At 35.7% G+C, this 72,089-nt stretch overlaps 1 protein-coding gene, 3 long non-coding RNA genes and 1 other non-coding gene across 8 annotated transcripts in view; 2 read left to right on the top strand and 3 right to left on the bottom strand.

Moving 5' to 3' along the window:
• Positions 1 to 24,225: 24,225 nt before the first annotated feature.
• Positions 24,226 to 24,734, bottom strand: LOC146922553 (uncharacterized). Of its 2 annotated transcripts, none has more exons than XR_015012500.1 (2): positions 24,583 to 24,734; positions 24,226 to 24,504 (listed from the first exon to the last, which is right to left on the bottom strand). It is a non-coding gene; the product is annotated as an uncharacterized LOC146922553 (long non-coding RNA). The 2 variants fall into 2 exon arrangements; XR_015012501.1 differs by having other exon boundaries at positions 24,226 to 24,498.
• A 490-nt stretch (positions 24,735 to 25,224) lies between these two features.
• LOC146922552 (uncharacterized) lies at positions 25,225 to 26,542 on the top strand. The gene is made up of 2 exons (XR_015012499.1): positions 25,225 to 25,883; positions 26,091 to 26,542. It is a non-coding gene; the product is annotated as an uncharacterized LOC146922552 (long non-coding RNA).
• A 6,496-nt stretch (positions 26,543 to 33,038) lies between these two features.
• LOC146922551 (small nucleolar RNA R71) lies at positions 33,039 to 33,145 on the bottom strand. Its single transcript, XR_015013065.1, has one exon. It is a non-coding gene; the product is annotated as a small nucleolar RNA R71 (small nucleolar RNA).
• A 23,777-nt stretch (positions 33,146 to 56,922) lies between these two features.
• Positions 56,923 to 57,564, bottom strand: LOC146922550 (uncharacterized). The gene is made up of 2 exons (XR_015012498.1): positions 57,361 to 57,564; positions 56,923 to 57,277 (listed from the first exon to the last, which is right to left on the bottom strand). It is a non-coding gene; the product is annotated as an uncharacterized LOC146922550 (long non-coding RNA).
• A 13,969-nt stretch (positions 57,565 to 71,533) lies between these two features.
• Positions 71,534 to 72,089, top strand: part of LOC146922549 (DNA-directed RNA polymerase II protein) — a 9,456-nt gene continuing 8,900 nt past the window's right edge. For all 3 annotated transcript variants that reach the window (XR_015012497.1, XM_085715433.1, XM_085715432.1), the window contains exons 1-2: positions 71,534 to 71,809; positions 71,937 to 72,024. Coding sequence is in view for 2 of the 3 variants with exons in the window: in XM_085715433.1 (XP_085571559.1) it covers positions 71,730 to 71,809; positions 71,937 to 72,024 (168 nt within the window). In the remaining variant the exon portion in view is untranslated. The remainder of the gene's footprint in view (positions 71,810 to 71,936; positions 72,025 to 72,089) is intronic.

Below are 72,089 nucleotides of genomic sequence, written 5' to 3'. Positions count from 1 at the left end.
ACTGACATGATTACTAGAAGATGCATAGAGGATTGAAACTACTCTTTGTCTCAATAGTTGCAAAGACTATTTCACTGTTTTGCAACTATTGTCTAGATTCACTTGTTCCAACATCAAAGCTCCGCTCTCGCTTTATGAATTGATGTTTGGGATGATGGATTAACGATTATCAAACCCTCCGCTTTCGCTTCCACAGTTTGATAATTGTTAATCCACGTTAAGACGGTGAATCTAGATTAGAAATTAGGGTTACATGGAAATTAGGGTTTAGACATGTTTTGTTTAGGATTGAGTCATTAGACTCCCCAATAATCCTAAGACTAAGAAGTCTACTCACTCATGTTCATCGTAGACATGGAGGAAGAAGAGAGAAATACGGTAAAATAAATTGCAAAGAAAGTAAAAGGAAAATAAAGACTTTTATTAAAATAGCAATTGAAATAAACAAAGGTAAAGATGATTGTTCATGGTGGAGAGCTACTCTATTTATAGCTTTACAATCGACTTAGAAACTAAGCAACTAAAAGGGTAAAACAGTAAAGCTGCAACAGGGTAACTTGGCCTTGAAGAAAAAGCAGCAAAAGTGGCTCTGGAGGGTGGCACGGCCGTGCCACATGTTGGCACTGGCCGTGCCAAGCTTCTGACTTGGTGGGAACATATTTTTGTCCCGTATCTTCGTATTCTTGTGCTGTATTTGCTCTAGTCCTCTTTCTTTTGCTCCAAGACACCTTCCACCATATATTTATTCCTAAAATAAAATAAAACATAATTTGAAGTAAAATATTCTAATATAAAATAAAATGCAATAAAACTAAATCAAATCTAAAATAAAACTAAACTAAATAAGGCAATAATTAATACTATCTAAGACTCATCAGCACACAACAAAGAATGTAGCCACGACCCTTGCCGGAACGATCATGAATAGCATGGTATGTGTCAGCTAGCAAAGTAGGAACCGGATTCTTGGAGTGGAAGATCATAATAGCATTCATGTCCACGAAGCCATCAAGATTCGGAAAGAGAATAAGCCCATAGATGAGAAGTGCAAGAATAGCCTCGAGAGTGTCCTGACAAGTGGTATTGAGGTTGGCTTTCCCAAGAAGATACTCTGAAGTGAACCCTCGGATGCGTGCTTTAGTGACAAGATTCTTGGAGACATCGGTGGTCTTGAGATAGAGATCCTTAGCAATAACCAATGGAGTAAGAGGAGGCTCAAGTCCTGAGAAAGGTACCCCCTTAGCAATAGACAGATCCATCAAGGAAGAATAAGCCTCTAGAGTAGGCACCAGCTGAAAGTCCGGAAAAGTAAAGCACCGATACTTCGGATCATAGAATTGCACTAGAGTGTGCACAAGCTTCTCATCCACATTAGTATGAAGAATAGGAATTAAAGCCCCGTAACGACGTCGGAAACCAGTCGGATCCTCAACCTTGAGTGCCAAATCTCTCAAACTAGCCAAATCCACTTCCTTGAACTTGTAGGAATTAGTCCTCTTCATCCCTACAATGTTTACAAATTCAACTTGTCTAAGCCCTTCGATAACAATGCATGGAAAAAGTTTATGCATGTATGCATGTATGCATGAATGCATGATTATGTTCAAGTTCGGAGAAAACATGGTGGGTTGAGATTCAAAGTCGAGGAGTCATGGGTGGACACGGTGTCCGGTGAAACTAGGGCTTTAGGATAATAGTAACCGGGTTCTAAAAAGGTTCCCAAGTTGCAACCTCTCCGACGTATATCATGGTGTCACGAGACAACACTCGCTCCATGATTATACATGGAAGGTCTAACTTGAGTGTAGTATCGCGTGACGACTAAAACTCGATACAACACTCGGTTTAGCCTCCGCACAAAATCCTAGAAAAATGGCCATGGATGGGTTTGGTTATCTGCGGTTCATAGCGTCATAGAACAATTAGAAGTAAAGTGCCTAAACGCGACAACACGCGCCGACAACATCACCCCCAAAATGCCTCAGCTATGTGGGATTGATCGCATAATCCAAAACACGAGGCAACCCCCGGAATGAATTGTCGATTATATCCCTCCTAAATCCTAAGTTCACTCAGCCCGGGTGCAGGACTTTTGATATTCTCACCCCACACGTTTGCAAGAATTTAAACATTTATTCACATAGGAAAGCAAGTAAAAGAAGCAAGTAAAAACGAAGCGCGAGCGTGGAAATAAAGACTAGGCGTAACTCTCGAATCTCCCCAGTGAAGTCGCCAGCTGTTTTATCTTGGTTTTCGGGTGTCAAACATTGATTACGTTTGAACCTTTTAAACCGGTGATATCTTATTTTTTCTTGGGAAGGGAAAAAGTAAGCAAAACCCTTGAGAATCGAGGTCCGGGAGTTGTTTTCGCTACGGGAAGGTGTTAGGCACCCACAACGACTATAGTATCCTATAGGAACCGTCTTTATTTTCTACGCGCGCGCTTTATTTTTAAATGCTATTTTGAAATGATATTTACACCTAAAGTTTTTCTAAATGAAGGATTGGAGGGAGAAGAATGTTTTTGGATTTTTATTTTATTCGAATTGAAGAAATTTTGTTCCTTGCCTACGTACCCGTTTAAGGGATCAAATCCACCGTAGTTCGCTTCCAAAAATGTTTTTGTTTTTGTTGGTTGATTTTAAGTTTGAAAATGGGGTTTTGAAGAATGAGAAAGAGGCCTCAAGGGCATGAGATTTATGAAATTGTGAGGTTGGATTAGTCATTTTGCAAAAACAAGTCAAAGTGTGATTAAAATTTATTGAGATTTGATTAAGAAAACGAAAATGAAAATCAATGGGGTTTTGACCCCAAAGTTTATTGTGAAAAAGATTTGAGTGAAGTTTGTTCATATTTTTTGGAAAATTGGTTTTTTCTAAGTCTAAAGCCTAAACATACATCTAAACATACAATCCTAAACATACATCTAAACATGCATATTCTAACTATATAGTGATGTGTGTGCATGTGTCGGTGCTTGTGTCGGTGTACATCATTAGAGTCCATTGTCCTTTACATCACACCCTAGATACATTCTATGGCCTCTTTGCCAAGAAATTAAAAGTGCATAAAGGAAAATATTACAAAAAACTCCTAAATGTTTACATTCTAACTTTGGTACAAATTAAATTGCAAGAAAGAAATAGAGATGAATATGGGATGAAGTGGAGATGCTTATGAAATGATGAAACATGAAATGGAAGGAGTTAGTGGCACATGACAATGTCAAAGGAAATAAAGCAAGAGAAACACTAGAACATAAAGGATAGAAAATGAGTGCAAACATGGCTAAAATTTGTTCATCGAATGCAAGAACCATATGACCTATAATTCTCACATTCCAATACATTTTTAAAAGTTTAGAATCAAGTCTTGGAATGGGAATTAAGGCAACATGATCTACTTGGCATTTTAAAACAAACTTCAAGCATATTTGCATTATTTATCTACACAAGTAACTTGTAAACTAAGTAACCTATCAAGATTCATTCTCATGTGTTAATATCAAACACAAACAGTAGCAATAAACCCACAAAATCATATAACATGTATCACAAGCAATTATCAAGAATTTGAAATAGAATTAGACAAAATTTCCATGAATTTCCACAAAAAAATCAAGGAAATAAAGCAAGAAAATGCAATAATATTTTTCATCAAGATTTTCAGTAAACAAAATGCATAAAAACATCACAAAAATTAACAAGAACATGTACAAAAATTTATAGAATTTTTCAAGTAATTTTGATCATAAACAGAGGTGTAAAAAGCAAAACAGTGTTAGGAAATAGCAAAGATGCATGAGAAAAAACGAAATCTGCAGAAACACAAGCCCAGGCCCAAAGTCTTGATGGATATGGACTATCCGAACGCATCAGGAGCGTTGGATTGATCCAGATCCATCAAAACCCTAGATCTGAGGGTCCAGGACAAGCAGCGCATGATAAGGCAAAGCAGGCACACCATAACACTCAATCTAGACCGTACACGTCATCATGAAGCAGATCGAACGGTGAGGATGAAAGAAGAGATGGTTCAGGGAGTGAACCAGACTGGTTCAGGTGAACCGGTCCGGTTCGCTCCCTTATAAAAAACAATAGGCCGGTTTTCTCTTCATTTCACCAGGTTCTTTCTCTTTCTTCTGTTGGAACAAAATGTGTTTAACAATGAACCTTAAAGGGTTTTGATGATAACAAGGTATTAAAAATTGTAAATTGGACTAGCTAATATTTGTTCAAGTGTACAGGACCATAATTATAAAGTTACATCATCATTGGTTCTGAATGAGCAAATAAAGAGCTATGGAAACAACAAAAATTTGAAGCTTGGACGCTCCTGAAGGCAACTTGCTACTGAAGAGAAAAAGCGCTCCTGAAGTCAAGCTGCTCCTGAAGAAATAGCGCTCCTGAAGTAGGCTGCTCCTGAAGAATAGTGCTTCTGAAGACAAGAGGTCCAGAAGCCACATCATCAGAAGCTGCGTCATCAGAAGCTGCAGAAGTCATATCATCAGAAGCTGCATCATCAGAAGCCATTTCACCAGAAGCTGAATATCAACTGGATTTGCAAAGAATCAAGAATTGAAGAATTATCAATGCAAAAGCTGTCTATTGGATTCGAAAACACAAACAAAGGATTAGTGGAGTTTGCAACGGTCATTTCAAAGGTGTTTGAAGGCGTGTGTTTGCAACTTGAACGAAAGCGTTGACATTGTACTTTGTACGAATTGTACAACCACGTTCTCCACTACTCTGTTTTGTGTCCGCGCTACAGGACAAGAAAACAGCTCCAGAATACGGTTTCGCCTGCATAGATGTTCCTTTGGATAAGGAATGGATTTCAAATTTGTTCTTCATAGGACAACAGCCAAATCAGGCAAAAGATTATTGGTGAAAGATCAAGCTTCAACAACGACTCTTTGGTGTGCTGGCAATTTCACAACGTCTCTCTCACACCTCTATATAAAGGAGTGAAGACCTAGAGAATTGGTAATGCAAGAACGCTGAACGAAAGACTCACAAGATTTTCACAAGTACCAAACCTCTGCTGAAATTGTTCTGCATTCACTTAGAATTTCTGTGTCTCAAAGTCATATCTTAGAAATTCTTAAGTCCATTGAGTCTGTATCTGATTTGTATTGTGAGCACCTCTGATTGTATATCAAGTGTTCAACCTTAAACAATTTTCTGTGTAATTTTGTTTAGTTAGGAAGTCTCTTGCAGTTGTGCTTGAGCAGGAAGTCTCTTGATTGTGTTCTTGAGCAAAGGAAGTCTCTTGCTTGTGTGCTTGAGCATTGGAAGTCTCTTGCTTGTGTGCTTGAGCATTTGTAATCAGATATTACTCATAGTGAAATCTCCTTGGAAGTGCAAGGGGGACTGGACTACTTCCGGATTGTGGAAGGAACCAGTATAATTGCTTTGTGTCGTTCTTCTTCTCTCTCTCTGTTTTATTCCGCTGCATTTAGATTCTGATTATCACTTCAGAAGCTGTCTCGCTTAGCTTCTGATCAGTGTGTTCAGTTTTTAGGAGAAACGAAGAATTTTTCTAAAACACAATTCAACCCCCCTTCTTGTGTTTTTCTCACCTTCAATTGGTATCTAGAGCCTTGGTCTGTTGTGTATCACTTAACCGTGCAACAGTCAAAGATCTGAGAAAAACATGACTACTCCTCCTCCTGATGGTGATACTAGCTATAAAAATGTCTCACATGATTATAGTGATAGTAAGAAAACCAGTGTTGGAAAAGTTCCAAAGTTCAATGGAGATGCTGAAGAGTTCTCTTGGTGGAAGACCAATTTTTACAGTTACATCATGAGCCTAGATGAAGAATTGTGGGATATTCTGGAAGACGGCGTTGGTGGTTTAGTCCTTGATGAAGAAGGAGCTGCTGTGGACAGAAAGAAACATACTCCAGAACTGAGGAAACTCTACAAGAAGCATCATATTATCAAAGGAGCTCTTGTCACGGCCATACCCAAAGCAGAATACATGAAGATGAGTGACAAATCCACTGCTAAAGCTATGTTTGCTTCTCTCTGTTCAAATTATGAAGGGAGCAAGAAGGTCAAAGAAGCAAAGGCTCTCCTGCTTGTACATCAGTATGAGTTATTCAAGATGAAGGATGATGAAACTATTGAGGAGATGTACTCAAGGTTTCAAACTTTAGTTTCTGGGCTACAGATTCTAAAGAAGAGCTATGTTGCTTCTGATCATGTAAGCAAGATACTCAGAAGCTTACCTGCTAGATGGAGACCAAAGGTGACTGCCATTGAGGAAGCTAAAGATTTAAACACTTTAAGTGTCGAAGATCTTGTTAGTTCTCTCAAAGTTCATGAGTTAAGTCTTAATGAACATGAGTCTACTAAGAAGAGTAAATCAATAGCTCTTCCATCCAAAGGCAAGTCATCAAAAGCTCTCAAAGTGGTTGAATCTGAAGAGGAAGAACAGTCAAGTTCAGATTCTGAACCAGATGCTGCTGAAATGGCCATGCTCTCAAACAGATTTCAATATCTGGCCAAGAAGAACAGAAAGTTTCTCTCCAGAAGGGGTAACTCTAGAAGCTCAAAGAAAGAAGATCAGAAGGGATGCTTCAACTGTAAGAAGCCTGGACACTTCATTGCTGAATGCCCTGATCTTCAAAGAGAAAAGTCAAAGGACAAGTCAAAGAGGTCTACATTCAAACCAAGCAAACTCAAGAAGCAGATTAAGCAGAGTTTAATGGCAACCTGGGATGATTTGGGTAGTGAATCTGGATCTGATAAAGAGGAAGCTGATGAAGATGCAAAGGTAGCTGTTGGGTTGGTAGCAACAGCAACTTCAGAAGCTGGATCAGATTCAGACTCAGAAGATGAAAACGAGGTATATTCCAAAATTCCCAGAGATGAACTTGTTGAGTCACTTAAAGAACTTCTTACACATTTTGAAGTAAGAACCAATGAGTTGAAGGATTTAAAAGAAAAATATGCTGATTTGGTACAACAGCAAAAATCAACTCTATTGGATCTGAAAGCTTCTGAACAAGGACTTAGGGGCTTTGATTTCATGTGTAAAACATATGAAGATCAGCTCAGGTTCTTATGTCAGAAGCTACAAGAAAAGTGTAATGAAAAACCTTTAAGTAATCATGAAATTGCTCTTGAAGATTTCATTATATCTGGCATTGACAGAAGCAGAGTAGCTTCTATGATTTATAGCATTTACAAGAACAATGGCAGAGGAATTGGTTTTCCAGAAGTGAAACTTGATAAAACCAATCTAAAGTCTTGTTGTGAATGCATCAAGGAAGGTCTGAAAACATTCTTTGTACCAGAAGGGGCTGAATTGGAAACTGTTGTTCAATCAGAACCTGAAGCTTCTAGTTCTAAGGCTAAGATTACTTCAAAGCCAAAGAACTCTAAGTCAAAGGCTATGATCAAATCTGATTCCAAGACTTCAAAGGTTAGGATCCTGAAAAGATCAGAACCTATTCCTCAGAGTCTGGTGAAACCAAAATCTGGGGTTCTGAAGTCTAAGTTTCAGAAGAAGACAGTTACTGCTTCTGAAGTACCAAAACCTAAGGTGATGGTTAATCAGAAGCAACCCAACTCACAGCACAAGGTACAAGAAGTGAAGAGTAAAGCCTTAAGTACTAACCTTCCAGGACCCATAGAACAATGGGTACCTAAATCTAAAAATGTCAATGATGCAGGTATGTCTAAGAGCAGCGCCAAAGCAAAGATCATGGTACCTAGACAGCGGTTGCTCAAGACACATGACAGGAGACAAGTCCATGTTCCTCAGCCTAACAATGAAAGAGGGAGGAAATGTGAAATTTGGAGGCAACCAGTCAGGCAAGATCATAGGTACAGGAACTATTGGTAATTCCTCTACCTCAATTAATAATGTATGGTTGGTAGATGGTCTTGAACATAACCTTTTGAGCATTAGTCAATTTTGTGATAATGGTTATGATGTGCTTTTTGAAAAACCCAACTGTACAGTAATCAACAAGGAAGACAAATCCATTGTGTTCAAGGGAAAGAGAGTTGACAATGTCTATAAAATCAATTTTTCTGAACTGGCTGATCAGAAGGTGATTTGCCTACTATCAGTGAATGATAAGAAATGGATGTGGCACAGAAGGTTGGGACATGCTAACTGGAGGTTAATCTCTAAGCTTAGTAAGTTACAACTTGTGAAAGGGCTACCAGACATTGACTATCATTCAGATGCACTCTGTGGTGCATGTCAGAGAGGGAAAATTGTGAAATCATCTTTTAAAACCAAAGACATTGTTTCAACCTCAAGACCTTTAGAATTACTCCATATTGATTTATTTGGACCAGTGAGTACTGCATCCTTATATGGAAGTAGATATGGATTAGTCATTGTTGATGATTACAGCAGATGGACTTGGGTGAAATTCATAAAGAGTAAAGATGTTGCGTGTGATGTATTCAGTAGCTTCTGCACTCAAATTCAATCTGAAAAAGAATCAAAAATTTTGAAAATCAGAAGTGATCATGGTGGAGAATTTGAAAATGAGCCATTTGAAGCTTTTTGTGAAAAACATGGAATTTTCCATGAATTCTCTTCTCCTAGAACACCACAACAAAATGGGGTTGTAGAGAGAAAGAATAGAACTTTACAAGAAATGGCCAGAACCATGATTCATGAAAACAATTTACCAAAACATTTTTGGGCAGAAGCAGTGAATACAGCATGCTATGTTCAAAACAGGATCTATATTAGACCTATTTTGGAGAAAACAGCATATGAACTCTTTAAAGGAAGAAAACCCAATATCTCTTACTTTCATCAATTTGGATGTACATGTTACATTCTGAACAACAAGCTCTACCTAAAGAAATTTGATGCCAAGGCCCAAAGAGGAATCTTTTTGGGTTACTCTGAAAGGTCAAAGGCATACAGAGTGTATAATTCAGAAACACTCTGTGTTGAAGAATCTATGCACGTTAAATTTGATGACAAGGAGCTTGAAGATAAAACTTCAAAGCAAGGTGAAAGTTCTGCAGAGATACAGGTTCCTGAAGCTACTCCAGAACCTGATCAGATAGCTGAGTCTGAAGATAGTCCAGAAGCTGAACCCACATCAGAAGCGCAAGATGAAGCTGCTTCTGATGAAGCACAAGATGACTCACATCAAGAAGATCCTCCCAGAAACACATTCAAACACAAGTCTTCACATCCTGAAGAGCTAATCATTGGAAACAAAGATAGTCCAAGAAGAACAAGATCACATTTCAGACAAGAAGAGTCAATGATTGGACTAATCTCAATGATTGAACCTACAACAGTTGATGAAGCACTTTCAGATGATGGATGGATCCTAGCTATGCAAGAAGAGTTGAATCAATTTCAAAGAAATGATGTGTGGGATCCGGTACCCAAACCTCAGCACAAGAACATTATTGGAACAAAATGGGTATTCAGAAACAAGCTGAATGAGCAAGGTGAAGTAACAAGAAACAAAGCCAGACTTGTTGCACAAGGGTATAGTCAACAAGAAGGCATTGATTACACTGAAACGTTTGCTCCAGTTGCAAGATTGGAAGCAATCAGGTTACTTCTTTCCTATGCAGTTAATCATGGCATAATATTATATCAGATGGATGTCAAGAGTGCATTTCTCAATGGTGTCATAGAAGAAGAAGTGTATGTTAAGCAACCTCCTGGATTTGAGGATATTAAATATCCTGACCATGTTTTTAAATTGAAGAAATCACTATATGGCTTGAAACAAGCTCCCAGAGCTTGGTATGATAGACTAAGTAATTTCTTAATCAAAAATAACTTTAAGAGAGGACAGGTTGACACTACACTCTTCAGAAGGACCCTTGGGAAAGATATTCTTGTTGTGCAAATATATGTTGATGATATAATATTTGGTTCTACTAATGCATCTCTTTGCAAGGAATTTTCTGAGTTAATGCAGGATGAATTTGAAATGAGCATGATGGGAGAGCTGAAGTTCTTCCTGGGCATTCAAATCAATCAATGCAAAGATGGAGTCTATGTTCATCAATCAAAGTACACAAAGGAGCTTCTGAAGAAGTTCAAACTTGAAGATTGTAAAGTGATGAACACTCCAATGCACCCTACGTGCACCTTAAGCAAAGAAGATGAAGGAGCTAAAGTAGATCAGAAGCTGTATAGAGGTATGATTGGTTCTTTGTTATACCTCACTGCATCTAGGCCAGATATTTTATTCAGTGTATGCTTGTGTGCAAGATTCCAATCAGATCCTAGAGAATCTCATATGACTGCTGTCAAGAGAATCTTCAGGTATTTGAAAGGAACGACCAATCTTGGACTCCTTTATAGGAAATCCTTAGATTATAAGCTAATTGGATTCTGTGATGCTGATTATGCTGGTGATAGGATTGAAAGAAAGTCAACCAGTGGCAATTGTCAATTTCTGGGTGATAATCTTATATCCTGGGCTAGCAAAAGACAAACAACTATTGCTATGTCTACAGCAGAAGCAGAATACATTTCAGCTGCAAGTTGTTGTACACAACTACTTTGGATGAAACATCAGTTGGAAGATTATCAGATAACTGCTAACAGTATTCCCATTTATTGTGATAATACTGCTGCTATTTGTTTGTCTAAAAATCCAATTTTGCATTCAAGAGCGAAGCACATTGAAATCAAACACCATTTTATCAGAGATTATGTTCAAAAAGGAATTTTAGATATACAATTCATTGATACTGAAAATCAATGGGCTGATATATTTACTAAGCCTTTAACTGTTGAAAGATTTGATTTTATAAAGAAAAATTTGAACATGCACTTTGTATCTGATTAAATGCTTGCTTGCTCCTGAATAGGATTTTAGGTTCTGAAGTTAGTTCAGAAGCGGTAGTCCATCAGAAGCTCTTTATTGAGGTTCTGAGGAAAACTCGCTTCTGATGATGACGTCAGCATCTGAAGTCCAGAAGCTGGATTTGTTGCTTCTGAATAGTTGAATTAGTGGAAACGTTGGAAGTTACCTTTTAAAAAGTAACTTCTGGCCCACTAACTTGGTAGTTACTCTGTGAACTTCTTACGTGGCCTGTATGTGTTGGTGTATAACTAAAAGGGCAATGATGATTTAATAGCTTTGAAAGTACTTTTCACGCGCCCCCAATTTTGTCATTAATGTTATGTTTGTTTGTCTCTTTTGAATTGCAATCGTTTTACTTCTAACACTTTGTCAATTCACACACTACTCACTCACAACAAACACATTTGCTCTCAAACCTCTTGCGAAGTAAGCGCATTCTCTCAAACTTAGAACCCTAAAATCTTCATCTTCTTCAAATCTTCGTCAATCATCAAATGGCATCATCAAGCTCAAAAGTTTCAGAATCTACATCAAACAAGCAAAGCGTATCAGAATCTGGGTCCATCTACAAAGAGAAGACTATGGATATTCCATGGGAATCCTTAATAGTTCAAGTAGAGTCACCGGTGGATTTTGCTTCACTCAAGAAGTATGAAGTAAACATGGAAGGATTGATAGAGACTCAGATGCTGTCTGAGTATTTCAAGATGCTAAATGGGCCAACATATGTGAACTTGGTAAAGGACTTTTGGTTAAAAGCTGAAGTGTACAATGAAAAGCCTGCAAAAGTCGTAAGCAAACAAGCTGGGTCAAAGAAAGGGAAAATGGTCATGGATATGAATCCTACATCATTTGATAGCTTAGAAATAAGGTCTGAAGTGATGGGCATTCCTATAACCATCACTGAGGACGTTATAGCTAAAGCTTGTAGGACGGATGCAGAGGGAAGATTCCAAGAAATAGTCAGGAAGGAAGATGTCCTGCTACAAGGTTACTACAACACTCTTTTGGGTGGGAAGAAAGATGCAAAGCCTTCTGAAATGGAGATTCACAACAGGATGTTGGTGAAATTCAGTAATGATTGCTTCTTTCAAAGAGCAGGAGGATCTGACCAACCCAACAATCAACAGAAGCTAGCAATTTACTTCATGGCTATTCTGGAAAAGATAAACTTCCCAAGATATGTAATGGATCATCTCTGCTGGGCCATAAATGAAAGCACTATCAGAGGAAGAAAACAAGTACCCTATGGAAGATTGCTGTCTGAAATCTTTTATCAAGGAAGGGTGCTGGAGTTCTTAAAAAGGACAAGGAGTGCTTCTGATAGATGTTTCGAAGTCTCTACTGCTGAAAGGACTATCAGTAGCAGGAGCTTATGCTCTATGAAGTTCATCAAAGAAGCCCCTAAAGATGAAAAGTGGTTAGAGATGACAACTGCTGAAACTGAGATAATCAGGGACTTTCCTCCCATCTTTAAGGAAAGTGACTCTGATTTCCTAGTTCAATCAGTAGCTGAGTATGTCCTGGAAGAAGATGCAAGCACTCAGGAGGAAGCTGTTCCTGCTAAAGTAAAGAAGGTAAAGAGTGCCACTGCATCAGAAGCAATTACTGATAAGGGCAAGCAAAAGAAGGATGTCAAAAGAAAGAGGGGGAAAGCTGAAACAGTTTATCACAAGGAAAAACTGGATGAAGCTTTGGATGAAATAGAAAAGGAGGAAGTTGAGCCCAAGCTGAAGAAGAAAAAGGCACCTGTTGATATAAAAAGCTCTATGGTTGAGCTGACTCCTGCCAAGGCCAGAATGGCTAAGGAATTTGCTGCTTTTAAGTTATCAGAGTTACAGGAGAAGAAGAGAATAAGGGCTGCTTCTATTCCTGAGAAAAGAGTGACTTCTGATATGAAGAAAGAAGATGATGAGCAAGCTGTTCAGATGCTAGCTGAGATAAAGAGGAAAGAAGCTCAGCACAATCAGGAAAGGGATCAAAGGCTCAAGGCTTCAGGACTGGAGAATTGTGATAAATTTCTCAAGAAGAAGTCTGAAGAAGTCAAGGAAGTGGCTGTTAAAGCTTCAGAAGCGGTTCTGAAAGCACCTAGTGCTACCACTTCTGTAGCTGGCTCTTCAGTCAAGGTATGTCAGATTCCAGTCACCTCTACCCCCATTTCACCCCTTTCACCACAAGCAACTGAGCAAGAAGAAGACACTTCTGTCTTAGACAGTCTTGCTCTCCACTACTCAGGTGAATTACCCATAGACAAAACTTCAGAAAAGGCCTCTGAAACAACTCCAGAAGCAGCTGCTTCTGAAAATGTTGTTTCAGAAAACCCCCATCAACAAACACCTGAACCACAAAAACCCACAACACCCCCACAATCACCAATAGCCATCATTGATCCCCAACTCAACAATCAAACATCAACTTCACCACAACAACCATCAACTGAAACTGACTTTCAACCTTTACCTGAACAATCCCCAGAACCAACTCCCATGGATGTTGACATCTCTCTAGTCAATGTTCAAGACTCAACCTCCACCACACACATTGATTCTGACCAGCCTTCATCTTCAAACACACAAACACACCTTACCTTTCCAATTCCTAACCCCATTCAAGATTTAGAAATCAGTGATTCTGATCTTGAAACCCTTGATCATCCACCCACAAACATCCTGGAATCTGGATATATCAATACTGAGCTTCTCACAATCCTGAGTCAGATGCATAATCTGGTGGATCAAAGAAGGACAATTGATCTCACAGGTGCATATGAAGACTCTTGGGCATCTCTTCAAAACCGGGCAGCTGCGGTTATTGAAGAAATCAAGGCCAAATGCATCAGAGTCAAGCAAGCTTCAGTCAGAAGGCTAATGGAGCAAGTGAATCAGAGTCTTAGAGTAAGAAGTTCTACACTGCTTCTGGCAAACCAGCCTTTCTTCTTTGAAACGGATTACTTGACCAGAGAAGCAAGGCTGTGTAAGCTTCTGAAGAAACAAATGGCACAGCAGCAGCAAGAAGCTAGAGAAAGGGAACAAGCTCTTCTTCAGAGGCAACAACAACTTGAAGAACTGTTGAAGAAGAAGATTGAAGAAATGGAAGAGATGAAGAAACAACAACAAACCAACCCTTAGTTGCACACCCTTAGTTGCACACCCTTGTGTTTTTCTTTGTTTGTTGTCTGTTTTAAAATTTCTTAGTCCTTGCTTCTGAAACCATCTTGTCTTATTTCTCTTGCTTCTGAATGCTTACTGATTCTGACTGTTTAGCTGCTTCTGACAATTGATATACATGTTCATATATTTTGCTCTGATTTATTTAGTTCACTTTCTTTTATACTCTCTCCTGTTTGAGTTTTTCTCATATCTTTTTGTCTTTTATGCTTAAATTTTTTTTGATAATGACAAAAGGGGGAGTATATGTGACAAGTATTTAAAGGCTCTGAGCCCCATTAATGGCATTTGAAATTTTTGAAAACCTTCTATCATTTTTTTTACCTTATTGGTATAAGTTATGAACGAACGAAGGAGTATCAAAATTCAAGTAAAATTAATTGAACCATTCTTCTTATCTATAAGTTAATTCTTTCAATGATTCAATTTTGTTTTTAAGCTCTGATAATATTATTGCGCGAAAAATGAATTTAATTAACCTGGATAGAACTTAGGGGGAGCTTACAAACCTCACCTTAAAGACTATCAGACTCAGGGGGAGTCTGAGCTTACAAACCTCAGAACCCCAAAGTCAACTTGTTAATTAGATTAACAACAATTGATCAATTTTAAATACTTTTGTTTGTCATCATCAAAAAGGGGAAGATTGTTGGAACAAAATGTGTTTAACAATGAACCTTAAAGGGTTTTGATGATAACAAGGTATTAAAAATTGTAAATTGGACTAGCTAATATTTGTTCAAGTGTACAGGACCATAATTATAAAGTTACATCATCATTGGTTCTGAATGAGCAAATAAAGAGCTATGGAAACAACAAAAATTTGAAGCTTGGACGCTCCTGAAGGCAACTTGCTACTGAAGAGAAAAAGCGCTCCTGAAGTCAAGCTGCTCCTGAAGAAATAGCGCTCCTGAAGTAGGCTGCTCCTGAAGAATAGTGCTTCTGAAGACAAGAGGTCCAGAAGCCACATCATCAGAAGCTGCGTCATCAGAAGCTGCAGAAGTCATATCATCAGAAGCTGCATCATCAGAAGCTGCATCATCAGAAGCCATTTCACCAGAAGCTGAATATCAACTGGATTTGCAAAGAATCAAGAATTGAAGAATTATCAATGCAAAAGCTGTCTATTGGATTCGAAAACACAAACAAAGGATTAGTGGAGTTTGCAACGGTCATTTCAAAGGTGTTTGAAGGCGTGTGTTTGCAACTTGAACGAAAGCGTTGACATTGTACTTTGTACGAATTGTACAACCACGTTCTCCACTACTCTGTTTTGTGTCCGCGCTACAGGACAAGAAAACAGCTCCAGAATACGGTTTCGCCTGCATAGATGTTCCTTTGGATAAGGAATGGATTTCAAATTTGTTCTTCATAGGACAACAGCCAAATCAGGCAAAAGATTATTGGTGAAAGATCAAGCTTCAACAACGACTCTTTGGTGTGCTGGCAATTTCACAACGTCTCTCTCACACCTCTATATAAAGGAGTGAAGACCTAGAGAATTGGTAATGCAAGAACGCTGAACGAAAGACTCACAAGATTTTCACAAGTACCAAACCTCTGCTGAAATTGTTCTGCATTCACTTAGAATTTCTGTGTCTCAAAGTCATATCTTAGAAATTCTTAAGTCCATTGAGTCTGTATCTGATTTGTATTGTGAGCACCTCTGATTGTATATCAAGTGTTCAACCTTAAACAATTTTCTGTGTAATTTTGTTTAGTTAGGAAGTCTCTTGCAGTTGTGCTTGAGCAGGAAGTCTCTTGATTGTGTTCTTGAGCAAAGGAAGTCTCTTGCTTGTGTGCTTGAGCATTGGAAGTCTCTTGCTTGTGTGCTTGAGCATTTGTAATCAGATATTACTCATAGTGAAATCTCCTTGGAAGTGCAAGGGGGACTGGACTACTTCCGGATTGTGGAAGGAACCAGTATAATTGCTTTGTGTCGTTCTTCTTCTCTCTCTCTGTTTTATTCCGCTGCATTTAGATTCTGATTATCACTTCAGAAGCTGTCTCGCTTAGCTTCTGATCAGTGTGTTCAGTTTTTAGGAGAAACGAAGAATTTTTCTAAAACACAATTCAACCCCCCTTCTTGTGTTTTTCTCACCTTCATCTTCTCCTCATTTTCTTCTCGTTCTCTCTTCCTCTCATCCTAACCCTAACGGCGCCGTTCATCTTCTTCGATGGTTCAGGCAACATGATACTCTAAGTTAACCCTAAATCCTCACATAATCCATGAATATGAACCCTAAATTCGAAACAAACGGTGAAACGTGATGGATCTATGCACTGATTGTTTTCGGTTTCGAAGTTTTTTTTTTAGTTTTTTGAAAGAACAGAGTTCGAAACTCTTCGATCTAACTCGTTTCACCGTTCGTTTTAACCATGGATTCTTCGATGATGCAAAAATGAGTAGGATCTGTGTGTTTACCTGGTTTCGAACGAAGATCTGAGCAAGAAGATGATGAAACCTTCTTCGAATTCTCCCTGAGATTTCTGGTAAGTGCTTCAACGTTGTTTATCTTCTTCCTCTTCGATTCACTTCGAATTCGATCCCTCTTCTACTCTTCTTCGGTCTTCTTTCTGTGATCACCCTAGGGTTTGAATTGCAGGGAGAAGACGACGATTCAATGATGAAAATCTTCGTCGAAGATACTCTGAGAATCGAAATAGGCCACAATTCGTTGGAAGATTGAAACTGTTTTGTTGCTTTTTGTGGAATCTACGTGCTGGATGGTGAATTTCTTTGCTTGAATTGGTGTTGAATTGTGTTTCTGCTGGTGAATTTGGAACGAAATTGGTGTTGAATTGTGTTTGTTACGGTGGTTTCAATGGCTGAAAGAGTTTGTTAGGGTTCTGTTATGGTGGCGCGTAGCGCGCGTGAAAATGAGTTGGTGATTCTGTTTTTGATGAGTTGGCGATGATTCTGTGGTGTGGCAATGATTGGGGGCCTTTTATAGGCTGCCAAGTGTATTGCTGGACCAATTGGAACTGGACACCTGGATTTTGGCCTTGAAATGGCTCGGCCTTGGCTTATTTTGGACTTTGGGCTCTTTTGCAATTTTGAAACTTTGGAGGACTGATCTGTAAATTTAAAGAAGGACTAATCTGCAATACTTTGGACAAAAGGACCTTAAAAAAAAACCTTAAGAGGACTAAAAAAACTTAAAGTTTCGAAAATAATAGAAAAAAAAAAAACTTAAAAAAAACTTGGAGGACTTGAATGCAAATTTTGGAAATTTTGGACTTAAAAAATGGAAAAAAAATAAAATTGACTTAAAAAACGTAATTTGAAATAAACGTAAAGCGAAACGACTAAAATTTGACAAAACGGACTAAAACGAACCAATGGCCTAAATGAGGTACTTTAAAGTAACCTCTCTCTGCCGAAATTTCGTGTGAAATGACCAAAATGCCCCTGGGGCTGAAACGACTAAAAATGACTCAGATGCAAATTTTAAATGGATTTTCAACAAGGAATTAGAGCAAGACCTTATACAAACAAAGTTAACAGACTCAGAGACAATTTTTAAGATTTAAACAGGGTTTTAACATGTGAAAAGACCAAAATGCCCCTGGGGGCAACACTAATCTTAAAATGACTTCAAATGCAATTTTTGAAATGGATTTTGACATAGAATGAAACAGAGACTTATTCTAACCAAATGAAAGGACTCAAACGAATTTTTAAAAGACTGAAAGAAATTTTGACATAGGAAATGACTAAAATGCCCTTGCATGTAAGTTTTGCAAATAACATTGAAATAAAACACAGAGAAAGATGCAATTGATCAGAGATATATCAAATGGCTTGAAATACAAGAAAAGTAGAATTGAACAAGTATTTTTAGGTCCAAAATTAGGGTATAACATCGTGGTCGTGGAAAAATTCAGGGTCGTGGTCTTAATCATAATCGTCGTGGAGATCACAAAAAACATATTTTTTTTCACCAGGAGTGGAAAAATGTTGGAAAGAATGAAAAAGTTGCTTAAAGTAGCAAAAATAATGAAAATATTTGCTATTGTTGTGGAGGAAAAGGCCATTGGAGTTGTACTTGTCGTTTACCATGGCATCTTGTTGATCTTTACGAGCAATCACTTAAAAATTAAGATAAAAAGGCTCATACTCATTTTGCATGTGAAGATGGTGATAATGATTATGGTAATATGGATGTTACCAACTTATACATTACTAATTTCTTTGTTGATCATGGAAAGATTGATCATCTCATTGGAGATGGAAGTGTTAAAAAATAGAACCCTAGATATAAATAACGGTCTTGTTAACGAGTGTCACAGACACTCATTAAGCATCCTAAAATTAGTAATTATACTTTAAAAAGGTTAAATATTTTGATTTTCAATGCATTGATTACACATTTTTATAAATATTTACTACTTATGGTCCTTAAAGAGTGCTTCGGGGGCACTCGTTAACATTTTCCTATAAATAATCATCTTTAAGAATGCCTTTGAATTTTCTATGATAATAAAAGTTTTATGTTATGTTTTAACTTTCCTATTCTAATGATAATTAAGTTTTATTTCTAAGTGTGTTTTCAACATCCATTGCTAGTCAAGATAAATATTACGTTTATATAATTTTGTTTTTATACTTTTCTTTTGTTTGTTCACTTTTTAGATAGAATGAATATTAACATTAACCTCAAAAATTTAAACATTGAGAATGCATTATATTCTCCCAAGTCTCATAGGAATTTATTGAGTTTCAAAGATATCTGTCTAAATGGATATCATATTGAAACTAGAAATGAAGGAGATGTTGAATATCTTTATGTAACGAGACATAATTTGGTTAAAATAAGTGTAATGGAAAAGTTACTCGCCTTTTCCTATGGTTTGTACTACACTTATATAAGTGCAACTGAAGCATATGTGATTGTAAACTAGAAGTTTACAAATCATAATAAATTTGTTGTTTGACATGACCGATTGGGCGATCTTAGGTCTATAATGATGCAAAAAATAATTGAAAATTCTTGTGGTCATCAATTGAAGATCCATGAGATACTTCAATCTGATAAGTTCTCGTGTACCTCTTGTTCACGAGGGAAGTTGATAATTAGGCTAAAAAATGCAAGTGAATCTATAAAAAATTTAGAGGGTACATGGTGATATTTTTGGGCCAATACACCCGCCACGTTGACCATCCAGATATTTAATGGTTTTAATTTATGCATCCATTAGATGGTCACATGTTTGTCTGTTGTCAACTTGCAAGCAGGCATTTGCAAGATTGTTAGATCAACTAATTCGAATAAGAGCTCACTTCCTTGATTATCCCGTCAAGAAAATAAGACTTGATAATGCAGCTGAGTTCTCATCTCAATCATTTAATGAATATTGTATGTCCATTGGAATTGATATTGAATATTCTGTAGAATATGTTCATACACAAAATGGACTTGCATAATCATTTTTTAAGCATATACAGTTAATTGTAAGACCACTCCTCATGAGATGTAAACTCCTAATTTCCACTTGGGGACATGCATGATGCATCATTGATTCGCATGAGGCCAACAACTTACCATAACTCTTCCCCTTTAAAATTGGTTTTTGCTCTAGAACCTAATATTTCCCATCTAAGAATCTTCGGATGTGCAGTGTATGTTCCTATTTCTCCACCACAATGCACTAAGATGGATCCTCAAACAAGTTTGAGAATATATGTTGGATGTGAATCTCCATCTCTTATAAAGTATCTTAAGCCAACAACGGGAAATTCATTTACAACGTGATTTGCTGATTTTCATTTAGATGAATCAAATTTCCCAACATCATGTGGAGAGAGTAAGCAGCTGGTAAACAAGATCATTTGGAAAGCATTATCATAGTCTCATCTTGATCCTCAAACTAAACAATGTGAACTTGAAGTTCAAAAGATAATTCATTTGCAGAGCTTAGAAAATCAATTAGCAAATGCATTCACTGATCAAAAAAGTGTGATAAAATCATATATATCAGCTACTAATGCTTCGATAAAAAATGGATGTCACAGTTGGGCAATATCGTATTGCAAATGAGTCTCAACCACGCCTAAAGCATGGTAGGCTAGTCAGTTCCTAAGATAAAAATCCTCGAACGAGAAAATGTGCTAAAAAGAAAGATGGTCCAAGAAAGATGGTCCTCCAAGATAATTTCATGGGCTAAGATATGGTTTTAGTCCCTGTAAATATGCCTCATTTTGGTTTTAGTCCATGTAAAAAAAATTAGTTTTTGGTCCCTGCAAAATTTTTTGTTTTTTAAAATAGTCCCTGACCCCATTTTGGTGATGATTTGCATACGTGGCACATGATGACTAAACCCATTTTGTAGTTTTTGGTCCCTGCAAAATATTTTGTTTTTTAAAAAGGTTCTTGCAAAATATTTTGTTTTTGAAAATAGTCCCTCCAGAGACTATTTTAAAAAACAAAAAAATTTGCAGGGACCAAAAAGGTTTAGAATATTATTTCATTTATGTTTAAGTAGTTTACCTTGAATCAAACCTTATGCCTCATGCATCCCCCAGTTTACACATCTTAATTATAATCGTTTTTGTTAAGTAGGAATGTCACAATCCATATAAACACGAACTTATATGACTGAAATTTACGCATAATTGCATTCTCTTTTATTATGGCTTTTTGGTATTGGTCCTCGTTCATGGTCTAAGAGGTGTATCTTGATTTCACTTTTGTACTTTTCTTTTGTTTAAACAAACAAATGTATTTATCATGTTAGTAACTTAAGACTTATGAGGTCCTTAATGTTTTAATTTACTTATTCATACAAGGGTTAAATAAGTAATATATACCAACAATTGATTTTAGGGGTTTTCATATGACTTATGAGGTCCTTAATGTTTTAATTTACTTATTCATACAAGGGTTAAATAAGTAATATATACCAACAATTGATTTTAGGGGTTTTCATATGATAGAGTGAGGATTTCTAATCTTACAAACGCAGCCGACACACCAAAATAACGAATTAATTAACAACCACAAACTTATATTTCAGTAGTTATTTTTGATTCTACTGTGACGTTTTAATTTTGTATATCTTCTAAAAGGAAAAAAAATGAGTCAAAGAAATGAAAGGGACAATAGAGAAAATAGGAAGGTAGATCCTTATAAATAAGAGAAGACCAAGGAAATAAAACATGAAATATGTGTGATGTAACTTTTCTTATCTCTCTTTAATTCTCTAGTCCTTTTGTTCTATTCTTCTTCTTACTACATTCTCTTATTTACCTATTGTTCTCTATCAACAAAGATTATAATTACAAAGTTGCAATGCTCGGATGAATTAATAGAATATTATTTGCATTTCAATTCCAATTGAATAGAACCATTACAGTATACGAGCTGTGTTATGAAACATGGTATCCATGGATGAAGGAGAGAAAAGCTTATGGAATTGTTCTATTGGTAGTGAAATGTAATATTACAAAATGAGAAAGTTAGTTACAATGTAACACCTTAAGCCTATATATAGGCACTAACTAACTAGTCTCTAATAGTCCCCCTCAAGTTGGAAGGTGTTCAAAACACTTCCAACTTGAAATGAGAAAATACAAGGAAAGATGCCGGGAATACATCGGCTAAAAAAAACAAAGTCATCAAACAAGTGCTTATCCAACAAGAAGCAACCACAACTCAAGGTTGAACCAATTGATGGAATAAGCATCCAAGCAACGCTTAACCACCATCCGGTAGAAGCCAATATCAACAAAGCCAATTAAGGCACAACTCTTAACCATCAAGAGTTCTCAAGAACTCAAGATAGAAGCACAAGACAAGAAGAACAAGGATATCCAAAATCAATGATGATATCCAAAAAGGAAGTGCAAGGAAGGGCCATAGTCTACAATGGAAGGAGGTCATATACAAGACCAAGGTTCCAAAGATAAAAGTGATGCCCTCCAATGCCGAGCCGAGACAAGAAAAAAAACAAATGCAAGGAAGAGCCATAGTCAACAATGGAAGGAGGTCATATGTTGAACAAACTTCACACCAAAAGTACCATGAAGCAACAAGACCAAGGTTCCAAAGATAAAAGTGATGCCCTCCGATGCCGAGCCGAGACAAGAAAAACCAAAAGCAAGCCAATAGAGATGCATAGCCATGTGATATGTCTTCAAACCATAGAAAACAAATCCATGTTGATGCAACTTCAAGCCATCGGCCAACAAATCAATGCTTCAAACACTAAAGCTTAAGGAAGAATCCAAAGAAAAAGGTCTTCAATTGTCACAAGAGTGGACAAAACAGAAGAAAACAATAGGCAAATTCCATACTTCGATACCAAACCACTATATCAAGGCCAAACCAAAACAAGTCTTGAAGCATGAAGTATATACCAAAAGCAATTCCAATCTGAATGTGCAATCTCAGGAAACGAAAAGAATATGCCAAAACCAATTATAACCAAATAAAATCTAGGACAAACAACCAAGCTGACACAACATTGCAGCAACAAACAACATTCTCATAGCTCACCATATGCCATAATCAAGATCACAAGATAACAAGAAGTAGGCACTGTTGCAGACCATTGGAAAATAGGCAGATCCAACCACAAAACCAGCATGGTAGATTACAACCCAATTATGCATCCAGAAGCAATCAATAACCCAATCCCATGCTTCAAACACCAAACCATTCACAAACTAAAAGGAAATGCTTCATATATGAATAAAACCAACCAACATTCACTCATTCTCATGATAGAATATTATCCAATTCCAAATTATCATAATATGTAACCACAGATAACAAGTAAGCAACAGATTCACCACAAAACCTTATGTAAGATCTCTGAAAATGAGGACAGTGACAATAAATCCTTGCTCTCCTAAATAATGCACCCAAGGTGAAGATGAATACGCATCACAAATAAATTCGAGCAACTTTCATCTCAAGATCCTGAGCCATCTTCCACAAAATCTACCCCAAAGTCTGGAAGAAATGAACACAATCCAAATACGAATATCAGGCAAAGCCATGACAATTCACAACTTAGCACATAAAGAGTTTTCTGAGCACAACATCCTTGCTTCAGTGCCATTCCATTAACAAAGTATCGCCAAATCAAACATAGAGATTTCAGCAGAGGAGTTTCTTCAACAGCTTTGGAAGCAATAGGCTATGCTCAATCCCACAATGTCAGTTGAACCAAGAACTATTGCTATCAAACTGAACAAACACCAATATGTTTTCAGTGTGGAATTTCCACAAACACCTTGTGAGCACACTAGTTATAGGTTGCAATAACTAAATCACAACCTAAAAAACTCAATGCACGATGAAGTTGAATCTAAAACACAAGAGGATTATGAAAGGGCAATCGCATAACAGCAGCGAAAAAGACTTGGACATAGAAGAAATCAACCGAAGTCGAAAATTAAAACCAAATTGTAGAACTAAAGCAGAGTTACGATCACAAGAACAAGAACAAACTAAATCACAAAATTGCAAGATTCATAAACTGGAAATATTGGTCAATCAAGACACTAGAATCGCACAAGGAATTGAAGCAGAAATCAAACAGAAATTTGAAGATTAGAAATTGGAAAGACAACACAAACGAAATTGTGATGAATCACAAACTGAGAAGGATGAACGAACAAAGATGACGCGAAAGAAATTGGAGTACGATTAAAAAAAACTAATCGATCAAACAAAACAAGAAAATGAACTGAATTTGAAGAAGATTATTTTTGGATTTTCTCTGGAAAACGAAAGAGAAACAGAGTTATGAATGAGAAAGGAATGAGATGAGAAAATTAGATTTTCTCTAGAAAATGCAGCGGTAAATATTATTCAAGGTGGATACCAATGTTGCTCTGATACCATGTTATGAAACATGGTATCCATGGATGAAGGAGAGAAAAGCTTATGGAATTGTTCTATTGATAGTGAAATGTAATATTACAAAACGAGAAAGTTAGTTACAATGTAACACCTTAAGCCTATATATAGGCACTAACTAACTAGTCTCTAATAAGCTGATAAAATCTAATACATGAATAAAATACAAGTTGATGTGCAAGCAAAATAATTTATGGAAGAATATTATGACATAAAAATAAAATGATAAGCTTTGATGTAACACACATTATTTTCTACTTAAGTATTGAATATATTATGATTGGTGATGGAGTTAGAAAGAAAAGTGATATATATTTGAATTGAGAGGCCATAGGATACGTCTAAAAAATTAAGAAAGATCTAATATAAGAATTATTTTCTTCTGTCTTATTTCATTTCATTATCTTTATCTTAAAGTACAAATAAATAAATACATAAGTTTAAATTATGAAAGGATTAAATATCCAACTATTAGGTGCCAAACAATCATGGAAAAGCCTAAGGGATTGTTGGTATTATATCTTTCCATTGAGTACACAATCACAGCGGTTGTCAACACACATCGGAACAAAATAAAGATGACTATAACACATTTTAGGTGGACAATCGAGGTCAAAATCACATTTAAGAAAAGCTGCAACTAAAAAAAATAAAATAAGAATGTTATATTATACACCAAGGGAATAATAAAAATAAAAAGGATAAAAAAATAGCATACCTTTAATGTCAGTTGCAATAAGAAATAGGGAAAGAAAAAAGACCATGATATAAACAAACTTGAGAACACCAGTCATGTTTTTCTCTTTTTAAATGTAATAAATAGAAAATGATTTGATCACTTTATAATATATAAAGCTCACGAGGTTTGTACATCAAATAAATAGTTTTTATCACTTAATGAATTATAAAAACATCTTTCTTAATTTTAGAATTATTATTAAATGTCTCTTAAGTATATCAATGGGTTGTTTTTGTCTCTTTAGCACAGTTAGTAACTAGGTCACATATATAAAAAAATTATCAATCATAAAAGTTCATTCTTTTTTTTTTATCATCTCTTCATTTTTTTTTAACCATTCGCCATAAAAAGGGAATAAAATATAGTTGGACCTTGACCAAGTTTTTTTTTAAATCATGCACCGTCGATGTGGCATCATCTTTATGCATAAAATGAATATATTGTAGGATCATTTTTTTTTTATTTGACAAAGATCATTTTTTTTTATTTGACAAGATCATTGGAACTAAAGTTAATGCATATCAAATTTTTGAATTTCATGATATATTGCACATGCTCATTCACACATATTTATGATTCATTTCTGTTAGCATTTGAACAAGAATGTGGTATGATAGAATATTTACCAAATTGTTTTTTTTTTTTGAGGGAAATATTTACCAAATTGTTAGTCTAAATGATTCATTTTTGCTAGTAGATTAGAAATGATCTCTATCTACATGTATTTTAAGTTACATTTTACTTATGTGTCACCTCACTAAAGCTCTTTATTTTCTAACTAATCTCTCTTACTTATGACATGTGGCTCTCTATTTCATTTTTTCTTTTCTTTCATCAACAATTTACTACATATTTATTTATTTGTATAAAATTCATTCATATTCATGTACTTTATTTTGTAACAGCTAATGGTGCTTTGAACTTCTTCCACTACCTATTCTTATTATTCTCTCTTAAAAACGTTATCACCCTTTCTTAATCCATCTCTTTTATTCATTATTAGTGTAGCCCAATGAATCATTTTAACGCCAGATCTTTATTTGGCTGGTATGGCTGATTTAAATTCCATTGCTTAAAGAATCCCAACAAACATACGTTTGAAGAAACTTTATATTGGCATAAATTGTGGCTGCACATTTCATTATATATATTGTGTCTTTTGCAAGAGGGTTTATACACTTTTGATGTTCATATTCTAGGTTCTATTTGGTGGGTTTAACAATTGAAAATATGTTGTTTCAATTTACATTCTCCCTACTACAACTAAAAGAATAAAAAAGGTATGTAGTTATTGGATTTTTCTTGGAGTCTTTCTTTGTCTGCTCATACAAAAACTAAAATATTAAATTTTTGGGATTTCTCTTCTTAAGAATAGTAACTTATCCATGCATCTCAAACGCCATGTGAGGTTATGTTAATTTTTTCCAGTACTCATTTTAACTTCACCAATTATAAATTTGTTATTTTTTTTTTTTTTGTCTTTTCAGGATTGAAAGAGAATCATCTATGTCATCATCATAAAAAGTATTGATTGAGAGATTTAGTTCGTGTCTTTTTTAATGAATTATCTCAAAACAATTATCTAAGGAGGATGCAAATGCCGAATTAGTGAGCCATACATGTCATTGGAAAATACTATCTTAACTATCATGTGAGGTGTTTATAAAATAAACATTAAACCATGTCAACTATTGATCAATGGTTAATTAACAAAGATTCTCTATATACATACATCTATCTATCTATATCAATATATCTTATCTTTGTAATTGAACCTTGGTTTGTTCCTAGGCTTTCATGTGTTGATGTGGCATGCTTTAGAGTTGTTTTTCATCTCTAATTAAACATGATCCACTATATCTTTGCAATTACGTTTCATTGAAAATTTGCCACCTTTCATATTAATCTAATATAAATTCTTTTAAATTCATGAGTTATATAATAACCTTCACTCCACTGTCCTCGTGAGCTTAGCTCAGTTGGTTTGGACAATGCATAAAATATGCAAGGTCTGGGGTTCAAATCCCAGCCACTACCAAAAAAATAACCTTCACTCCACTATGAATTCAATGCCAACTGTAGATTTGCAACAAACAATTAATTTGATAAAATTGCTTAAAAAAACAAAAGAGTAATAGAGGAATGACAAGATTTTTCTAAAAAGGCTAAACATCCATTTACACATATCTCCACCTTAAATGCATGGAACTTATTAGAGCACCATAATCATTTTTTAATGTTAGAAATGGTGTGATTTAATTATGAATGGTAGTCATACGTTTTTTTGGCATATGAACATAGGTGGAATTTAATTAGAATAAAAAAACAAACAAACGATGAACACTAGAAACCACCGGAGACCCGTTCTTTATTATGCATATGTTAATCTATCTGATACTTATTCCTTTCCTTTTATGCATTAGTTACCTTTACTCTTTTATCATGGTATAGGAGTAACGTTCTCAACTTAAAAACTAAAAAGGCTATGTTTCATTTAAAGATTCATTCAAGACATTGGTTTTTTTTTCCCTTCTCATAACACTCTTTTTTTATCCTTAAATTTATCTTTGCCTAATGGACTCCGATAAGCTTCACCTCCCAACACATACCTTAGCCTCTATGAGGTGATCATCATCAGATAAGAAAGGCAAATTTTAGTTTGGACCAGTGAATGTTGGGGTTCAACTTGGACCAGTTGAATATTGACCTTTGATATAATATTAATTAATATACACGGTTCAGATTGTCTGTCCACTACCTGATGTATAAGTTAGATATTATCCAAGCCTACTTAAAAGTGTCTGCACACTGTTGTCATTTTGTGAAAATGGTTCTCTGGGCCGGATATAGACATGGACTGATATATATTCAAGCCTTTTGCCAAATTTGGGCCGGGTCAAAACCTTTAAATTGTGTGAACAAATGGATTCACGGGTCCAACTCCAAGTTAAAAACAAGGAGAATTCTTATCTACCCATCAAAGAAAGGTGGGTTTGCTTTACCCACGTGAGTTGTCACAAGCATGTATCTATACGTGGATTCCATTTACCATTTCATTAAAAGGATATTGATTTTTATTAATTGCAGATACGTCCCTCTTGTTTTAATAGAAGTTTCATGGTACCAAAATACTTCCTTCTTCAATCCATCCATTTCTATTATTTAGCGGCAATCTCACCCCTTTCACCTTCTTCCATCGCTGCCCTTCCTCTCCTTTCCCTACACTTTCATCTTGTTCAGATTTGATTTTCAAGCTTTTCATTTTCTAGTTTTTATAGATTTTCGTATGTTTTGATATGAGTTTAATGTTACGTAGGATCATAATTCAGTGGGTTAATTATGTTTCTAGTCCCTATAAAATAGCGACCTTGTAAGTTTAGTCCTTACTTAATTTTAATAGCATTTTTAGTCCCTAATTTTGTTTTTTTGCCCCGAGTATTAGTCCATACTCAATTCAAATTTGTTTAATTTATGCTTAAACTCTTAAATTTTTGAACAATTTTTTGCAGACATGTTTAGAACATTACTAAAAGTTCCTCCGCAAAAAATTATCGCAAAATTTGATTTCTACATCCAGATTTTATTACTTTTTATCTTTAACTTTTGTCGTTTTAAAAAATTCATATTTAATTCATTTCATGTCTGAAAATTCTAAATTTTAGTAAACGAACCTTTCATAGTGTTCTAATCTTGTCTCAAAAAAATCGTTCAAAAATTTAAGAGTTTAAGGATAATTAATCAAACTTTGTTTTAGCAGGGACTAAAATTATAAGTAAATTTTTTTTTATAGGGACTAAAAATGCTATTAAAATTAAGTAAGGACTAAACTTACAAGGTCGCTATTTTATAGGGACTAGAAACATAATTAACCCTAATTCAGTATTTCGTTGAACTTATATAATATATGTATTTTTAGAAACTCAGATTAATGCCCGGAATGTATAATTTGAATCGGGGCAAAAATGGGTTGAAAGAGTTTCGTAGGAAAAAAAAAATCACAGAAGAGGAACAAGTGATTCTTACAGGGTATGCGGCAATGGTTAACGGATCTTTACGGATTCTTACAGGGGAATAGATAAATCAAACCTTCCTCTCATCCTTTGTTCTGCGCGATTTTGGACCAAGAATGTAATGGATCTGGAAAAAATTTCTCTAAGTATTAATAACCATTGAATTCAGGTTTGTAGTGGTTGTAAGTTGGTGTAAAGTGTTTAATAGATCTGAAACAAAAAATGACTTTGTAAATTATTGAAGAAAAGGGGTTGTTAGCATGTTTTCATATAAGGGTGTGTATGGTATGGGACAACCGGAAGAGAACCTGTGATAGCAGGTAATTTCACTCGTCCAAGTTGGACCAAAACATAAACTGGTCCAAGCTAAAGGGACCCGATAAGATAAGCTTCATTCTGTCTTAAGTCTCTGTATATTCGAATCATCTTGACTGTCAAGTTTTCAACAAGTGTCTTTGAATGAACTCCCAAGTGATTTTCCAATAAATTATGAAAGTAACTTCCTCCATCTACTATGTTCTCTTTTCACAATAGATGTGCTCTTATTCTCTATCCTGGATTATTTTTTTAAGGATCCTGGTAATTTTCTATTTCCACTGTTCTTCTAGCCAATTTTAATATTTATATGATTTATTTAACAATAATTTCATTTTGAGGTCGCTTTGTAATAATATATCAGTTTTATAATTATTATTTTTTGGTCAAGATCGGTTTTATAATTTCATTATATTTTTTTTGATACATAACTTAATTATTTTTGAAAATTTACTTTTGAGTGGTCTATAGGTTATATGAACGTTTGGATGTTCAGCTAAAACAACAGAACAAATGCCTCTAGAAGCACTCTTTCAATCTTAAATCTTAGATACCAATTTATTTTACTATGTTGATTTATATGGATGGTTATAAATGTCATCATAATTCTAAATCTTAACTCTTTCAACTTACTTCTGAGTCCTTTCTTTCAATTCTTCATTTTAATTATATCACATAGATAATTTGAACCAACTATAATTTTCTTATTGTTGTACTTTTCAGATTTAGTGAGTGTCAATATCTTAGTCAAGAGATTATCGTCAATTAAACAAAATGCATTGACATACTCAGCGATTCTTTATACGTTATCTCATGAAGTAAATTGATGGAGCTAAATTACGTGAAAATTTTCTTCTTCATAGTTTGAATAAAAAATGATACTCCAATCCATAAATAAATTAAGAAAAAAATGATCAAAATTGCAATGTTGATTGTGATTTTATATTTGGAGATGATTGGTGCAATTAAATTTACTCTTATTATATTCTTTGAATAAAATGTTTTTGGCCTTTTAAACTTCATACCCATTGTTCCGATTATATCCTTACATTATTTTTTTTGGTTCGGAATATGTCTTTTGAATTTTGAAAGCTTGGATTTTTCTTAAGTTAGAATCATGATGATGTGACATTCTATAGAGAAACTTCTCACTCTCTTTTATACTATCTAATTTTAAGTTAAAATTGTGATGGTGTGGAACTCTTATAAAAACTTTCCACTCCATTTTAATGTAATCTCTAATATAAATGTAATTAAACTTCAGTGGTTCAGTTATATAAGTCCCACCCTTTCTTTTATTCTATTAAGTTTATATAAGATTAGATAATACTAAAAACAATCTTATCATAAAATAATAATGTTATATTCTCACTATAACAGTGTTATATAGCAAAACATAATAATATAAATAAAAAATAAAAAAACATATTGGAGAATATAATCGTCATCCAAAATAGAGGGAAAAAAAAACTACGCAAAGTGACAAGAGTAGAATTCCTCAAAGTGAAGGTTTGATAGAAAACCTCAAATGAAGCTAATTTATCAATACAAGAATTGTCTTTTTAATATTTAAGATGTGAGGTGGATTAACTTCCAAAGACATGATCAAAATATGTCAGGTGGCATAATTTCTAAAAGCATGATCAAAAGATGAAAAAGACAAACTACCAAAGATTAATCATATGTTAACTGGTGCTTATTTCAACCTTTCTTATAAGCGACATTGACAACAAGCATGAGTGCATTATTAAGATCTCGAAAAAGGAAAATTGAAAGCAATATTTTAATCAAACCCGTGCAACGCACGGGTTATATACCTAGTAGTACATTAAAAAAAGCATAATCGATTAGTATCAAATATCAAATCAATGCATCAAAAATATCAATTCAATTAGGTTGACAAAAAATAAGGCTTAATAAATTAGTATAAGTAGCTAATTGAATAATGTCACATAAACCGTGACAAGAAAAAAGTCCAATGGGAGAATTTGAGGAATTGATTCTTCAATAGTAAGGGTTCTTTCAGAGAATAACCAAAAAAGATATCCTCATCTAATTTTGCACTAAATTTTCTATGATTATCGTTTCCATTGTTTAAAATAAAATGGACTGTCAATATATTCCTAAGCTTGAAAGCCCTCTAGAAATGCTTAGGCGTCCTCTAGAAGGCCTAGGCGTGCCCTTCCAGAGGCGCCACCTTAGCCGGCTTCTAGAAGCATATAGAATCAGGTAAAAATACCTAAAGCCCATCTTGTTTGGGGCTTAAGTCACGTGATGACACTAGGTCATACAGTACTTCTAGCTCAGTTTTTATGTCATTTTAGTTGAGTTCAGGTGTTTTTGTACAAGTTAGAAGCTAGAAAGAACAGAATTGGCACTTGAAGGAAGCATCAAAATCGTAGCCCGATTTATGGCTGAATGTTGGAGCTTTTGCTACATAAAAAATCAGGCTCCGATGTGAACCCATCGTGCTCCGATTTGGAGGAGCGTTTGATCTGATTTTGGACTTTAATAAGCAACCGTGCTCCGATTTTGCACATCGGGCTACGATTTTGGTGAACCCAGATTTTTTATTATAAAAGCCAAGTTGTTTTCTGAGGAGGGGGTTCGGAATTTTTATGGAGAAAGACTGATTTTGAAGCTGGATCACTGAGCAGAAGGTGGGAGACCATCAAACTCATAGTCGGACATCAATTGAATGTAATGAATTCTTCTTTATCATTAGTTATTTGTGCTTTAGTCATGAGTAGCTAGATCTACTGTGATTAGGTCAAGAGATGATTCTGTATTAGCTCATACTTATGTAACCTGAAACTCTTATCGTTTATGAAAGTCAATCTAGTTTATTCAGTATATCTTATGCTTAATGCCTTTATCATTCTGACACAATATAATTGATTCAAGAGATTGCCTGACTATTGACAGTAGCGTGTAACTCGGATATATTTATGTTGTTCAATCTAACGAACAATCTAGGGATAGAGAGTTGTTAGGTTGTAATAATTGGATTAACGGACTTTATATCCTTTGATAGTTATAGGTTCACCTAAGGAATTAGGGAATTATGATTAGATAATCGGACTTAGGATCAAGGGATTGACATAAGTTAATTTGTTAATTCGTCGTTTACTTTGTGACATTCGTGGACATAAGAATCAGGTTGCTAATGAGTGAAGTGCAGATGAATCGAATGACCTAGTCATCTCTTTATAATATTCCCAAAACCAATTTTATTTCCGTCATTTTTAATTACAATTGCACCTAAAACCAACTTGCCTAAGGCACCCCCCGATTTAATTACATCTTAATGTTAATGTTTTTGTTAAGTAAAGATTAACTCAGTCCCTGAGGAAACGAATTATTTTATTACTCGATTCAAATTAGTACACTTGCTAATTTTCTATCAAGTTTTTGGCGCCGTTGCCGGGGACTGTTGATTAATTTCAACAAGGCAATAACGTTAATTGTTAAGATTTCTGTCATTTAAATTTTTGTCTTTAATTTAAAAAAAATTATTGGTTGTTTATGGTGCAGTGCTACTAAGGTATTCTTTTGCTGTGTATGCGAGGTAGAGTCCAACCTGAGGACTTGGTGTACAATCCGGAGATCGAAAGGACCGCAAGGGCTAATCGAAAAGCAGTTCGTTTAGCTAGAGCAGCTGAAGGTACAACCTAAGAGTCTTCACCAATAGACATCCATCCCACTGAACCTGAACCCATAGCCATGGGAGAACAGCAACCACCGAGACCTATGATGGGAGATTACGGGTTGGATGCCAACCGTGGCCATTTAACTCACGTTTTCCAACCAGCTAACCCGGTAGCCTTTGACATTAAGAGTTCTGTCCAACAAAACCTTAAGGAAAATCAATACGATGGGTGCGATGATAGAAGCCCTCATGAGCACTTGAGCCACTTTCATGAAACTTGTCAGTTCTGTGTGCCACCTGCTAATGTCACCGAGAGCCAAAAGAAGCTTAGACTATTCCCTTTTACTCTAACCGGTATAGCCAAAGATTGGTTGTTGTCCATACCTAGTGGAACCATTCAAACTTGGGATGAACTCGAGCTTAAATTCCTTAAGAGATTTTTCCCTATGTCCACATATTGGGAGAAGAAACATGAGATCACCAACTTTAAACAAGGGGAGAGTGAGACCTTGTATGATGCTTGGGAGTGTTTTAACCCTTTGCTTAAGAGGTGTCCTTCACATGGCCTAGATGAAAAATCTTACCTCCAAGTCTTTACTGAAGGGTTAACCGCTAACCATAGAATGTTCTTAGATGCTTCGGCAAGTGGAAGTATGAGAACCAAAACTGGCCATGAAGTCTGGAACCTGATATAGAACATGACCCAAAATGAGCATCGAGTTGATGCTGAGAAAAAGAAGAGGGGATGTTTGAGGTGAGTGACAACACGGCTATCTTGGCTATGCTAAACACCCTAACTTGAGTTACTCTAACACAAACACTCTCAACACCCTCCTTCCTAACCCTCCACGCCAACAACCGCAACAACAAAAAAGACCCCCAGCTGCTTGGGAAGAAGCCATGACCAAATTCATGCAAATGACTCAAGAAAACATGGAGGAGATGAAAGCAAGTTAGGAAGCTGAAAGGAAGAATAATGAGGCAGCCCGAAAAATGTTTGAAACTCAAATTGGGCAAATGGCGAAACAAATGGCTGAACATACAAAAGGAGGATTCTCAGGCAACACTCAAGACAATCCGAAAAACAATGAGAGCTGTAAGGCAATTGAATTGAGAAGTAAGAAGGTGTTAACACCTTTGCCTCCGAAAGTAACTAAAAAGAATGAAGAAGTTGAGGTGGACGTGGAGGAGAATGAACAAGAAGTAGTTGAAAAAATGAGGGAGTAGTTGAAAATGAACATGAAGAGAAAAATTCAGAGGGATAAAAAAATAAAGAGGGAGGAAAAATTAGAGAGATTGAGAAATTGATTGATGAAGAGTCCATTTTGGGAAGACCAAAAGCCAACTTCTTGAAGAGGGTGGGAAGAAACAAGTTGTCCCTTCTTATGTGAAATTGCCCTACCCACATTTGTCAAAGAAGAAAGAGAAGGAGGTGAGTCAATTCAAAAAGTTTATGGAGCTATTTTCTCAATTACAAGTGAACATTCCTTTTAGTGAGGCTATTGAGTAGATGCCTTTGTATGCAAAGTTCATGAAGGATCTGTTAACCGGAAGGAAGAAACCTAGAGATGGTGAAAACATCGCATTGTCAGAGAATTGCAGTGCCATTCTTTAGAATAAATTACCTCCTAAATTGAAAGATCCAGGTGCATTCACCATTCCTTGCACTATTGGGAAGGTGAATGTTGGAAGAACATTATGTGATTTGGGGGCTAGTATTAATCTAATGCCTCTCTCCATGATGAAGAAGTTGGGATGCGGGGAACCAAAACTAACAAAGATGACTCTTACACTTGCTGATTGCTCTGTTTCCCATCCTTATGGAGTGTTGGAAGATGTATTGGTAAAGGTAAATGAGCTATTGTTTCCTGCTGATTTTGTTATATTAGATATGGAAGAAAATGATGAGACACCCTTGTTATTGGGAAGACCTTTCTTAGCAACAGGAAGAGCTTTGATCGATGTTGAGATGGGTGAGTTGATACTCAGGTTTCATAATGAACAGGTTGTCGTTAATATTTTTGAAGCCATGAAGCATAGGAATGACCATCCTCAGTGCTATAGGGTCGATGTTATTGATTGTCTAGTTGATGAAACAAATCAAGAAGAAACTCTGGTGCAACCCATAGAAAGAGTGATGGCAAATTCAATTGAAGGGGGTGAGAAAGACACTAATGATGAGGTTGATGAGTGTGTGCAACATTTGAAGGCATCAAAGGTTGAATCCGCAAATAGAAAATTTGAAGTTTTAGAAACAAAAGTTGTGGAGAAACCAAGTGCACCGGAATTGAAAGAACTCCCATCTCATTTAAAGTACGTGTTTTTAAGTGAAGATGTCAGCCACCCAGCAATTATCAGTAGTGCCTTATCCTCTCTTAAAGAAGAAAAACTGATGAGAGTCTTGAAAGACAACAAGGCAGTTTTTGGGTGGCACATATCAGATTTAAAGGGAATTAGTCCAGCCTATTGTATGCATAAAATCCATTTGGAGGCTGAATACAAACCGGTGGTCCAACCCCTAAGGCACCTTAACCCCACAATGAAAGAAGTTGTCAAGAAGGAGGTCCTTAAGTTGTTGGATGCAGGAATGATTTACCCAATTTCAGATAGTGCATGGGTGAGTCATGTGCATGTGGTACCTAAGAAAGGAGGGATGACCGTGGTAGCAAATGAAAAAAATGAGTTGATTCCTACTCAGACAGTAACTGGTTGGAGGATGTCTATCGACTACAGAAGGTTGAATCAGGCCACCAGGAAGGACCACTTCCCTTTACCTTTCATGGACCAGATGTTGAAGAGGTTAGCTGGACAGGCTTTCTATTGTTTCTTGGATGGGTATTCGGGGTACAACCAAATTGCGGTGTCTCCGGAAGATCAGGAGAAGACAGCCTTCACATGCCCTTTCGGTGTGTTTGCATATCGAAGAATGCCCTTTGGATTGTGCAATGCACCAACCACTTTCCAAAGGTGCATGCTTGCCATATTCTCAGACTTGCTGGAAAAGAACATAGAGGTATTCATGGATGATTTTTCTTTTTTCGGTAAGTCCTTTGATAATTGTCTCCATCACTTAGATGTTGTTATCAAGAGATGCATTGAAACTAACCTTGTTTTAAATTGGGAAAAATGTCACTTTATGGTGATCGAAGGTATAGCTTTGGGGCATAAAATCTCTGGGAAAGGCATCCAAGTTGAACAAGCTAAAATTGAGGTTATAGAAAAACTCCCCCTCCCATCAATGTGAAGGGGGTGAGGAGTTTTTTCGGGCACGCCGGTTTTTATAGGCAGTTTATAAAAGACTTTTCAAAAATTGCAAAGCCCCTCTGTAACCTTCTTGTTAAAGAAAATGATTTTGTTTTTGATGCTGTGTTATACCCTAATTTTGGACCTAAAAATACTTGTTTCTTCTTTTTCTTGCATTTCAAGTTATTTGAACTGTCTCTGATCAATTACATGCTTCTCTGCATTTTATTTCAATGTTATTTGCAAAATTTACATGAAAGGGCATTTTAGTCATTTCCTGCATTTAACTCGTTTTAATCCTTGAAAATTGTTTGAGTCTTTTAAATTGGTTTGTATAAGTCCTTGTGCCAATCTCATGTCAAAATTCGTTTCAAGAAATATCAGTTGAGTCTTTTTTTAGTCAGTTTAGCCCCTAGGGGCATTTTAGTCATTTCCCATGATAAAATCTCTTTCAATCTTTAAAAATTTGTTTGAGTCTTTTCAAATAGTGTGAATAAGTCTTCATTTCAATTCTATGTCAGAATCCATTTCAAAAATTGCATTTAAAGTCATTTCGAGTCAATTTTGCCCCTAGGGGCATTTTAGTCTTTTCACGTGTTAAAACCCTGTTTAAATTCTAAAAAATTGTCTCTGAGTCTTTTATTTTGCTTGTATGAATTCTTGCTTTAATCCTCTGTTAAAAATCATTTTAAAATTGCATTTGAGTCATTTCGAGTCATTTTAGTCCCTAGGGGCGTTTTGGTCATTTCACATAATATTTCTGATTCATTTTAATCTGCTTTTTGTTTTAATCGTCTCGCTTTACGTTTATTTTCGATTTACTTTTTCAATTCAATTTTAGTTTTAATTTTCATTTCGGTCCTTGTACTTTTATTATTTACATTTTAATCCCTTTTTAAGTTTGTTAGAGTCCAAGTGCCATGTGTCCAAATGCTATTGGTCCTTAAGAGTTTGTTACAAGTCTAGTGCCACATGTCTCATTCCAATTGGCCCAAAGCTTACCACATCACCTATATAAGTCAAAGTCAAGGTCAATTTTCAACACAATCAATCATTTTTTTACAAAATTCCACAAAAAAGTCATAAAATTTTCTCTCTTCTCCCTCTTTTTTTTTCCCTCACGTGTTCACTTTCTTTCTCCACCATAACCAACTTCCACCACCTCTAACCACCACTTCCTCCACCATAACCAACTCTCTCCACCCTAACTAACCACCCTAACTAACTCTTCTCATCTTCCACCACCACTTCCACCACCCTAACTAATTCAATCCTTCACAAAAACAATCCGAATTCAATTACAATCACTGCAAAAATTACCGAATCAAAACAAGCTTCCATAACAACCGCTCCATTCCAAACGAGAAGTGAAGAACGGAACCGAAACGAAGCTGCCAGAATCAAGGAAAAAGCAGAATCCAAGCTACAACGAATTCGAACCTGTTACGAATGGAACGTGCTTGAAGCTGGAATCGATTGGAACGAGCTCGTCACAAATCCTGAACCGAAACGAATCCGTCGCGAATTTGTTTGAAACGTGAATTGGGAACGGCAACAGAGTCAGAACGGAAACAATTTGTGGAAAAGAAAGAACGAGTCCAGAATCAGGAACAAGGAATTCCGACGAAACATGGAACAAAGAATTGGAATTGCGAGTAGAATCTGGAGCGAAATTGCAACAATAGAGGTAACAGATTCATCTTCTTGAACTCCTTGATCTAATTCGCAATTCTGTTCCGTTTTCTTGTGTTTGTCTTACGAAAATGAATTTGTAGATCTGCATGTTTGTGTTTTGTTTTGGTAAATTTTGAGGTCGAATTCATATAGAGGATGATGAGAGCTTCGATTCGATGTATGGTTTGTTGAAAACGGAGCAAATTTTTTTTACTCCGGCGGCGGCGCCGCCACCCTATGGTGGCCGGCCACCGCGCCGGAGTAATGAGGCTTGCCGGAGAAGATGAGCCTTCATCTTCTTTCTCTTTTTATCCAGAAACATGAAACAAGAAGAGAGAGGGAAGTATGTGTGAAATGAGAAGAAGAAACTAGCACAAACCTTTTTATATTGCATCCATGACCCATAACCCATGGAGCTACCCTATCCAGCCCATACCCATGCCCATTTTCGCAATTGGTTCAGGCTTGTTCAAGCCCAACGTTTTTGTTTCTTGTTTCCAGTATGCTTGTCACACCCCCCCTTTCTGCGTGTGTGTGTTATATTTTGCTAATTGCACCCCTGCACTTTCAAAAAGTCCTTTAAAAATTCTAAAAAAATTCCTATAATTTTCTTTGTACTTTTTGATCAATTTTGACATATTACATGTCAAGATTGATCAAGAAATACTGGAGAATTATTTTTACTTTGGTTTATTGTTTTTTCTTTAATTTTTGTTGAAAGTCTTGATGAAAAACTTGTAAAAACCTTGTGATTTCTTTTACATTTGTTTTGAGTGATTAAGACTTGTTTCTTGTGACCTTTTGCATGTTGAAAATTGTTAGAAAGAAATACATGTGAAATTGTGAGTGTTTTGTGTTGTTTTTATCATATTTTGTGAAGTCTTTTTGCACATTTTAATTCCAATATTTCGGCTCATGATAATTGGTGCTTGAAGAGTAATTTTGGGGCATTATTTGTTGTTGATCTGGAATATTTGGTGCTGTTTGTAGTGTATGATATTACTTTCTTGTGTTGTGATTTGTTTGAATATTACTATGTGCAAAATTAGTGCAAAATAGGTCTAAAGTATGCCAAAACTTTGGAAGCTTGATGTGGCCTTGTGATTTTCATGTCATATGCTGAAATAAGACCCTTTGGAAATTTGCAAGGACATGAAAATTATAGGTCATGATCTTGCTTTCATATCATGGTAGATTTTAGGCATGTCTTTGCCACTTTTTAGTGCTAGTTCTCGTTGATTTGCTTAATATTTTCTTGCCTATCTCTTCTATCATTTTGTGCCTTATATTACTAACCACTTTCGTTTCATGTTTCATCATTTCATAAGCATCTCCATTTCATCCCATATTCATCTCTATTTTTTTTTTCTTGCAATTTAATTTGCACCAAAGTTAGAATGTAAACACTTAGGAGTTTTGTAATATTTTCCTTTATGCACTTTTAATTTCTTGGCAAAGAGGCCATATAATGTATCTAGGGTATGATGTAATAAGGACAATGGACTCTAATGATGTACACCGACACAAGCACCGACACGTGCACACACATCACTTTAGATATATAGCTAGAATATGCATGTTTAGATGTATGTTTAGGATTGTATGTTTAGATGAATGCCTAGGATTCATACTTAAGAAAAAATCAATTTTCCAAAAAATGTGAACAACATCACTCAAACCATTTTCTAAATAAACCTTGGGATCAAAATCCCATTGAATTTTCCCTTTTCATTTTCTTAATCAAACTTCAATGAACTCTAATCATGTTTAGACCACATTTTGCAAATGACTAATTCAACCTCACAATTTCATATTCTCATGCCCTTGAGGCCTCTTTCTATTCTTCAAAATCCCATTTTCAAACTTAAAATCAACCAACAAAAACAAAAACATTTTTGGAAGAGAACTACGGTGGATTTGATCCCTTAAACGGGTACGTAGGCAAGGAACCAAAATTCCTTCAATTCAACTAAAATAAAACTCCAAAAACATTCTTCTCCCTCCAATTCTTCATTTAGCAAACTTTAGGTGTAAATAACATTTCAAAATAGCATTTAAAAATAAAGCGCGCGCGTAGAAATTAAAGACGGTTCCTATAGGATACTATAGTCGTTATGGGTGCCTAACACCTTCCCGTAGCGAAAACAACTCCCGGACCTCGATTCTCAAGGGTTTTGCTTACTTTTTCCCTTCCCAAGAAAAAATAAGATATCACCGGTTTAAAAGGTTCAAACGTAATCAATGTTTGACACCCAAAAACCAAGATAAAACATGCTGAATGCTTAGAATCGTTTTCCATAATTAAGAAAAAGTTGGTCACTGCGCCGGTAATCATTGCACCAAATTGGGACCTCCCATTTGAACTAATGTGTGATGCAAGCGATTACGCGGTTGGAGCAGTGCTTGGCCAACGCAATGAGAAATTTTTCCATGCCATCTATTATGCAAGCAAAGTTTTGAACGAAAACCAAGTCAATTATTTAACTACTGAGAAAGAGTTGCTTGCTATAATATTTACTTTGGAAAAATTTCGCTCATATCTCATTGGTTCCAAAGTTATTATCTTTACAGATCATGCAACATTGAAATTTTTGCTTACTAAGGGGGACTCCAAACCTCAGTTACTGAGATGAATACTCTTGCTGCATGAGTTTGATGTGGAAATACGAGATAAGAAAGGAGTGGATAACGTGGTAGCTGACCACCTCTCCCGGCTAGAGAATGATGAGGTTACCAAGAAAGAGAAGGCCATTGAGGCAGAGTTTCCTGATGAATAGTTATTTGTGGTAGCTGAAAGACCATGGTTTGCAGACATGGCAAACTTCAAAGTTGGGAATTTGATTCCTGAAGATTTCACGAATCAGCAGAAGAAAAAATTCTTCAAGGAGGCTAATTTTTATGTGTGGGATGACCCATACTTATTTAGAACTAACGCTGATGGTTTGTTGCGTAGATGTGTTGTAGGTGATGAAGTGAAAAGTATTATGTGGCACTGTCATAGCTCAGCTTGTGGAGGCCACCACAGCGGTGAATGGACCACAGCCAAGATATTACAAAGTGGTTTTTGGTGGTCAACCTTGTTTAAGGATTGCCACAAGTTTGTCAGACACTGCGACAAGTGTCAACGAACAGGTAACATCTCTAGGAGGAATGGGATGCCCCTTAAAGGAATCCTTGAGATTGAACCATTTGACTGTTGGGGCATCGACTTCATGGGTCCATTCCCATCCTCTTACTCTCACCTTTATATCCTTGTCTGTGTGGATTATGTGACCAAATAGGTGGAGGCAATTGCTTGCATAGATAATGATGCCCATACTGTTGTTAATTTTTTAAAGAAAAATATCTTTCCTAGGTTTGGAACCGCTAGGGTCTTGATCAGTGATGGGTGAAGAACTTTTGCAATAAGTATTTGGAAAGTGTTCTTGCAAAATATAATGTTAAGCACAAAGTTGCTACTCCCTATCATCCTCAGACCAGCGGGCAGGTTGAAGTGTCGAGTAGACAATTGAAACAAATACTAGAGAAAACAATAGCATCATCTAGAAAGGATTAGTCTAAGAAACTTGATGATGCACTGTGGGCCTATAGAACTGCTTATAAAAATCCCATTGGCTTCTCGCCATATCAGTTAGTTTATGGGAAGGCTTGTCGCTTACCAGTTGAGTTAGAGCATAAAGCCTATTGGGCTATTAAATTTTTAAACTTTGATCATACTCTAGCTGGTAAGGAAAGACTTCTGAAACTAAATGAATTGGAGGAAATGAGGTTGCAAGCGTATGAGAATGAGCTAATTTACAAGGAAAGAACAAAGAAATATCATGATCGCAACCTTGTGCATAGAGAGTTTTATGCTGGGCAACTAGTATTATTGTTCAATTCTCGGTTAAGTAGTTTCCAAGTAAATTGAAATCCAAGTGGTCCGGGTCATTTATAGTGAAGGATGTGTCACAACACGGAGCTGTTGAGGTGACGACACCTGATGGTGAGAGGAGTTTTAAGTTGAATGGGCAAAGGTTGAAGCCCTATCACAGAGGTGGCCTGCCCAAAGAAAGGGTAGGTTTGGTACTTACCGACCTTTAAAGAGGTCGTCAAAGTCAAGCTAATGACGGAAAACGAGCGCTGAGTGGGAGGCAACCCACTGAATTTTTGGTTCAGGTATTTTTTTTTTACTTTTTTTATGTATAAAAAAAGGGTGAAAGATATTCTAAGTCCACAAAAAAAAATTAAAAAAAACGAAACATCGTAGCACGATTTTATAAATCGGACTACGATACTGTTTCTTTATTTTGAAGTGGCTCTCGTAAAATATCGAGCTACGATTTCCATAGAATCGTGCTCCGATTCTTTACACCTTTCCTTCCCAAAAAAAAATACGATCGGGCTACGATTACGGTTCATCGTGCTCCGATCTTTGAAAACTGAAAATCAATTTTGAATAGTAAAAAATCGTAGTACGATTTTAGGGGATCGGACTACGATTTTGGAATCTTCTCACATCCTGTTACAGTTACAATAACTGATCGTACTCCGATTTGCTCCTATCGGGCTACGATTTGCTCGGCCTATTTATATCTCAGCACACCCATATTCTTCCAAAGCCAGAATTGTAGCGAAGCTCTGCCCAAATTTTCATCTACAATCAAAATTCATCATCTTCCTCATAAATACCACTCATTTTTCATCTTTCTCACACCAAATCACTAACCTATCATCACCACCACATAACAGACCGACTCTAATCCTCAAATTCACAAATTTTCTTATACGCACTTCATCAAACACCTTCTAAACACACCAAATTCCTCACCCAAACCAACACAAATGGCTAGAACTTCGGATAACACCGAGGTGCAACCAAGAAAAAGAACCAGGAACCAAACCAAAGCATCCTCATCGAACCCACCACCACCAAATCAACCACCAGTTCAACCACCACCTACCCAACCAACCCCTTATCAGAGATTCACTTCCGTAGAGGCCGAGGAAAGGTTCAAGGTGATTCAGGAATTGGATTTCACCGACGAACGTGCGTTTGATTTGAAGAAACTCACTGGGTACTCCAGTTTTGAAAAAACTTTGAGAGAAAAAGGATGGGAAAGTTTGAAAGCTATGGTGGGCAAGTCAAGTAAGAAGTCAATAGCTATGGAATTCTTTGCCAATGCAGTCATTGAGAGGCAGGGACGTTATGAGACTCGTGTGCGAGGAAAGCTGATTGATTTTAGTCCCTGTGCAATTAACCGGATTCTGGGGCTACCGGTACCTGCGGTTTGTGACGTCGAAAGGAGGAGGCTATCAGGAAATTAGCCTCGTAGTCAAGAAGAGTGGGACGGTCCGCTTGCAGGGCTGATGAAAGAAGGAACGGGCTGGATAAGAAAGCATCCGACAAACAACCCTCAAAGGATTGACACTGTTGATCTGCTCCCTATACCTAGAGCGTGGGCATCGTTTATTTTATCTACCATTGTTAGTACCTCTACTGCTGCTGAGATGATATTTGCTCGCGCGTTTATTCTCTTGGTGTTATTTTCTGAACATGAGCAGATGGATGTAGGAAAGCTGATAGCCTACAACATCAATAATATGATTACCAAAAACACTGCTTTAGGGCATTCTTGTTTGATTAATTTGTTGTGTCACAATGGGGGAGTGTTACTGGAACCTGTAGATGTGTTTCTCAAATCTCAAGTGCCAATCACTGATTTGACAATGGCAAGGTTGGAGAAGAAAGTTGCAAAAGCTGCACCCCAGAGGCACACCACCAGCAGCAACAGGCACCAATTCAAGATAAATATCCACCTATGCACCCGGCGCTGGCTGAGTACATCTATACCTCAGCAAATTGGATGGATGAAGCGTCCTCACAGCTGTACATTGAGCCCCTGCGTTTCTCACAATAGTTCGATGCAATGCAAATTCAGTACAAGAGGAAGCTAGGTTATTCTTACGAGAGGTTTGGTTCTCGAGCTAACATGCAGAATTAATTTCGGGTGACTAGGGTGAGAGCTGAGTAGAGGGAGAAGGACATTGTGGAGGACTGCAACTATGGTGAAAACATGCATTTTGATATCAACTTAGCGGATGTTCCTCCACAGCCAGATGATTTCCCTCAGGATGGACATCAGGGGCAGCATGACGAGTGATGCTTCACTTTTCATTTCAATAGTGTAGTTTTTATTTTTGTCTTGATTAAGTACTCTGCATAATAAAAAAAAATCATATGTGACTGTTGCTAGTGTTTTGATAGTTTAAATTCCCTGTGTTTTGTAATTGCATCGGCATTTGTTTATTAATGAATTTTCTTTGATTCTGAAGTTTACCAGTTTTGTAGCATATGGTTCATCAATGGTGTGTCAAAAGTTCAAATGAGGTAGAGCTTGCACAAGGTTCAACGGTGAAGTGTACGGCAGTGTAAATTGTCATAACTTCCATAAATCTCAACTTGTAAGTTCATAAGCAAAATCTTTATTTTTCAATTTTCACAAACATGAGTGTTCCATGCTGTGCTATTTCTAGGATTTACGAATTTTCTCTATGTCAATTGGTTGCATCTCATGACACACTAAGGCAAAGTGCTTGTACCTTGAGCCTTTGAAGCCTACCATTTGCATTGAATATTCCTTTTTTATGCCAACTTTGAGCCAATAGGTTAGACCACGTTGTTTCGGTGACAAACCATATTATATGCCTAGAGCCTTAGGATGTTTTGTCGGAGTAAGCCCTAATAGCCAATCTATGTTGATTGGGTTTGGCTTTGTATCATAATATTGATATAAGTATATATTGTGAATATATAATAATAAGGCATTTCTTTATTAATTTTGTTTTGTTTCAAAAATAATAAAGTCTCTAGAATAGTTAGTCTGTTTAATGGAACATTAAGTATAACTTAATTGTGAGACCCCGTTAAACATAAGGAAACTATTCTAAAAGTATCCGTAGTCAAGCTTTATTGAGAAGTGGGATATCATTAAAGCATAGAGACTATTATGTGGGTAGATTGATGATCACATCTCACAGTTCATGGATAAAGAGTTATCAAGTCTTCACATAGATATAAATATTAGGAGTAATATTTATATTGGATTGACCCGCCGTGATAATTCTACATAGTAAGTTATGGAATTATCATAAGATATTCTCACAATGATAATAGTGTACATCGCTCTTAGACCTGAAACGACTATGATCCCTAGATGTGGACTCAAGTGCTTTGTTGTCATTCTAACGTTGTCTGTAAAAGGATAACCATAACGTTGGTTGATGGGTACTTGATGAAGCATGCTGAGGGACATGAGTGTCCTAGATGGGATTTGTCCCTCCTCATAAACAGGAGATATATCTTTAGGCCTCTTGATGAAATATGACTGTAAAACTGCATGGCCATGCCGAACTAAGTCAATATAAGATATTGGACTTATTCGTTATTCAGTATATTTCAGAATCAAGAAATATAAACATTGATCTATACAAGGGTGACAATATCTATGCCTTGGGATCAATAAAGATATCGAGACAAAGGAGTAATTGTACACAAAGTATTATCATGGAAAGGTTTCGTCAGATCACTTGACATTCTTGTCACTTGGGTAGCAATGATGTGTTGCTAGATACCGCTCATTGTTTATAATATTCAATATTAGATTTAATATTATTGCCAACGTGACTAGAACCTATAGGGTCACACACAAAGAACAGTCAAAAGAGAAATATATAAGTATGACTTATATAAGGGGTGCGTTTAGTAAATAGCGTTAATTAGTTAGCAAAATTACTAAACTCGTTGTTGGGCTTACTGAAGTCCAATAGTGACTTCTGACTTGCAGAGCACACAAGAAGTTCTATAAATAGAACTCCAGTGCTGAAGTTTTTGGTTACGGGTTTTGGAGCAACCCTTTCTTCTCTGCACTTTTGACTCCTTGGCTAACACCGAGTTTTGGAGGAGCACTGTTCGTGTGGACTAACTAGAGGCATCGCTGCTTTGCTTTGCTCGTGATCAGAAACAATTCTACTACAAAGGTTCTTCTCTTCAAGAGGTAAACACATGAATCCTTAAATTGTTTAAGTATGTGTTTGATTTGTGATTAATGATTTAATCAAGATCCGTTTCAATGGGATTTCTTCCTCAAAGAGGATTAAAATATTTTTGAAAAACCCTCTTAAAATCCCTTCATGTTTAATCCGATTCTCGTTGAAGTTATGCATTGTGATGTGTTGGCAAAAATATAAGTTTGGGGTTGCTCATGGGATAGCAACTTTCTAAGTTTGGGGTAGGGGATCTAGAGAACAAAGATATGATGGTAGATCCCTATGTCTCATATATATATAAAAAAAATGATATATAGTAAATGAAAATCAAGTTGAAGTATAGAAATTCAACTTACAGGAAAAAAAAGAATATAATAAATAGAGACTTTGTAATTATAAGTGATCTAGGAGTTTCATGTGTTCTCTAAATTCCCAAATGGTTATCAAGTGGTTCCATATGGTGGGTTGTTCACTGTCAAGAAGTAGCATAACTCCAAAGTATTGATTTAAACCTACTTCCCAAATTATCCCACCTTTTAACCCTAGCCCCGTTACACCTTGAAAGTCCTTAAAAGTGTGAAATGTGATGCAACTTTGATTGATGTTTAGAAGGTTTTCAAATTCCGGCAATATAGTGATTAACATGGCGACTGTGTGCACCTTGTATTCATAATGTTGCGTGAAGTTGTGGGATGATGATTGGCAAGCATGTTAGGCCTCTAATTGCTAACAAGATGATGAACTTTTGACACGACCATTGTTGAGGTAAATGCTATGTTACTGTTAAGTTTCATTTTTAAAGTTTATTCCTTGAGGACAAGTAATGATGCAAGTTTGGGGTTGTGATGACACTAGGTCATATTGTACTTCTAGCTCAGTTTTTATGTCATTTTAGTTGAGTTCAGGTGTTTTTGTACAAGTTAGAAGCTAGAAAGAACATAATTGGCACTTGAAGGAAGCATGAAAATTGTAGCCTGATATTTAGCATCGTAGCCCGATTTATGGTTGAATGTTGGAGCTTTTGCTACGTAAAAAATCGGGCTCCGATGTGAACCCATCGTGCTCCGATTTGGAGGAGCGTTTGATCCAATTTCGCACATTGGGCTACGATTTTGGCGAACCCAGATTTTTTATTATAAAAGCCAAGTTGTTTTCTGAGGAGGTGGTTCGGAATTTTACGGAGAAAGACTGATTTTGAAGTTGGATCACTGAGCAGAAGGTGGGAGACCATCAAAACTCATAGTCAGTCATCAATTGAATGTAATGAATTCTTCTTTATCATTAGTTATTTGTGCTTTAGCCATGAGTAGCTAGATCTACTGTGATTAGGTCAAGAGATGATTCTGTGTTAGCTCATGCTTATGTAACCTGAAACTCTTATCGTTTATGAAAGTCAATCTAGTTTATTCAGTATATCTTATGCTTAATGCCTTTATCATTCTGAAACAATATAATTGATTCAAGAGATTACCTGACTATTGACAGTAACGTGTAACTCAGATATATTTATGTTATTCAATCTAACGGACAATCTAGGGATAGAGAGTTGTTTGGTTGTGAGAATTGGATTAACAGACTTTATATCCTTTGATAATTATAGGTTCACCTAAGGAACTAGGGAATTATGATTAGATAAGCGGACTTAGGATCAAGGGATTGACCTAAGTTAATTTGTTAATTCGTCATTTACTTTGTGACATTCGTGGACATAAGAATCAGGTTGCTAATGAATGAAGTGCAGATGAATCGAATGACCTAGTCATCTCTTTATAATATTCCTAAAACCAATTTTATTTCCGTCATTTTTAATTACAATTGCACCTAAAACCAACTTGCCTAAGGCACCCCCCGATTTAATTACATCTTAATGTTAATGCTTTTGTTAAGTAGAGATTAACATAGTCCCTGAGGAAATGAATTATTTTATTACTCGATTCAAATTAGTACTCTTGCTAATTTTCTATCATCACGCTAAAACAACCCCACAAAGAGCTATAAATACCACCCTTGGGATCACTCTCAACGCATCTGATAAACAGTCTAAACCAAATATTATACTGCAAGTACAGTTGGCGCCGTCTGTGGGAAAAGGTAAAACTAACCTAGACCACACTTATGATTCGCAAATCGCGATTTGGAAACCCTCAACCAAAAACTCTGAATCACAACCACAAACCGCGATTTAGAAAACCAATCAATATTAAACCTTAAATCGCATCTCTCATCGCGATTTAGGAACTCTCACCGCCCCTTTCATCGCCACGCTGATTAACACTAATCATGACGTCGTCGAAACAATGAAGACCCAGATCGCACAGCTGCTGGAAAAAAAACGAACCCCTGCAGGTTTCCATAGAAACTGTCCAACAACAATATGAGAAAGGATCACAGCATGGCAACATGGACGATCTGGACCCTCAACCACTCTCAGCAGAGATATGGAACGCGCCAGTCCCAGAGAACTTCAAGTCTCCGTCCCTCTCTTCTTTCAACGGAAACAACGATCCCGTGGAGCATATTACAGCATTCAGCACTCGCATGGTCGTGGTCGGAGCCGCCGACTCTCAAGTGCAAACTCTTAGCAGGAACCTTTAGCGACGTTGCTCTGTGATGGTACATGAACCTCCCATGCTTCTCTATCATAAGCTACTAGGACATGACTAGGAAGCTCATTCAACAGTTCTCCGCAAGCAAACATCGAAAGGTTTCCTCTACAATCCTATTGAATGTTCGCCAGGGAGAGAACGAGACATTACAGAACTACCTCGCCCGATTTGATACGCCATTATCAAAGAGGTCAACCATAATCAAGAATTATTCGTCGGAGGTTTCCAGAATGGATTAAGAGAATAACAATTCAACGAGTCACTAGCACAGAAAATAGCTGATTCAATGGATGAAATTATGGAAGGAGCTGAATGTTACATTAAAGGAGAAAAGGGTAACGCAGAAATGAAGGCCAGAGATGGCAATGAGAGAGAAAGCGGAAGCTCTGAAAGAAGGAACTATTACCCACCAACAAACAGAGACGAAGGAACTTTTAAAAAGCCTTACGGAAGAGAATGTGAAACTAGACCCTAAAAAACAGACAACTTTACCCCGTTAAAAGTGTGACCACAACAAATCTTCAAAGAAGTCTATCATTCCAAGCTAATTCTCGATCTTGCTCCACCATGGACTAGTAGCATAGGACTCAACCTGGATGCCTAGTGCAAATACCACAGAGTTAGAGGCCACGACACCGACAACTACATACACTTGAAGCATGAAAGCGAAAAGCTGATACAAAATGGAAAACTCATGGGCTTTGTGAAAGGAAGTTATAGCGAGGATAGAAGGCACCCAGAGGACACTCGCAGAAATAAGAAAGATGAAGAGCAAAAGGAGAGGCACACTCTTACTATCTCAGGTGGTTTCACAGGAAGAGGCGAATCGAGCACATCTAGGAAAAAGTATGTGAGACAAGTAAGGCTACTTGATAACACTGTCAATCAGGCTTTAGCACGAGAACCAAACATTACTTTTTCAACGAAGGATTGCGACGGCATCATCCCCCACGACAATGATCTGATGGTTGTTACCCTTCAAATATTCAACTAAGATGTAAAAAGAGTCCTCCTAGATCCCAGGAGCTCCGCTCACATTCTCTATTATGAAGCTTTTGAAAAAATGGACCTAGATCAAGAACAATTGCAACCGTTCAGATGGACCCTGGCAAGATTTACTGCAAATAAGTACTCCTATGAGGCTACATTACATTGAAAATCATTTTTGGCACGGACACACATGCGAAGGAAATCTGGGTAAAGTATCTCGTGGTAAACTCCCCCAACACTTACAACATCATTATTGGTCGCCCCACTTTCAAATTGTTGGGTGCTTTCCAATCCATTAAATTCCTTGTGATGAAATACCCACTAGACAATGGAAGAATAAGGATGATCAAAGGCGACCAAAAAATTGCCAAGGGATGTTATCACAACAACCTAAGGCTACAAAAGGGAAAGAAAAAGGGCGAGAACAATAAACCTCATAACGTTAACATGATAGATCTGGACTCCCGGGAAGAGTACCAACAAGAGTGCCTAGAACCTACAAAAGACCTAAAAGAGATTCATATAGGGCTCCAACCTCACCAGACGACCAAGATAGGGACCTCTCTGAGTACAGAGCAAGAGGGAGACTTAATTGACTTATTGAGGAAAAGCTTAGACCTTTTTGCTTGGCAGCCATCAGATATGCTAGAAATAGATCCTAGTGTAGTATGCCGTCACCTCGTCGTCAACCCAAGAGTTAGGGCAGTAATCCAAAGGAAGTGCAAAATGGGCAAAGAAAGGAGGAAAGTTGTGGATGAAGACGTAAAGAAGTTAAAAGGTGCCTGTTTCATCAGCGAAATCAAATACCCAACATGGATGGAAAACTGTTCTCGTTAAGAAAGCATCCGGAAAATGGAGAATGTGCGTAGATTACACAGATTTAAACCTGGCATGTCCAAAAGACCCTTATCTCTTGACCAATATAGACCATCTTATCGATAATGCATCTGGTTACAAAACGTTGAGTTTCATAGATGCTACTCAGGGTATAATCAAATCAAAATGGATCCTCTCGATGCCCCAAAGACAATATTCATAACCAACAACCAGAACTCTCATTATGAGGTCATGCCATTCGGATTGAAGAACGCATATGCCACCTTCCAGCAACTAATGGACATAGCTTTTGCAAAGCAAATTAGGAGAAATCTTGTGGTCTACATAGATGACCTCGTGGTGAAAACTTTAGAAGGATCTAGACACTCGACAAATTTAGAAAAAATACTACAGTAGGTGAGAAAGTTTAACATGCATTTAAATCTCGCCAAGTGCTCTTTTGGTGTCCATGCAGGAAAGTTCTTAGGATTCTTGCTCACCAGAAGAGGTATGGAGGCCAAACCCGATAAATGCCAAGCCGTTATTCACATGAGAAGCCCATCTAACATCGAGGAGGTCCAACAACTAACAGGAGGATTGAAAGCTTAATCCTGATTCCTCTCATGCGCGGGAGATGAAGCTTTTTCTTTCTTCACATCCATCAAAAAAAAGGAAGACTTTGAGTGGATGCCCAAATGCAAAAGAAGCCTTATGCAACATCAAGACTTTCTTATCCAGCCCGCCCATTCTACATCGCCCAAGTAAAGTCGCAATCATGTCCATCTCCGATAACGCCATGAGCTCTGTTGTAGCCAAATATTCTGAGACAGGTGAGAAGCCGATGTATTTCGTCAGTAAAGTATTCAAGGGGCTGAATTACGGTATCAAAAGATAGAGCGTTTGGCATTAGCATTTGTGACCACAGCAAGAAAGCTACACCCTTACTTCCAAAGTCATAAGATCGTGGTAAAGTCAAACTACCTAATAAAACAAGTCTTGAGCAAACCAGACCTCACCGGAAGAATGGTGGCATGGTCAGTGGAGTTATCATAGTACGACGTACAATTCCTGCCTCGAGGGAGCATTAAGTCACAAATACAGGCAAATTTTGTAGTGGAATTTTCGTTGTCAGTTCAGGAAGTCGCCTTCCACGTCTGGCTCATATATGTGGATGGATCTTCAAATTAGAAAGGAAGCGGAGCTGTCATCATTTTAGAAGGAACAATCACTCAGATTCGATTTTAAAGCAAGTAACAACCAAGCAGAGTACGAGGCCTTGGTAGCTGGGATGATCTTGGTACAAGAAATGGAAGCAGAAAATCTAAGGGTGAAGAGTGACTCACAATTAGTAACAAGCCAGGTCACTGGAGAATACCAAACCAAAGATACACAACTCATCAAGTATTTGGCTAAGATTCAAAACTTGGCGAGTGGTTTTAAATTTTTCGAAGCTACTTACGTCCCACGAGAGCAGAACTTAAAGGCATACTATTAGCAAAACTCGCCAGCACCAAACGACCTGGGAATAATAGAACTATGATGCAAGAAGTAATCTCAACCCCCAGTACATAGGGAAAAGAAATAAATGCCATATCAGAAGATAAAGAGGGATGAATGACACCCTTGCTCAAATGCCTCACGGGAGCTTTTTCCCCCAAAAAATGAAGAAGACAAGCAGCAGGTCAGAAGAAGGGCGTCTAAATTTACTATAGTGGTAGGAAAGTTATACAAGATGGGAAGGGCTACTCCAATGCTCAGATGCTTAGGAGAAGACGAGCTGAATCTGGTGTTACTTGAAGTCCACGAAGGAGTATGCGAAAGTCACATTGGTGGGCGAGCATTCGCAGAAAAACTCCTCTGAGCGGGATACTATTGGCCAACGATGCTACAAGACAGTGCAGAGTTCGTAAAAAAGTGCGACAAGTGCCAATGATTCTCGGATAAAAAACACTCCACAAATGGGCAATAGACATCGTGGGACCCTTTCCCCTAGCGCCTGGACAATTGAAATTTCTCATAGTGGGAGTTGATTATTTCACTAAGTGGATTGAAGCTGAAGTCGTCGTAAAGATTATAATAGAAAGGGTAAAAAGATTCTACTGGAAGAAAATCATCTGTCGTTTTAGACTTCCCAAATACATCATGTCTGGCAACGAAACGCAGTTCGCCTGGTCCAAAATCGTCAAATTCTGCAACCAGCTGGGCATCCAAACCAAGTTCGTCTCGATAATTCACCCACAATCTAACGGGCAAGCCTAATGCGCCAACAAAGTAATTCTAAACGGCACAAAAAAGAAATTAGAGGCAGTCAAAGAACTGTGGGTTGAACAACTTCATGAGGTAAACTTTTGTATTTTCAATCATTAATTATGTTCTCTGCCAAATCAAATTCTACGTTTAATTATTAATCAAAACTCACCCAAATAGTACATTAATACTCATCCAAAAAATAAAACAAAACTCAAGTACAGGTATTATGGTCATACCATACCATTCCTCACTCTACAACGAAAGAAACTCTGTTTACAATGGTCTACGACACCGACACCATGCTCCCAGTAGAAATTGACACGCCAACATGGCACCGAAATAACTTCTCTGAGGATGGTAAGTTTTTCATTGATTTAAACTAATTGTTTCCTTGTAGGGTCCGGATCTCACAACCTCCTTCTACTTATTTCTTCACCTTGGGCTTCTAAAAACATTGCCATCCTAATTTTTCCAGAAATCATAATGATCTCCGGTGAAACATGGTGGTCGGTTTGAATTAGGACCTTCTGCTATAAACGGTTTAGAGGAAGCCATTTTCTGGATCAAAGAAGCAAGTTATCTTTACTCTTGTTCTTATTATTTTTTCGAAAAATAGTGTTGAAGGTATGTACAAAAGCAGAAAAATAAAGAGTACATGGAAGATAAAAGACTCAAGAAATTATAGCGGTTCCCCTATAGGTACATCCACTCCCTTCACATCCCCCGAAGGAATTCCCTGTGTAAAGAATCTTTGTTACAAAGCAACCTTAATCCCAAGGCCCGCTAACAATATTTCTCTGCACACCAAGATAGCATCCCACTATCTTTTAGAATGATTTCACCAACAACGGTGAGAAACAACAAAGAAATTAAAGAATAATAATGGTTGGTTGTAATCAATATCAATATCACTCTTAACGAATAAGGACTTAATGCTCAGAAAAAATTTCTTTATGATTGTTAAAAATGGACAAAGTTCTTCCAAGCTAAGAGAATGAAAGTTTGAAAATGAAAGTGATATTGAAAATTCATAGTTGAGATTGAAAGTTTTAATAATTTTAGTATGTGAAAGTTCTGATCTCAATTGAATTTAGAGGCTAAAACACTGTTCATAAAGCAAGGTACTCTTTCCAAAAAGGTTTTTGATGAAAATGAATGAGTTTGAAACATGTTGATTCATGAAAAACTGAATCATGGACATTGGTAATCAATTACACATAAGTTGCAATCGATTACACACTTCTAACATTCATATTTTTGAATTTTTACACAATGGTAATCGATTACAGTTATCTGTTAATCGATTATCAGGAGTTTCTGCTAGACACGGTAATCTGTTACACAAACTTTTTACACAATGGTAATCGATTACAGCTATTTGGTAATCGATTATCAGGAGTTTCTGCTAGACATGGTAATCTGTTACACAAATCTGGTATTCTGTTACCACAGGGATTTGCAATACCAAGAATGAAGGTTCAAGAGGCCTCAGAAAACCACGTGCTTGAACAGATTCTTGGTATCTTGTTCAAGAGGCCATAGGCCCACGTGCTGGTAACAATTTCTCCCGAGGCCTCTAGGCGCACGTGTTGTTCTGCGCGTCTCAGGCCTTTGGGGATGTTTCTGGACATGCCCAAGTGTTCCTTTTGATGTATTTTGATGATGTTTTAACTAAAAATGTTGCTGAAATATCTTTTGAATTGGATTAAATTGGTTTTATTATTTGAGATGAACTTTGAACGAAAAATGCACATGAACTTGGAATTTTCGAAACTTGGTTTAATAAATAAAATGATGAGGTAATGACTTGTTTTATGTAACAATGGACTTAGAATAACCAAGTAGGATTATTATGATCATGAAACTTGATTTTTGTGAAAAATGTCAAAATAGACGAACTTTAGAATTTATAGACGAACTTTAGTCCAATATTGAAATATGACTTGTTAGCTTGAAAATTACTTTATGCTCATAAGTATATGTTAGATTAGGATTGAATTGAGGATTAATATGCGTGAGATATGATGAATTGTGTGAAAATTTTAAAATAGACGATTTTTTGTGAAAATAGATGAACTTTAGCAAAATGAGGAATTATGATTTGAAAACTTGTAAATGACTTCGTAAGCATGATAATATGATGAAATAAGAATGAATTTATGATTGATGGGTGTTTAATATGTTGGTTATCATGATGTGGGTGATTGCCCGTCTATTATGCAATTTATGCTTATGAAGTGACATTGCTTATTTGTTGAGATGATTATGACGATGATTATTGATGATGATTTTTTATCATGATTTTGGTGATGATGACTTGTTGATGTGTGGATGTAAGTAATTGATAATGCAAATGGTGGTGTTGGTGAAGATATTATATGATGGTGTAAATTGTATAATGTAGAGTTGTGATTTCTGCACTGTCGAGTCTTGAAAGTTCATGCATTCATAGTCAAGTTGAGTCTTTGGTGAAGAACAAAATCCGTAAGGGTTTACGTTAGTTGGTGAAGAAGGAAATACGTAAGGGTTTACATTAGTTGGTGAAGAACGTAATTGATGAGGATTACGTTGGTGGATCACTCAGTAAGATTATATCCGGAATCCAAAATGGTCCCAAATGCATGTAAGAGTGTCTAGAACATTAAATGCATAGTTATGTGAAAAGTTTCATATGTGATTATGAGACTTGGTGATTTGGTGAATTATGTGACTTGGTGAATTTGTAAAACTTGTGATATGGTGAATAATGTGAATTTATGTGAAGTCGTGTCCTTGCGATATATTTGATTTGGCGATGTTTGTACACTTAAATTGATGTTATTAGTTTAATATTCACATGATGTTATATGTGTAATACTTGAAATTCTTGAATGCTATTTTATGATTATATTTTATTATGTGGAATATTATCTAACCATCAGTGGTCGTTTGGTTGACCACCTACTCATTTGTATAAATGGTGTAGACGGTGTGTAGGATTGAATTCTTATTTCTTGTGAGTCCTTGAAGGATTAGTTTTTCCTTATGTAATTACTTATCTATTTTATTATATTAGTTTTTACATTGTTGCAACTGACCTTTTTACTGTTTAATATATAGTTTTTTTTTCTTCTTTTCTTCGTGCCCTATTTTTTGAAAATCGTAATAAACATGGAAATTTATTCTCACAAACATGGTTTTATATTTAGTTTCTTTTGAAATACTTGAAGTGGATTGTTTTGGATATTTGACAATCTTTGTACAACTTTTCTTATAATACTTGATCTTTATATTTGATAATCTTAGTAGCAAAAACATACTTATACGGCTTAAAGAGCAATTGGTAGTACCCATGAATATATTTTTGGCACATACAATGTTAAGATGTGAGACATACTATATAAAAAGAACCTTTGTAAAAAAATAATTATATATTTTATCATCATCATTAGATAAAATTATATTTATTGGTAATGTTCTGTGTTTGGTCAAATAAAATATTCTAAAAATAGTAAAAAAAATTGATCAAAGGTAGTGAAAATTAATTCTACTAATAAATTTATCAGTTACATTTTTTTTACTACTACTTTGCTTTATTTTTTAAAAATAAGTTTCTAACCTTTGCACTACTATTTTTTTCCTATTCTTTAATTATTATCATTTATTAGCTCAGGTTGTTTGAATGATTTAAGTGACAATTTTTTGTGTTTTGAGTCATTTAAGTGTCTTTCTATATAATGAATATAATATTTTTTTTGAGTTACAATGTAAGAAGATAAAGTTCTACACATATTTTAATGTAAGTTTTCGATAGCGTTCCCATGGCCATAAGAACAACCCTTCACACACTCTTCACTCTATAAATGTGAATTTTTTTTATTACATTTATTCATTTTGACACACAAATAAATTTAATTACAGTAAATATATTATATGTTTTAAATTTTTAATATATTTTCCACTTATTAAATAAAATAAAGGAATTAGCATTATCATTTTAAGTCAAATTTGAGTGTAATTAAAGAAAAACTTATAACATTTGACACACAAATAAATTTAATTACAGTAAATATATTATATGTTTTTAATTTTTAATATATTCTCCACTTATTAAATAAAATAAAGGAATTAGCATTATCATTTTAAGTCAAATTTGAGTGTAATTAGCATTATCATTTTAAATTTTCAATAAAGTTGTCATCTAATGGATGTCAAAATATCATTCCTCTAAAGAAAAGCTTATAACATTGTGCATTGAATAAATGTTACGATTTTTTTAATCCATTTGTACAAAGGTTGTTAAATTTTTTATTGTTCAAGTCAAATCTATATAATTGTTCAAGTATGATATGTAATTGTACAAGGTGCTATTAAAAATTTCTTCAATTTCATAAATAAATAATATTTAAGATTTTTAATATTCTCCAAATTTGATAAAATCAAGTAATATAAAAAATAATATTATATAAACGCATTCTAATAAAACCCGGTCAATACACGAGTCAAATACCTAGTAGAATATAGTTTGTATTTCAATTCCAATTGAGTATAACCATTTCAGTATACGTGGTATATAAAATCTAATACATGAAATAAATATAAGATGAAGTGTAAACAAAATAATATATGGAAGAATGTTATGACATAAATATAAAATGATAAGCTTTGATGTAGCTTTGCTCAAAAAAAAAAAAAGCTTTGATGTAGCACACATTATTTTTCTACTTAACTCTTAAATATGTTATGATAGGTCATGGAGTTGGAAAGAAAAGTGATATGTTTGAATTGGAGTCCATAGGATACATACAAAATTAAGAGAGAAAGATCTAACATAAGAACTATTTTTTTTTTCTGTCTTATTTCATTTCATTATCTTCATCTGAGAGTATAAAGGCATAAATAAAAAGTTTGATTTTTTTCATAGGGAAAAATATCCAACTATTAGGTTCCAAACAATAACTGAATGACTACTCATGGAAAAGCCTTAGGGATCTTAGTCTGAAATTTCCATTGAATACAATCACAGTGGTTGTCAACACACAATGAAACAAAAGAAAGATGACTATAACACATTTTAGGTGGACAATCGAGGTCAGAATCACATTTTAAAAAAGCTGCAATTAAGAAAGAGAATATAAGAATGTTAGATTATAAACCAAGGGAATAAGAAAAACAAAAAGGATGAAAAATAACATACCTTTAACGTCTGTTGCAATGAGAAATAAGGAAATAAAAATGACCATGATATAAACAAATTTGAGAAAACTAGTCATGTTTTTCTCCTTTTCCCCGTAACAAATAGAAAATGGTTTGATCACTTCATATAATATATAAAGTTCATGATGTTTGTACAACAAATAAATAGTTTTTAGCACTTATGAATTATAAAATCCTCGTTCCTAATTTTAGAATTATTATTAAATGTCTCTTAAGTATATCAACGGGTTGTATTTGTCTCTTTAGCACAATTAGTAACTAAGTCACATAATGGCGGAGCCACATGAGTAAGGGGGTGGCCACAACCTCCCCATTAAAAAAATAAATAAATTTTTTTGTATGTTGGAAATTACTATCCTATCCTTAGTTAACATGAAAATTCCAACTTGCCATCCTCATTTTATCTTTTCCAGAAACGTGACTCATCTTCTTCTCTCTGGTGATGCAAGCGACGACGCCCTCCTCCATCCATCACCGTCAGTTACGCCGAGACGGCGACACCCTCCATCTCCTCGTCGAATCTCACACTCTTCATCGAATCTCATGCTCACAACTCACTTGTCTTCTTCTCTTGGTATCGATTCATCCGTCTCCATCTCTGCACAAACCCTAAGTGTAAATTATTTTTTTCTTTCTATTTCTTGCTTCAATTTCTTCTTTTTTTTTCATTCAATTTTCAAATCCTACTGTGTTACTTAGTAATGAATTTAGTTTTTGATTTGGTTTCCCCTTCAATTTCCCCGTAACCCTAATCAAAACAAAATGGAATAAGAAAAATAAAAATTGAAATTGATTTTGAAACTTTGTTAAAGTAATGGAAAAAGGAAATCGAAACTGAAATTGAAAGTTTTTGATTTGGTTTCACCTTCAATTTCCCATCACCCTAATCAACACAAGAAAAATTTATTGCTTTTCAATTCACTTTTTGTAAACAAATTACAAATGAATTTTAATATAGCAACTAATTCTCTCAACAAGAAACAATTAGCTATAAACTAAGTAACTATAAGTAAGTATAATGAAGTTTTGTTGACTGGACCAATATGTGACAGTATGATAAAGATAGCTACTAACTGATAAGTGATTGCAACCATTGACAGGATTAGGAGTGTCTAAAGTTGTAGAATCTGGACATATTATAGGAAAGATGATTTGAAGGTTAGAAAAACACAAGAAGGAGGGGTTGAATTGTGTTAGCTTTTTCTCTTCCTTTTAACTAAGTCCAGAGTCCAGAGCCTGATAGAGTGCAGAGTCTGGAACAATGTTCAGAGTCTAATGCAGCGGATATAAAAGAGATAGAGAGAAACAAGAGAGAGAGAGAGAGAGAGAGAGAGAGAGAGAGAGAGAGAGAGAGAGAGAAGCAATTATCCTGGTTCCTTCCATAAACCGGAAGTAGTCCAGTCTCCCTTGCACTTCCAAGGAGATATTCACTATAATCACACAAGATTGCAATTGCTCAAGCACACAAGCAAGAGACTTCAAATACTCAAGCACACAAGCAAGAGATTTCCTATGCTCAAGCACAAAAGTAAGAGACTTCCTAAACATACAAATTACAAAGAATAAGTTTAGTTGAACACTTGACATAAAATCAGTGGTGTTCACAATATAAAACAAATCAGACTCTAAGACTTAAAAATTTCTAAGATATGAAATTTGATAAAAAAATTCAAAGTAATATGCACAATAAATGCCTTTATAATTTTAGAAGAGTTTTGGCACAAGTAATATGTTGTAGAGTCTTTATTAATCTTCAAGTCTTCATTCCTTTATATAGAGGTATGAAAGAGACGTTGTAGAGTTACCAGCACTTCAAAGAGTCGATGTAGAAGTTTGATCAATCATCATTGATTTGTTGCTTGATATGGTTAATGTCCTAGGAGAGAATAATTTGAAAACCATTCTTTGATAGGGAATTAACCGTTCCAATCCAGTAGAGACACAGTTGTAGCTTGTACTATGCGCATGAAATGTTGAAGTAATGGAGATAATGGTTGTACAATTGTACTATTGTTCTTCATTGTTCTATTTATGAGGATTAACATCAAATGCCTTCTAATTCTTCATCTCTCTAACATACATTTGAGGATGGTTGAAATGAGAATTACACATGGCATGCTAAGCTCAAATACATATAAAAAATGTACAAGTGGCACTACAAGGAATATAAACATAAACAATTTTATTTATAGCATTTGTTCAATATTAATTATCATTTATGGCATCCAAAAAGTCAAAAACAAAATATGTTAATATTCTACTAACAGTTAAATATAAAGATAATCTCTCTAACATACATTTGAGGATGGTTGAAATGAGAATTACACATGGCATGCTAAGCTCAAATACATATAAAAAATGTACAAGTGGCACTACAAGGAATATAAACATAAACAATTTTATTTATAGCATTTGTTCAATATTAATTATCATTTATGGCATCCAAAAAGTCAAAAACAAAATATGTTAATAGTCTACTAACAGTTAAATATAAAGATAAACTAATTACATTTCTTTGATTTATCAATTACATAAAAAATAAATATGAAAACGAGTTTAATCACTTTACATTGACGGTATAAAATTATTTTACACATGTATCCATTTGAATTGAAAGGAAACGTAAAAAAACAAGAGATGAATATTTTTCGTTGATAAATATTTAAAAAAACAGCATAGTTCTTAATATATTAAAAATACGGAAAAAATAATTATACCTCGCCAAAAAACTTTGGACAAGTTTTGTCAATAAAAAACGTTGGACAAGTTAATAACTTATTACTAATAAATATTATAAAATCACGGGACATATCCTTTATTTATATAACAAATTATTTGACAAATCTTAAAAAAAAATGCATTTGACTCGAGTGTAAAATTATTTACTGGTTGGAACAAAAGAACAAGCTATCAGACTTTATTTACCTTCCTCGCGATATTATAAATGAGTGTAGATTTTTTTTTCATCTTACCGTTAAAAAAAACAAATTTCAAAAAAACAAATTTCAAACGTAAATAATTTATTACAAGACAATTCAATGGTACACTACATCTGTTTTTTGTAGGATGTACACTACATCCTACAAAAAAACAGATGTAGTGTACCATTGAATTGATACATATGTTATTTTCTGGTTGTGTCCGAGGTTTGAACCCCAGACCTTGCATATATTATGCATTGTCCTTACCAACTGAGCTAAGCTCACGGGGACATGCATATGATATTTAATAATATAATCTTGAGTCGATATATGAGTTATTAAAAAAATATTAAAAATTATGCTACTCTTATAATTGTGGAGAGAAAGAGTGTTGATTAGTGTATTTAGGCATATATGACGCTATTTCATGAATTCAAATCTCCTATCTCCTATATATACATTCAAGCATAGTTTAAATAAATAATCAACATGACATTCTTCTTTCATCTATTTAAATCAATGACACATGTCATTATGTTGTACAAACCATACAAATAATTATTTTATTACAAATATAAATAAAATAACATGGGAATCCTAAAAAAATACGGCACAACTATTAATCACTGAATCCTAAAAAAATAACATGGGAAAAATATTTGTTATTGGTAAATATTATTATTTTTATGAAACAAAGGTGATGCTAGATGTTCCCTAAAAAAAAAAGTGATGCTAGAAGCATTACCCAAATTCATTAAGGAAAAAAATAGAAATACGAAGAAAAAAAAGGGACACTAGATCAACACGTTTTCAAAAAGACATAATCCAAAGTTATGCAAGCCTAACTTATTTCTTATGTAATTCTAGATTCTAGATAAACATGAATTCTAGAGAGAGGAGAGAGAGGCTCTGGAGATCAACTTTTCACTATTCACCCGCCACCTACTAACCTTTCTTCAACAGTAAACTTTCTCACCGCCATCACCGATCATCTTTTTTCTTCACCCAATCCATCATGGAATCCTTAAACATCCCTTGGTCCTTCTTAGACTACACGGATCCAACCATAATCCAACCTAAACCTGTATCTAAAGCTTCTAAAACCTTCGCACAAGCCCTTAACAACATTTGTACTGTTCCAGAATCTCAACTACCCAAACCCTGTGTTAAAGGAGGGTATTTAGCCATAGGAATTCCAGATGAGGAATATTTAGCCGGTCTTAATGTCTGCAAACACAATCTGCATGGGAGAGTCATTTGGCCTAAGGGCTCTAATCCGCTTACTGCAGTGGGTTTGAAAAACAAGCTTGCTCCTATGTGGAAGGATCTTTCAAGATGGGGAGTGACTTCTGTTGGTAAGGGTTATTACGAATTCTCTTTTTCATCTGTTGAGGATGTCAGGAGGGTTAGGTCAGTGGCCTCATGGAACTTGAACCCAGGATTCCTGAAGCTTTTTGCATGGCAAAACGATTTTAGCCCTAATTCACAAAAAACCACTTCTGCACAAGTCTGGGTCCGTATCTATGGTTTGGCGCAGGAGTATTGGAGACCAAAGATCATTACAGCCATTGCCAGTGGTATTGGTTCTCCCATCACCATTGATGCTAATGCTTTCAAACCTATGTTTGAAAGAACATTTGGCCAGTATGTTAGGGTCCTTGTTGATCTAGACCTCTCACAAACCCTAAATTATCAAGTTCTAGTTGAAAGGAAGGGTTATGCTTTTTTCGTGGAACTAGACTATGAGAATTTACCACAATTTTGCAATCATTGTAATATGGTGGGACATTCTATGAATAACTGCAAGAGGTTAAATGCTACTGATGAAAAGCTGCCTGAAAAGGAGAAGCGAAGCAAACCTACAACCAGAGGAACCAATGAAAAGATATATATTCAAAAGAAAAATTTGCAGCAGGGCATTGAGAATGAAGGAAACAAAGACAGTCTTTCAGCTGAATCTGAAGCTGACTTGAATGGAAACTTGATCAATAATCAGAGGCAGATGGCCAATGCAGTGATTGAAGTTGAATTGATACAGTCGCAAAACAGAGATAACAATGAAGATATACCACAGAGAGATGATTTGGAACAACATAACAGCTTTGCAGCCTTAGAGGATGATAGTGAAGAGGAAGCAGAAAATCATCATGAAGTGGTGAGAGCTGGCAGCAATAAAAACAATGATAACTTCACTGTTGATATGGATGATACAAGTCATGAAGATTCTGCTTTTGTGGATGCTACTCAATTTAATGAAGAGGAAAGTTCAGAAGGTGAGGAATCTCAGCCTCTGCAACAGATCACTCCTACTAGAGTTCTACAAGATATGGAGTTTTTGAAAGCATCCTGGGCCAATATGGCTGAAGATGAACCTGCTGGGAAGAGGGTGCTTCAAGACTTGGAGCAAGATGAGGTTGGTGCTTCTGATGGATTCCAAATGGTGCAAACCAAGAAGAAATCTCCAAAAAAGAAGAGAGCTTCATCTAATATTCCACTAACCAGATCAAAGGTTTGTCAAACCAAACCTTTTAAATGAAGACGCTCTTCTGGAACATTAGGGGTTTGGCTAATTCCCCCTCTAAATTAGCTCTTATGAGATTAATTAAAGTCAACAAGCCTGAGTTGGTGTTTATTGCTGAACCTTGGATGACTTATGTTAAATTTCCTAGCAGATGGCTTAACAGGTTAGGTTTAAAGCTGTTTTCTATGAATCATAGAGATAACCTAAACCCTAACCTTTGGTGTATCTGTTCTATTCATTTAAACCCCACTGTAATTTCCCTTTCTGATCAGTATGTTGCTTTTTCAATTACTGAACATAATAAAACTTTTGGTATGGCTGCAATTTATGCTTCTACCTGCTATATCAAGAGAAGAACCTTATGGAATGATCTTTCAAACCTTTTCAATCACCATAACCTTCCCTTTTGCCTTATAGGAGACTTTAACACCATCTTAGAAACCAATGAGCATAGAGGTAGGCTTGCTCCAACAAGATTACCTATGAATGATTTCCAACAGTGGTCCAATCTTAATGATTTATTTCATTTACCTACTAGAGGAGCCAATTTCACTTGGGAAAATAGAAGAGGTGGTAGGTTTTACACTGAAAGAAGACTTGATAGGGCTATTTCCAATCATGCTTGGTTAGATTTTTGCACATCAATGTCTTGCTCCACCCTCCTTCGTACCAACTCAGACCATTATCCCTTACTTCTTGATTTTCAATTTTCTGATTGCACTTTCAAGTCTCAATTTAGATTTATGAAGATGTGGTCTCTTCATGATAGTTGTAAAGATGTCATATCTTCTTGTTGGAACAATAGAGTCATTGGTTGCCCTATGTATGTTCTAAACAAGAAACTTAAGTTACTGAAGAACACCTTAAGAGATTGGAACAAATCCACTTTTGGTAATGTTCACTCTCTAGTGGAAGATGCTGAAAGTAAAATTGCTGCTATCCAACACACTATTCAACAAAATGGCCATACTGATGAATTAATGAACCAAGAAAAAGAGGCCCAGCTGAAATTAGAAATTGAATTGAAAAAGCAGGATTGGTTTTGGCAAGAAAAGGCAAAGGTTAACTGGCATGTGGAGGGAGACAGAAACACTGCTTACTTTCATAGACTTACAAAGATCAAGAATGTCAATAAGCTCATCTCTTCTCTCAGAATTCATGATTCTATAGTCACAGACCCAGAACAAATTTCAGATCATGTGGTTCAATATTATAAAAATTTATTTTGTACTAACTCTGTTGTTTTGCAGGATCAGTCTCTTGTGCAGGAAGTTATTCCTAACTTGGTGGATGATAGAGTAAATACAATGCTGACTATGTTACCATCTCCATTGGAAATAAAGAATGCAGTCTTTGGTCTAAACACTGATGGGGCACCAGGTCCAGATGGCTTTGGAGCCTATTTCTTTCAAACTTATTGGGACATAGTCTCAACTGATGTCATCAATCCAGTCACTGAGTTTTTTACCACAAGCTGGCTTCTTCCAGACTTCAATGCAAACACACTAATTCTAATTCCAAAAACCAACAATGCAGACACAGTAGATCAATACAGACCAATTGCAATGGCCAACTTCAAGTTCAAAATAATTTCTAAAGTTTTAGCTGACAGATTAGCAACAATCATGCCTCATATAGTTTCAACTGAGCAGAGAGGCTTCATACAAGGAAGGAACATCAAGGACTGCATTTGTTTAGCTTCTGAAGCTGCAAATCTTCTCCACAAGAAGACTTTTGGGGGTAATTTAGCTTTAAAGATTGACATCTCTAAGGCATTTGATACTTTAGATTGGCAGTTTCTTCTAACAGTTCTCAGATGCTTTGGATTCAATGATAAATTTTGCAAATGGATAGAGGTCATTCTTAATTCAGCAACTCTTTCAATTAGCATCAATGGTAGTCAGCATGGCTATTTCCACTGTAATAGAGGAGTGAGACAGGGAGATCCATTATCCCCTCTCCTATTTTGTCTGGCAGAAGATGTTTTAAGCAGAAGTATCTCAAAATTAGTGGAGGATGGTAGAGTTCAATTGATCAAAGCTTCAAGAGATACCAGTATTCCCTCCCACAGCCTCTATGCTGATGACATAATGGTTTACTGTAAGGGTAAACAATCTTGCTTAATGGCCCTTAAAGACATCTTCACCAGGTATGCTCTAGCCTCTGGTCAGATGATAAATGCTAGCAAATCAACCATCTTTTCAGGTTCTATTTCCAGTTCTAGATTAAATCATCTTGCTGAATTGATTGGTTTCAACACTGGTCAGTTACCTTTCACTTATTTGGGGGTCCCTATTTTCAAAGGGAAGCCTAAATCTATCCACTTACATCCAATAGCAGACAAAATCAAACTGAAGTTGGGAGCTTGGAAAGCATCTCTTTTATCAATTTCTAGTAGGGTTCAACTGGTGAAGTCAGTGATTCAAGGAATGATCATTCATAGCATCACAATATACTCTTGGCCTGTTTCTTTGCTGAGAGACATTGAGAGATGCATCAAAAATTTCATTTGGAGTGGGGACATCACTCAAAGGAAACTTGTTACAGTGGCTTGGAAGAAGCTTTGTAAACCATATGCTGAAGGAGGTTTAGGGATTAGATCCCTAATCAATATTAATGAGGCTTCAAACCTTAAGCTTTGCTGGAACTTGTTCAATTCAGATGAAATGTGGGCCACCATCCTCAGGAGCAGAGTTTTTAGAGACAGGAAGCATATTGCTCATCATATTTCTTCATCCATTTGGAGCAGTGTTAAGAATGAATACTCAACAATCATTGACAATTCAAATTTTTTATTAGGTAATGGTGATGATATTTACTTTTGGACTGACAGATGGTGTGGTCCTCCTCTTTGTGAAATTCTGCTGATACCTGATCACATTCACAACTCTCTCACCTCTAGAGTTTCTGATTATTTGTTTGAGTTTCAATGGATCATCCCTTGGCAACTTCAGCTGCAATACCCCATGCTTAAACAAATTGTTGACAATGTTACTATCCCTTTCGAACCTAAACCAGACAAACTATTGTGGACCAACTCTAAATCCGGAGACATATCTCTCAAAGATGCCTATCAATTCAAAAATACTCAGGCACCAAAGCTTCATTGGGCCACATCTATTTGGAGTATTGATATTCCCCCATCCAGATCTCTAATAGCTTGGAGAATCATGCATGACAAAATGCCTACAGATGATAAGCTCAAGGAAAGAGGCTGCAGCTTCGCATCTGTTTGTAATCTATGCCTTAAACATGAAGAATCAACATTTCACTTGTTTTTTGATTGCCCCTATGCAAGGAAGTTATGGAACTGGCTTGCTTGCACTCTGAATTTCAACTTGCATTTCAACAGTATTGAAGAAATCTGGCAGGTTTGTGATAGAAGATGGAATCCCCAATGCAAAGTAGTTATTACTGCAGCTTTGGTTAATGTTCTTTCAACTATCTGGTTTGTGAGGAATTCGGCTAGATTCAAGGATAGGTTAATTCACTGGAAATCTGCAATCTCTCTCATCTCCTCAAATGTGACTTTGTCTGGTAACAACTCTAAAGCTTTTTCTAATTCTTCTATGACTGATTTTGTCATCATCAAGAAGTTTAGAGTGAACATTCATCCTCCAAGAGCCCCTCAGATCAAGGAAGTTTTGTGGCAGCCTCCCATCAGGCACTGGATCAAAGGAAACACAGATGGCTCTTCCTCAAATATGGCTGCTGCCAGTGGCATCATTTTTAGAGATTCTAATGCAGACTGCTTGCTTTGCATATCTGAAAACCTTGGTACGGTTTCTGCTTTCCATGCTGAATTATTGGGTGCAATGAGGGCCATAGAAATAGCCTTCCAAAGAAACTGGTTGAATTTTTGGTTAGAATCAGATTCCCTGTTAGTGGTGAATGCCTTTACAAATAGTAACATTGTGCCTTGGCAATTAAGTAACAGATGGTCTAACTGTATGAAGCTTGTTAATGACATGAATTTTGTAATATCCCACATCTTTAGAGAAGGAAACCAATGTGCAGATTCTCTTGCAAACTTTGGCTTGACAATTCAAGGATCGTTTGCTTGGGAATCTGCTCCATCCTTCATTTCTAGTTTTTTGGTTCAGAACAAGTTAGGAATGCCTAACTATAGGTTTGTTTCCTTTTGAGGGTTTGGCTATATCCCCCCTCCTTTGTATATTTTTTGGTTAATGATATACTTGGTTGCAGTGTTTTGCTGTAACCTTTTTGCAAAAAAAAAAAAAAAAACTTATTTCTTATGCAATCTAGGTTAATGTTATTAGGAAGAGAAGTGAACAAAAAAAAAATAAAGGACTAAACAAATGTTAGCTAACCTCTATGCGCTTGAGTTACTTTCTATATGAATTAATTGATAAATATTAAGAAAACACTAGACAAATATTAAAAAACGCAAGAAAATATTTATAACTCATACATAAAAAAGTACGGGACAAGTATTTATCAAAATTTTTAATGAAGTTTTTATTAAAAAAAAAACAAATGACAAATATTTATTATTGATACATAAAAAATTATGAGTCAAATATTTTTCATTTTTTTTGAAGGAAAATATTTTTCATTTTTATAATCAAAGTAAAAATTAAATTAAAAAGAGAAGGAAGTACAAGACTAAGGAGCAAGGACATGACCCAATAAACTACAAAAGCAAAACCCAACAATTCAGTACAAAAATGGTAATAAAAGAGAATAACCTAAGCAACCACTACCACAAACAATCCACGAACGCACATAGGGGTGCGGAACCAAATTGCAAATAAACGCAATGTGAATTTTTTAAGCATTTAAATAGGCGTATGGATCGTCCGCCAACATAGAAAGGACTCAAGTTCCAACAGCTCCCTAGCTTCTAAGTATTAGTAAGCCATAAACCCCCTTTCGAGCCAAAACAACCAATTACGAACCAAATCCACAGATTCAATGTGGTCTTGAAACTTCAGCCGAAGTCCAGATCGAGGGATGAACAAACAATAAAAATCTATCACAGTTCACCAACGACGCAAGAAGCAACCATAGAGGATAAAATCTTTTAAGTATGATGAACGACTACTACCGTCAATACGGAGCATCTACGCACCTAGCCATTTGAAGCAACATCAATATAAAACAAGTCATGTTGAATCAAGATATGCATCCAACAAAACAACGCTAGAACTAAATAGCCTAGATTTTCAATCAAAAAAATCAGATTCAAGATTTTCAGACCAAATCACAGAGCCAGAACAAAGCCACCACCCATCTTCATCTCCACAAAACAAAACAAAAACAAATGTCAAAAACATAAACAAAAAAACATAGCAAAAACCAGATCGAAAAACTCATGATCTGACATAATACACCTCAAAAAACTAACTCATAACCGCGTCGATGTCAGAGCAGTACAAAGACAACGACGACGTTAAATGAAACCAGTGACCACAACAGAATCAACTCACACCAAGAATGTGAGAGGACAGTCCGGACGACGCTTCACCGACGATGATCTAAAACCCATAAATATATTTTTCTTTTATGCATAAAGACACGAGACATATATTTATCATTAATAAACATAAATATAATATGAGACACATATTTGTCATCATTGCGGCAAAAAAGATACAGACATTTTTTTTTGACAAAAGATACGAACATATTTAAAAATTCACGGGATAAATAATTTTCATCAACAAATAAAAAAAATAAAACAAGTTGAGATTGAAAAATAATGGTCTATCACCCGTGCATTGCACGGGTTAACACACTAGTAATATCCATTTCTTCAGTCTTCTATTCCTTTTGCATCTTTGTGTCTTCAAATATCCATAATAACTAACTTCAGGTTCTTCATTTCAGCTTCTGATGATCCTCAGACTCTGAGTGAACTTCAGACTATGACAGTAAGCTTCTGGATAGTCTTCAGACTCTAACTTCTTCAAATTCTAACTTGCAACGAAGCTTCCTTTGAAAATTCCTTTGCTCTAATTTGTTCTTCCAGAACCAATACTTTTTTTAAGACATATAAATTTTAGTTTATGGTCCTGCACACTTGAAAAAATATTAGCATATCCAGTTGAACTTTTAATACCTTGTTATCATCAAAACTTAAGAGACATTTTTTAAGCTCATTTTGTTCCAACAATCTCCCTTTTTTTGATGATGACAAACATAAGTATTAATAGTCAATTGTTGTCAATCTAATTAACAAGTTGACTTTAGGGTCTGAGGTTTGTAAGCTCTCCTTAAGTCTAATCGTCCATAAGTTGAGTTTTATAAGCTCCCTCTGAGTTCTATTCAAGTTAATTAAATTCATTTTAAGCACAAAAACGTCACTCAGAAATAATTTACATGAAATTCAGAGTCAAAGAAATGATAAAATGTTCTCCTAAATTAATTACTTAATTTAGTGGACTCGGAGCCTAAATGTTATTACGTATCTTACTCCCCCTTTTGTCATCTACAAAAAAAAAAAAAAAAGAGTAAGAAAATATTTGGATAAAAACATGAATATTTCAAAGTATCAGCGCAAAATATAATATATAAAACAGTTAAAGCATCAGAGATAAGAATTGTATCATAAGACAACAATATATCAGAAGCACAAATAAAAAAATGAAAAAAAGGGTGTGCAACTAAGGTTCAAGGTTGTTGTTGCTTCTTCATCATCATTTCCAAGATAGTAGCAATCCCAACATTTATCTTTGCTTGCTCAGCCAAGGACTCCCGATGTTGCTTCTTCATATTTCTCTCAAGCTCTTCCTGCTTCCTTATCTGTTCTTTTTGAATTAGAGTCTGTCTCTGGTAGGATCAGGATAGTGAGGAGTGTTTGACGGTTGCTTGACTGACTTCTTGAGTTCAACATCTTCCATACTCTTTACAACTTCCTTAAACCATTTTCTCAAAGTTGTATCTTGAGCTTGAATATAGATGGTTTGAAGGTCATCAAGTGTTAGTGACCAACTATCTTAGATTCTCCCAGTTGTCTGCATAATTGACCAAATGAATGGCCTGATTCCTTGATTCCATTAACTCTTCTAGGCTATCAAAGATAATCTTGCACACCTCTTTCAAAACTAAGTTAGAGGTTAAGGTTAGAGGGGGTGAAATGGTTATTTGTTGAGAGGTTGAGGTTGTTGGAATAGCTTGGGTTCCTATGATAATGAACTTTGGAATATCATGATGAACATTTGATATTTCCATAGTTGTTGAATTATCATCAGAGGCTAAGGTAAGAATGGGTTGGCTATGTGAAAGTTGTTGGAACAAAATGTGTTTAACATTGCCTCTTGAGTTTTTATGATAACAAGATATTAAAAGTTCAATTGGATATGCTAATATTTGTTCAAGTGTGCAGGACAATAAACTAAAATTTATAAGTCTTAAAACAAGGTATTGGTTCTGGATAGGGGTGGAAATGGGCTAGGCCGGGTCGGGCTTTGTAAGGCCTAAGCCTGACCTACTTCAAAAATGTTAGGCCTGAGTCTGGCCTATTACCCGTCATAGGCTCAATTTTGAGGCCTGGCCTGACCTTTTTAAAAGCCCGATGAAGCCTGAAAGCCTATTTAAAAACCTATTTTATGCTAAGGTCTGGCAACACATGTAAGCCTACTCCTATATAGGGCAAAACTTATTAAGGCCTAAAGCACACAAATATGTTTGCTACTAAATAATGAATTCTTACGAAGTTCTAATCACACCAATATATCAGCTACTAAATAACCAATCATATGAAGACTTGTGTTTATGAAAAAAAACTTCAAAAATATCAATAATGGAAGATATATTATATATGAAAAGCTTAATAGGCCGGCCCGATGGGCTTAATAGGCTTTTTCGCAAGCCTTTGCCTGACCTGTTTAATCAAATAGGCCTTATAAAAAGCTTGAGCCTAACCTTGTTAATAAACGAGCTGGGCCGAGTTAGGCCTTAAATAGGCTAGGCCGAGTTAGGCCTTAACAAGGTTAGGCCTTAAATAGATGTGGCCTAACATTTCTCATATATTATATCAGTTTTTCTTTCATGTGCAAATTCACGCATGTTAAGAAGTTTAAAATAGTAAATTTGTATTGAAACTTGTGCATTTTATATTAAATATTTTTTTTAATAAATAGTTGTTGTTTTTCAATAAAAAGTAAAGCACAACTATTTTGCCACTTCAACTGTTCAACATCATATAATTTTTCTTGTTAACTAAAAGCATCATATAATTTTTTTTTTAAAAATCTTGCAAGTATGATAAAAGTGAGTTTCTTCTATGGTATACCCGCAAATTGAAAGTATTGATATTATTACTTCCTAATTCAATAAATTAACAATGATTTTTATAAAATAAAAAGTTATTCATCGATTTTAATATTTTAGAAAATATCATTTCATAAGAAAAAAATACTGTTTAATTGTTTATAAGAATCATACTAAATTTTCAATATATTAAAGTAAAAATTAATCAATACATACTGTATTATGAATAATAAAAATTCAGAAAATTTAAATTTTGTTTCGAAGAAGCTTTTGGTAAATAAAATTAAAAATTTTTTTTGGTATAAAATTAATTATTATCATTGAGGACATCATATGAAATTGACACAAAACTTGTAATTAATTTAATTTAATTTTATTTTATTGTGATGTTTCTTTTTACTTTTAGGCAATTTTATTTTTTACTTCAAAAAATAAAATGTTAAAAATAAAATTGCGTAGTAACGCAAACGAAACGTAACACACGAGCGTTACCGTGAACTGCCTCCTTCAACAATCATCTTCTTCTTCTTCCTCCTTCCTCTCTTCTCACTCTCCACCGTTCTCCACCGTCACAATAACTCCGTTTCATTTCAACACCGTTAGTGGACCCCACCAAACACGATATCATCAATAACTCGCGAGATTGAATTACATATCCACGAGAAGCTCGATATGGCGAGAAAATCAACCAATTGCGCCATTTGCGAGAATTTGAATCAACCTTCTATTTGTTCTGTTTGTGTTAACTATAGGTATATACTTCACTTAATAATTTATTGATTTATATATTAATTTCTAATTTAGGTTTTTTAATTCGTTTAAATTGTGCTTATTTGATTTGATTTTGATGAATTTTTTGTTTTGTTGTTGTTTTGGTAGGTTAAATGAGTATAATAGTTCGTTGAAATCATTGAAAGAGCGACGAGATTCGTTGTACACGAAATTGAGCGAAGTTCTTGTTCGTAAGGTTTGAATTCTACTTGAATTATGCTATAAACCTTTTGCTTCTAAGTTAATAAAGTTTAGGATACG

The sequence above is a fragment of the Medicago sativa genome, chromosome 5 (genome assembly GCF_051527215.1).
Source record: "Medicago sativa cultivar Bolivia chromosome 5, Bolivia_mono, whole genome shotgun sequence".
NCBI lineage: Eukaryota > Viridiplantae > Streptophyta > Magnoliopsida > Fabales > Fabaceae > Medicago > Medicago sativa.
Note: the sequence above shows the minus strand (reverse complement) of the source record. Positions and strands in the feature narration are given on the sequence as shown.